Below are 56,972 nucleotides of genomic sequence, written 5' to 3' on the forward strand. Positions count from 1 at the left end.
GTTTGTATTCGTTAGGTTTACGTTAGTTTCGAATCCAACAGCAACAGCATTGTTGTTTACCACTACCACAGAAAAACTATGCAACAGAAACGTCAGACATTTTAACATTGGATAAAATAAGATTCTGTGGTTTAAAGGAGATTAAGTTGTAAAAGCATTGCTGTTATATATTTTTGTCCACTTGTAGTTGCATAAATTGTGTACATTGTTGTTTGGTGTTACCAAAGACCATTTTAACACTGGTGTTTTGGTTGGAGATTGCATTAGTTGTCTTCCTGTGATGTACAATGATCATTTTGCAAACAACAACAACAAAATGTCAAAAGTTAGACAACATTGCAAGCACTTCCTTCACATAAAATAAGATTATATCTACAGATAAGCTTGTAAAGATGTGTAACTAACAATATAAGTTTTATGTCAGGTTTATGCTTTATAGTGTAGAATTAGGCTAAAGATTTATTGGAATACAAACCAACAAGTGTTTTATTGACTTTGAACTCATTACGAAGATAAATGTTTTTGAGTAAAGATGGCAGATAATAAACATCATATCACAGGATGCTTGTCATATATATACTTTCATTGTAAGAACATGAGAACATGGAACTGATTGGAATATATTAAATGCCAATCTGATCCCTTATTTAATCCATCTGGTTATTTGTCTAATCCAACAATGCATGACTGGCTAGAAGAGATATATTTTTCACTGCTATTGTGTGTCAGGTTTGAAACTAATCAATTTGTCCTGACTGTATGTAGGTCACGAAAAAGTGAACCAAAGGGGCAATTTCTTCAATTATCACAAACAGGAACTGACCTGCATTTAAATCCCAGTGTTATATTTCTCAGGTCTAGTTGAGTGTGATGCTGTTAGCGAATGCCGCGAATAGTTCAGCATGACATGAACGTTGTAAGTCACCCAGTGTGTTAGTGGCAGTCTGTATCATTATCATGTCATCCTTCGTTGGAATGCGTTCGGCCACTTCCGAATTGGATATATCGCGCAACTACAACAACAACGTGACAGGAGCCAGGCTTTTGCGGCAGAAATCAAACACGTCATTGCGGAATATTTCTATGTTCTCAAGAACCGACAAGCCCATTGATGATTGTACAAGGTGCGTTTGTTTTCGACTCTCTTTTTCCGTTTTCAACATTTAAAATTTATATCGTTTTGCTTGTTGTTTGCCAGCTGCCAATACAAAAACGTTACGCTGAATTCATTGGTGGTAAGTCTTGTCCTCTATGGGTAGCGCATGCAGGAACTTTTTGTTGTGGCATGAGTCAAAAAATATATATTGTGTTTCTCCTCCTGCCAAATGCGACTGACTCGCCGGTGAAACGTGTTTGTTTAAGCGTGTAATCAATGTAATTTACAGCCCATGTATGTTTGCCCGTGAGGTCGATTGAACACGAGATGTGACCTAGTTCAATTCAGCATTTGTAACCTTATTCAATATAAATATATATCATATGTCACGTGGTTTGTGTTGTTATTGGTTATAATGACGCCTGTTTATTCGGTGCTTGATCGTCAATATTGAGCAAACATTGTTGGCACGTCGTTGAAAGTACTGTATCTTCGTTGTCTGTGCGTTTGTTTAGCGTTGCCGTTAAATTAGCTCTGCATATTGTCCGGCGTATTTGCGTTTCGGACTGCTGCGGTATCTCTGTTTGTGTACATAAAAGTGTTGTTTATTTTTAAAGACAAGCTACCTCCACTGATGCCGAGTGGGAGTCCCGACATCGCCTTTTAACCAACGTGAATAGCAACAATAACCATTCTTTGCGTTCGATCGCAACTACAGTTCCACAATCTCCTGACTATCGAACTTTACTGATGATGAGAAGGCCCATGTCAAAAGTTCCTCGGTTAGTACTTCACATGGTATTGTTGATGGTGTCCTGTTGGCCAGGCCTTTCGTCGTAATTTGACACCGAAATGGACAAGCGATATGTGTGAAACAATATAATCTTTGTTGAGCTGTGGAGACTTAAAGACGAGTTATTTCCCACAGTATATCATATTACACAAATAAATATGTCTTATGTCACTAGCCATTGCCCCTTTAAAGCAAGTTTTTGTGAGATCTTTGTATATTACGATTGAAACAAAAGGCACAACGACACATATTTTAAAATTTGAGTAAAAGAAAAAAATCTAATTAGTGAAAGTTGTACTTTAAACCCGAAATGTTTAAGGAGGTACTCTGACTATGACTCGTGTGACTCGAACGAGTCTGATGACGAGTACCCCGACGAGTTACCTGACAACGGCGAAACTGCGAGTGTGTCACGTGCTTCCAACGCCTCAACAAACTCCAATACTTCACAAGGAAGTCTTATCATTGATTCGCCACTTCCACATTTGGTAAGCTAAATCGTCGCGAGAAATTGTCATGGCTTGTTGTGGTGGTGGGTAATGTAATAAGCGTTTCTTTGTCTCACAGCTTAATGACGAACACGAGGCGCCTGAGCCGGATAAATTTCTTACCGACGCCGGATCATCGGATAATCGCGTTCTCCTAAAAATTTCAGTGACGGAGCAGAAATTAACGGTTTGTGACGTCATTATAGTTGATTACTACACGTGCGAATGGATTAACCTTGACGCAATGACAAGACATCGTCGCTTCCTCAAACAAAGCGCATGTTATATTGAATTGCACTATTTAAAAGGGGTTTAAACAACATCTAAATATGTGTACAAAAATGGCGAAGTTTTACAAAATACAGGCAAAATTCCGACAGATATAATTTATTGACGTGTAACGAAGGAGTATTTTGTACCTCAATCGCAAAAAGGTGCAAGAAATTTCGTGTTTCGTGTTTCTCGATTTCAATCATATTTGCCGCTTATCCTATAGCGGTTTGATTTCTATCACTTGACAACTTACTACCCATAAGCTTATCTCGTGGCACACTGACCGCACCAAGGCCGAATAACAACGTTGGGCAATCGTGGCATGTGTCTTCGCAAGCATGTGGTAAACGATATCATGCACGCGGAAATAACTCTGTCTGCTGTGACGGCCACTTGGCGACAACTTACCAGTCAGCTGTCCTTTGTTCCAAACCCCCCAGTTAGTGTGGAAAAGGTCTAGCAGCAGGAACTGGGCGTGTTAGATGTCCTGTTGTCGCTTTCATAAAAGTGATTGCGTTTTGCTTTACACAGAAATGCTTGCGGGTTGATATATCAGAAACTGCCTGGACAGCAAAGCAAAGAATTATTCAAACACTTGCCAAGGTAAGCAAAGTGTTTATTGCGTTTTACAGGCAGTTGTTATTTGGTTTGATTGATGTCTTAATTGGCCTTGTTTACAATGTGGTTATGTTGAGTTACAGCGTGGTGGTAATGACTTTATTTACACCCACAGAAACTGCTCGACCCATTTAATTACGGATTGTACTGCAAGAAGTTGGGCCGATTTCTTCTCGACCACAAGCCTTTGTCGGAATATGTGGAGGCGGGTTCAGTGGCCGCATATGAGGTGATTAAATGTAGTGACATGTTTGCCCTATTGCCGCTACACGCTGTCCCACTGTTTACCCTATATCGCACAGACAAGACATTTTGTTGATTCACCGATTCCCTAACACGTGTGGGTCGTTAGTGCGCCGTTGTGTACGTTAGTAAAAGCGGTCACCATCCCCCAAGCACGCGTATCGAACTTCTGAATAATTAATGTTGCGTTACTGTGGCTACTAACAGGTGGTTAGGAACTGCTTTACGTAATCCTCATGGAACTCCCAAAAGCTGAAAATTAAACTTCCGTCCACGATTGATTTTTGCTGAAATCTCTGGCATTCTAGAGAAACGCAGTGGTTATGTTGGCATGCAGTCGGATCTGAGCATGCTTTTTATAAAAGCAAAGATCGATTTAAAATATATATAAAATCTTTAACTAAGAATTATAGTTCTGTGAAATCATCTTTTTTGGAAAATCTTGAACAACTAGTAAAGTTTTTTTGTATGGAAAGGGTGTAAAAACGCAACTTTTTCGCACATGCCATTTGGCAATGGTTTTAAAACATCGATTGCAATTTGATACTGTACACGAAACGGAGTCTTGTAGCACATGCGTAATTTGATCTGTAACACTCATAACGCCTTCAGGATAACTTCGTCAGGTAACGCTATGTTGCGAGTGCTTGTCAGTTTCGTAATTTGGTAGACAGAACATCCGCTTTATGTGCTGTGCCGCGTCTTTTGTGCTTCACAATAAATCAGACTAATTTGCACCTATTCGAGGCGCGCAGTGACCGCCGCTTATGAGAGTTCATTCCCTGCCTCGGGCTTTGCCAAATCGTGCAATTTGATCGGGCAATCGAGTTACTTAATAGCGGGTGATTTGAGCGGCGCTGGAATAATTTAACGTCCACAAACAACTTCAATTTCGACTCCTTGTATTGCTGTTGTTGCAAATATGATTCATTTATCAAATCCATTTATTTTCGCGTCAATCATGTTGTGAATCATATACGCTAGAAAGAACATAGGGGTTTGTGCAATTGCATATTTATAAAACTTTGTCCTTCTGTTAAAGTCATACCACTGAAGCGAAAACCATTGACCGCATCGCAACAAAATGAGCAAGAAGTATTGTATATTTTTGATATGAAGCGATATGTTTTGTAAACTATATTTTCCACAACTTTTCCCATTTAAAAGTGCAATAATATGTGCGGCAGATATGTAATTGAATAAGTACACTTGTACAAAGAGGTGATAAGACAAAAGATGTATTTACAGTTGCTGTACTGTGTTGAAAGTTAAGTTGATTTGTTCGAACCACTGAATCGAACGTTGGCCTTTGATACGCCGAACATTTTCTGTCTTCGCGCTTCATCTGGATTGTCGCAGATTCTCGTGTTACGTCATAATAGGCGGCTGCCTGTATCACGCAACGCAGGTTACTTGAGCTGCTGATAAATAAGAGAATTTTCGAAATTCCATTTGCTCTGCAAATTTCGGGAACACAGATACAGTCCAACAGAAAATTGAAAGTAAAGCACAACCGATACTTTTCTTTACTCAAAAAATGAATAAAACATTACATTTAATGTACCATATCGTCAACTGTAAGTTTCAAAACCAACATGTAAAGTGCAAATTGTCCAGCAGCTTTTCAGCCGAAACTTTGTCGCCTTTTTCCAGATTAAAACCGAGTAGTAACAGTCAGGCACAATGCCCTAAGATTGTCAAGCTATTTCTGTGTTTGCTTGGCCACAATGCTGTTAAGTCAACACAAGCGTGCTCTGTCTGCCGTTAGCCCCACTGCCACGTTCACTTATTATAATCGTTTACAAAGCGATTGAAATATGGAACGTATTTAGAAATGTGTCCTGGTTTTCAGCTCCCGGATGTCTTGACACTAAATAAACATCATCCATTTGCTAAATTTCAATTGCCGAAATATTGCGCTACAAAAACGCTACCACAATAGCAGTTAGCACAAGTTACATTTGCTTGGTTATGTGTGTTCTTTACTGAAAAAATAATAACAAATACAGCTCAGGCATATGGAGCTCAAGTTTAACAAAGTTTTTGTAGATGCTATATTCTTTCTACTTAGTCAAATTCTGAAAAGGCCGACGCATTTTTGTTTCTTTCATAATGAATCTATTGATTTATGGTACTGCAGAACAGCTCAAAATGGTCATGCATGTCAATTTTCGAAATTCTTTAATCTGTAACGAAAGTATCCATATGTATCAAAAATATCGGAAATAACAACAAAAATTCGTCATGGTTGTTTCCACTACTTATAAAACCCATTGTCCGACGAACTTGCCTTTAAGCATGTGTCAGCGCCAACGAGAACGTTATATTTTATGGTCAGCAGTTAACCTAATACCGACACAGACGTATATTACCGCTTAACTATAGCCAGTGGCAATACCTGACGCCCTTCTAGCTTTTAATACCTCCATAATTTGTAGCCACACGTTTGTTGTGAACTAACATGTTGCGCTTTATCATCATTGGGTTATCCGTGTTCATCGTGATTAGTTCAGTGTAAACTTAGACTGGTAAGCCATACAATCGACACAATTCCTGCCACACTATTGACGTAAATGCCGATCGCTGTATATGGAATTGTTTTGACTTTTGCGTTGTTCAATCCGGTTTTTCAGGTTTAGTTGAAACTGTTGTTCCACAGCAAAAGGTTTTGATATTATTAAGGTGTCTCTTAAGCAATTTTTGATCTGCTCCCCAACTTAAAAAATAGCTTGAATTGAGATTGATTGTACTTGCTCAATTAAATTATATGCCCTTCCTTCGTTTAAAATTGAGGTTGAAATACTTTCTATTTAACGAAATATGAAACACTTAGATACATGAAGTAAGAGAAATAAGGCACAACTTCCGCGACACAGTTATTGTGAAATCAAAATGACTCAAACATTTTCCTTGATGTTTTCCGCCGACGTACAGTGTTTGCATATCGTGTGATTTAACTTGAGTGGTACGTGATTCCTCTACATATTTCGTCCAGCGTATTCCCACATACGACCGACTGGCGGCATCTGACATAAGCGTTGTTGTAATCGGCCATTATTTATGGCAATAAAAAGCACCTTGTTTTAACTTGAAGTTTTCTCCTTACAAACATTTCTCTACTTGTGGCTTAGGACCATTGAAATCTATGAAATAATTCTTAAACTTAACATTTTTTGATGAGTTCACATTCAAAAATGTTTGCCACTTATTGATTGTAAGTGGTGACGTATCATATAAAAGGATTGATTTATTTGGGGGTATATACGTATTTTCTGTCGTAGCTACCGTTGCTATGTAAGCCTCAATGACATATTTTTACCGTCGGCCCTTGTTTTTTGTTTCAAAAAGCACCTGCCTTTTTTCTTCTACGTTTTATATATTTTATGTCACATTGTTGATAGGGTTCGGTACCCGAATTTATTCAGCTATCTGAAATTGTTAGGTACACAATTCACGGTTTTGAATAATTTCAGCAAAAAATCAAAGCCAGTATATTTGTGTAAAACATAACGACGTTTCGACAAGTGCTGTTGTCATCATCAGGTTGTAAGAAACATTTTTTTATTTCTTATAAGTTATGACCTGATGACGACAATAGCACTTGTCGAAACGTCGCTATGTTTTACAAAATTAAATTGTTAATTTTGTAAGTTTGCCTTTTCTTTCAGCTTCGTTACAAACGTCGGGTTTTCCACCAAATCATGAGGTCACCCAAAGAATCCCGTCAGCTGCTCAAAATGCAGAGCTCCAGCAAGCGCAAGGAGTTGATGACGCATGTGAGACAGCGGAACACTGACAAAATTCATACCATGATACGAAAGGGGGTCGACCCAAACTTTCACACCTCGTCATCTGAAGGTTTTTATTGTTTGTTGCCCAAACAAATATTGACACGTGTTGTTCTGGCACTAAGTTCATCTTGATCGTCTGCCACCTGGTTGACCACGACCTATTAAAAATATTGACAGTGTTGTTTTCTTTAACAGCAGCTGGTGCATATTTTTACATTTGTGCTGTGTTATATCTGTTTTAAAACCACACATGATCTTGTTCCAGAATAAACACTTCATTTTTTTGACATGATATCTTGCGAAATCTGGGAATCCAGTGATTTTTACATGTTTACAAATTGTATGGAATAAAACGAATGACTAATGATGTGTTTTTTCTGTGTTATCGGTAAATATTTTAGCGTCGATAATTTTTTTGCATAGAAACACCGCTGACCCTGGCATCAATAGCAACCGCGAATTCAGAGGGCGGATTCGATCGTTCCTGTTCACCAGTTATTATGGCTCTGGTGGGTGGAGGTGCTCATCTCGACTTCCGAAATCGCAAAGGAATGACACCAGTCCATGCGGCAGCCCGGTCTGGCAACCTCTCTGCTCTAAAGGTAAGGGCCAATTTAAGTGCCCGTTTTGGTGCATGTCTTTTTTAAACTAACATGTTCAAATAAAATGATATTTTTATTTGGTTTAAATGGATATATGGTTTGACACATATGTCCTATGTCAGTGTGGTCCAACTTTATTTTGTTGAGGGCCATTAAAAATCGTTAACTTACTCCGCGGGCCAAAGTCTAAAAATTTTCAAGGTAAAACTTTTTTCTGGCTCAAACATCAGGGTGACTATACACCGTTTTCAATCAATAGATTATTTTATTTTTATCTTTTATAGTTGTATACCAATAGCAGCCGTTAAAAGCATTCAGTTTCTACTCTGGCCCAACAATGCCCGAATGGTCATTGACGCAGAATCCTTTGTTACACATAACCTTGTCGTGCGTCACAATAGGAGATTTTGAAGCGTTTTGTGTTGTTTAAGTGAATTATTCTCACATTTTGAAACATTGAAAACAAAAATTTTAGTTGTTAAAACGTTGGACTTTCGCTGGCCACAATCGGCACGCGGGCCTGCAGTTGGACCACGCTGTCCTATATTATAGCTGCTGTACGCTCACATTCTGGGTTATTTTTTTCCTCAGACGCTTCTCGATTTGGGTGCTTCCCCGGATGTAATCGATAATCGTGACCTTTCGCCCGTTTATCACTGTGGTCTCATTGGATCTCGTGTGGAGTGCTTAATCGTTTTGCTGCAAAACGGTGCAGATCTGTCCTGCGTCGATTCACAAGGCTGGACCATTCTACATCAGGTAGGATTGGGATTTTTTGTCCGTTGAAAGTAGAAAAAAATGTCCAAATTTCGTTGTGTTCAAATTAGATACATATTCAAATTATGCTCATTACTAAATGTTTTAATCATAGTGGATGGTAAAGTTTTTTCTCTGCTAAAGTATTTCTTGTTTATGTAATTGCTATTCTGAAATATTTATGTGCTTTAATGTGTTTTGTGCATTTGCGCAATGAGCGCTCCGAATTGCTTGGTTGCATATGTTTCCTGAAATGACAATTAAAATCAAAGCAATACCAGAATATTGTATGCAGTCAACAAATAATTTACATACCGTCGGGTCGGCAGCACTTCGGACAATTCTTGCGCGAAAACATTCATTAAAAGCCGATTGTTAATTTGAGACACATCCATTGTAATTTGTCGCTACTTCGAAAGTGAGACATTGCGAGAAAGGAATATCTGGGAGTGGTACCGAATTCTTGTCTGCTCAGCTGTGGAGCTTGTGGGGTGGCTGAACATTGTTACACCACTGTGATGTCACAAACACCTTTTCGCTCCGTCTCCCACGATCAGCTGTTGAAGTTGTTAAATACCGCAGTCGTGCGTTTGGTGACACTACTTTTTGGGATTATTTTGACTGACAATTGGTTGATGGCGAATTTCAATTCACATCGGGTTGATAACACTTGTTATATTTATCATGGAGATAACATATTTTTCCATTTCTTGAAAATGTATTTAAAGTTATTGTGTTTTATCAATTTGCAGCGGCCTGATGCCCATGTGCAATTTAAATTCCAGTCTGGCGTATTATTTGTTGTTTGCCCAATTTTCAATTTATTTGCTTCATTTCCCAACAAATTTTCCACATCACTGAATCTGTTGTGGTTTCGACCTGTTACTCCACTTTTTTTTCTAAATTTTCGAACTCCTGGCTGTAGTTTGCCAACAGCGCCTAACAGCACAAACCCCACCCATTAAATCTATACCACAACAATTCATACTTTCCATCTTTCAGGTGTGTCGCTACGGTCGACTCGCCCATCTTAAAGCGATCCTGGAATCAGTTGATCAAAACTCGCTGGACGGGACAGCAGCTCTTGTTAATGCTCGCAATGCCACCGGTAACACGCCTTTGCACATTTGCGCGCTGTACAACGAGGAAATGTGCTTACGAACTCTATTCAAGCATGGTGCCGACTCGTCGCTGCCCAACTACGCCAACCAAGACGCGTGTCAGGTATGATCCACCGAGTTTCTTGCTCGTGTCTTTGTCTGAAAGTCAAGATTCTTGTATTCGCCCGCTAAGTACCGGCTGATACTTGTAGTGCACTTGTCATATGCGAGAAGTGGTTTTGCAGAGGGGTAAAAGCTTTTGTAGAAATCGAGGAATTTTTGCACATATATAAATGCCTTCATAAGTAAGTAACCCGCAATAGTACAAGGGGAGTGATTGTGTATTGGAAAAGTTCCACTTTTTAGTATATTTTGCAATATTTTTGTCAAAAGTTTCAATGATAACCTATCGTGTTGAAATTTTTGCAAGAAATAATCGCAAACATTGTAGTTTTTCTTTTAAGATACTTTAGCTTGTCCAAAATTCATCAAATGTATTCGAAAAAAATGTTTTTAACGTCCACTTCTTGTCCTACATGCTGGTCACTCATTCTGCAACCTTTCGTTACTAACCAATTGATTCGTGTGTGTTGCAGGTGGCGGTTGTAGCCGGTAACGTGGAATTAGCCAAACTCATTCAAAAGTTAGCGGAAGAGCCGCCAACGAACGGTAATAAAATACGTCTGTCGCACGACACACAAAGAACCTTGCGATTTACGGTTGTAAATTTTCCAGACCACAACTAGATAATTGTTGTTTAGACTGCCTCTAAAAGTGTTTTACCTCCTGTCCAATCTATAATGCATAAAATTAAGTTTTACGAAGGAGTCTCATCTTTCTAAAGCTATTAAATATGGAATACAATTTTTTTTTGTTAATTTTGCTTATTTCTTATCAATTTAAAAGACAACATTATATATTAGTAAACGCCTGCAATAATAAAGATTCGCTACTGTTATTTTTATTATTATTTGCCTTTATATATGTAATTTTTCTTGCGACAGACGACAACGAAGGCAAATCAGCGAGCAGAGTTGCTTCTGGAGAGTCTGTCCTTGCGAGATTGGATAGCAGCGCTTTGGCGCCCCCGGTGGATGACCCGACATCTGTTTTCCAACCACAAGTAATGACATGTGTCTAAGTTTGTTTATCATTTGTATTTTTCTTTTCTAAATTGCTTTTTGTATTCATCGAATTCTGACATAAATCAACTATAATGAACCATTTTTACGTTGTTTAAGGAGTATCACACAACAACAGATGGACAAGATTTGTCTGTACAAAGACCAACCACTCTGCAACTGTCACCAACAAAAGAGTAAGTAAATTTACGGGTAAATGTGCACCGGTCTCTCTTTTATTGGTTCATAGCCTACACCAGGGCACTAAAACACCGTGGTGTGCGGTTAGAACCAAGAATTCAAGGTTTTAAAACAAAAGGAGCAACTAACAAAAAACTTCATTGAAAACCAAGGCAACTGTCTTAGCTTTCTCTCTTCGTTTAAAATTTGACCACTTCAACTTGTATAAGGCAGAGTAGATTTAGTAACAGAAAATGAAAAAAATTATATAATTGGAGTTGTGAAATACAAGTTCAGACAATAGTGTTGGTATTTGAGCAATGTAGTTGCAGTGCGACGCATGACTGACTGACTGCCGACACTGTTGTTGTTTCCGGGTCGTATTTCTGTTGACGTCTGCATCAACTTTTGTTAATCGCTAACCATCAAGTTTGTGTGCTTTAATAAACAACAGATTCTATGTTTCCTGTTTATTACTATTTCTAAAGCGCGTTTGGATTTGTTGATGTTTACTTTGCTTACACATATTACCAAGCGATATCATTTGCCTATAAGTGATATTTTGGTAGGCAGGCTAGGCACAGTTTTGGTGTGACTTTGATAAAAAAGTTTGCTTTAAAGTTAAATTTTGTTCCGAAGAATCATGGAAGCTAAATATTTTGCTGTTTGGATGTCGCTATGCCACTTGAAAGCAATTCTCTTTATTGACCATAAATTGCGGAAGAAAACGATCATGAAGTTGTACATGTTGCCTTACATTTGTACTTCATTTTACCAGTAGGAGCAAGTACTTGTTTTGTAATTTTTTCTCTCACAATGCATACAAGCAGCTTTGATATAAGAAGGTCGACCTTCATTACAAATTGACCTCAATGTTTTGTCTGCCACTAATGGCGATGATGATGATAGGTTGGTCACGTGACTATTGATCGCGGTCAGTGTAAAAGCAGGATTCTTTCCCAAGCAGGCACTCATCTTTTTGTAGTCATGAATAATTGAGGAGACCCTGTACTGCACATTGATCAACGTGAACATTGCACAAACGTGTACGACTGACATAACAGTTTGTTTAGTGCCAAGAATCAACAGTGATGTGCCAACTACGAATTTCTGCTTATTTGTGGCACGTTATATAGATAGATGACGTCACCAAGAAAAAGTTTTGATTTCAAAGATTGGCGCGAGGGTATTAATATGCAAAGACCCAATCAGGATCAATCAAGAAACGATTTAATCACTGCGTCACAGCGACGTGGGATGAGGTCATTGATACGAAGCATGACGTCGGAATATTCAGTTGTGTGTTGTCGTTGTGAGGAAGGCTTGGTCTTACGAAGTTTTTGTCAAGGATTTTTCAAGCCGTCAAGTTCGCCGTTTATGATACCCAAGTCAGATATTCTGATTTGTTTTTGTCGTGTTGTTAACGGTTTGGGAAGTGTTGCTTCAGAATATTGGGGAAAGTGCAGAATAGTTTGTTGTTACTAAAACATGATTGAACTTTGTAATGTTGTGTGATTATTTATATTTTTGATGACAAATATGTTTCATGTGAAGATTTCTCAAAAAAAACATTTAATTTGACTAGATCAGACCTTTTGTAATCTATTGCGTTTGTGTTTCAGCAGGGAACTACCTCCATACCCAACAGTGTCGACTAATCACACGCTACGTTCCCCATCACGTGATACAAGTCGACCGGTGGCATTAACAGTTGTGCGACAACTATCAGATGCAACACCACGCATAGGTAAGTTCCATTTCACATTTGCCTCTGCGCCTATTACCCAACCTGCTTACTGTTTAAAGAAAATAAAGATTTTCGCGCATACTTAACACCGCTGGGCGAAACGGACAGTTTCTTCGCAGAAGCAGAGCTTTCAGTTTTTTATGCACTAAGCCACGTCAGTTCTGTTGCCGCCAAAAACGCGCCTAGACAAACCGGTTTCCACCACCAATGTAGCCCTAGCGCACTTTGACTTTGGTTAACCTTATTTGACGATTTACATAATATTTGCAAGTCACTGGTAATTTGATTTCTCACACCGTCGACATTCTATCCTACAGAAAAAATATTTTTAATGTCAAAGCAATAATTTTGACTGTAAGTGATATATAGGCTACAATTAAAAAAAACTTTAGTGCTTAATTGCTTATAACTCTTCTGTTTAGGCTCTGATTGTATGCATGCATTAAAAACCTAAAGTTTTCATACGCCATACAGTATTTATTTGTTAATGAATGCAAGCAATCTCTTGCAGACTTAGACTTTTTAATTTCGTAAAAAGTGCTACATCATGTTTCTTGAACGTCTTTTAAGCAGCTAAAAGGTTAAAGATGTTATTTTATCAGTCAATATACATAAAACACGTTATTGTTTAAATTGTGCATCGCAAATATTTTAAATTACATTGTAAAGTTTTATACCTGTTCAAATAATACCGAACAGTAAACACTTGCTATTTGTATGTAGATGGCGACTCGGGCCGGGTTGAAGTATTGAACAGCAATGATCAGTATGATCTTTTATTTATTGCCTGCCAGGATTATGTCGCTCAGAATCCACGAGAAATCAGCTTGACTATCGGCGACTTGGTCACTGGTAAGTTGTGTTCGAAAAACAACTTGTGTGTTGCTTGTGTTTATTTAAAGCTGTATGTTTGTGAAAGAATGTGCGCACTCAAATTAGGCTCAAGTTATTGTTTAGAATTTAGATCTTGAAGACAGAAGAAGTGTGAAATATAACATATAGATTTGAGGCTAACCTTGCGCCTTTTTATAGTTTTAAGTATGTTTGCTCTGTATTGTACAGCAGTGAAAATAAAGCAAGCTATCAAAATGTTGATTGCAATACAATATTATTAGTGATTTCGACACCGAGTTTGTGAACGGTTTTCGTGAGTCTTTTTACAGGATTAAAGTTTACCTCCATACAAATTGTTTAACAACTTTAATAAATCTGCGACTGGTTGCGCTGAGGCAAAAATAGTCTGCGTAAAGGTTACTTAATTGAGCTATCTTACAGCAATGTGTACATATTAGCCTACATTTTTTATGAAAAAATTAGCACCTAAGAATACGGCTGACATAGCATTTTAAACTTGTCGCGCCTACATGGAAAGTTTCTGAATTAATGCAAACCTACGCTACAGCTTAATTAAGTTGGTTTGATCCTAGCGCGATGCGGTTTGAGTGAGTTAGAAAACGGCTGATATCCAAAGGGCGTTTAGTGTGGTAAGCCTGTAAAGTGTAATGTTGTAACTTGTTGCCTATATTGGTAAGGTCAAGAATTCCACTTCATTTTTTTAAAAAAACTTCATTTTTTTCGGTTTTGCCTATTGTGTGCAATATAGGAACAAGTTGCAACATTACACATTACCGGCTTACCAGTAGTTTATAAATTTCCAATCTAAAATTCCTGCAGTTAGACATTTTGAAGGAATGATGATGCATGTATTTGTCATCAATTTTTTTAATGAACATTACCAAGTAATCTAGGCCCGGCTGTTTTATGATGTCGATTCACAGTAAAAATAGTTGCATGGCTTAACATGGAGCGTTGCTGGTACGTTTGGGTTGGTGGTAAAATTAGGCGCAAACTGTGTGAAGTTGGCCAGCGACGCAAACAGACCAGCAGATCTGTTTGTGATTGATTGGAAAGTTGTCACGTGTTTCGATAGCGACGCAACGTCACTGCGATCTGCACGATTTTGCAATGGATTTTTTTTTGCTGTCAACTTTTGCCCTGCTTTGCTGTGTGTTGCTGACCCCAATGCAGATTTTTGGAAGATAGATATAGTTGTCAGATAAGTGAACTACTTGTTGTTAATGATAGAAAATATAATAACGCCAGAGAAGTTTGCTATGCTTTCTGTTTAAAGAGTTGGTGCTATGTTTTTATGGGAAAAGGATAGTGTTATATGCATCTAGTTAAGTAGTATGCAACACAACCCAATAGTAGCTGAGAACTTCTTTACTTTGCACAATCGTCAGTTTAAGCTTCAATATCAAATTTAGCCAAGGGCGTTTTCTCGCATTTATCTCATAAACTGTGGTGAAAGAGATTTTGTCGCTGTTTCAAACGAGAAATTTAGCATTAAAACTTGGCACTAAACAATTCCCGGGATATTTCCCTTTTCAAAGCTTCGTCCTCTCGTTATATAGTAAAACCGTCTTTATTGTGCCAGTGAAAGTTTGGGCGTTGTGGAATTGTACGTCTGACGTCGATTTCGTTGGTTTTAACTAAAGCAAGTTACGAAAGAATTTCTATTTAAATATGAGGAGAGAAGGTTAAGAATTTCTGAAAAGCAATAATAACGTTCGCCACAAAGTACTTACTTGTTTCGATGGAGCCGGCTCAACCGAACTATAAGCGTTGCTGGTTGATTAAAGTGTTTTGCACACCTCTGATGCAACCACATACAAATGATTCAGGCAACGAGATTTTATCTGTTCGCTTTGACGTGGACTTGACATTAAACCAAAATCAGATGCAAATAAACTGAATCGGACATGAGCCACCTCTTCTCGCTGTGCGTGTGATTCATAGGTCAAAAAAGCGAGGCATGTGTGATTATTGCTGGAAAATGTCGTTGAAATGGTAACATTGTAGATTTGTGTAGCTTAAAGGTGTTTGATTTTGGCGTTGAGAAAAACAACTTATGCATGATAAAATCGTTAACATATGTAACCTCTCATTATGAAAATATGTAACCAGGAATTGCATTCCTTGGTTATTAAATTTCCCACCTTTATTATTTGATAAAGTGTCCAAATGTGTACAACACACCTTTGCATTAATTTCCTTCGATTACTCGAGGCTAGATTATAAGTAATCGTTGCCTATTAAATTTTTCAACTTTTAATGCAAAGGGCAGTCGCCATTTGTGCGCCTACACTCACGCTTAGTTTTGTGTGTAGCGTGGTAAGGTTGATCGCGTGTCACTGGCCAAAGACCATTTTCCGTGATCACGTTTGTTGCTTCAATCGTTAAACTGCACCACGCACTGGTCATTACCAACAACCTATTTCTCTTTCGACGAATCCGTGGCTAAAATCAAATGCGCACGAAATAAGGTTGCTCGCGTTGGCGTAATCGTGATGGCTATTGCGTCAACTAAGGCCTTTTGCCCATTCGAGCGGTCTGATATCGGATTTTAGCTCATAGGCCGCCACTTGCCCCAGGCAAACATATGTAAGTGACGTGGGCGCCACAAGGCGGCTTTTAGCAGACTTGCCCTGAGTTGTTCGCACGTGAAAATGCCTTTGTTTTGCAGTTTAGCGCTAAACATTGCTGGTGGTATCAAGTCTTTGTCTGACCAGTAAGATTTCAGAAGCACAATAGATGTGTCTGTGTTTTACCCCATTGGAAAGTGATCTGAGGCAATAGCCATGTGAATCCCTTTAATACGGTCGCACGGTTAAACAGGCGTGTTTTAGGGCCAGGCAACATGTTAACGCTTTTCAATGTTTGTACAGGACCGTATCACATAAAGATATGCAGTTGACGTCATGTACATCGAGAATAAACATTGCCAGGTTTCTGATTCAGTTTCTGTGGTGTGTTAGCCAAGCGCGCTAAATGATGTACAACAGCATGGTAGGGCAGGTTACGGCACAGATGGTCGCCTGTGTAACGTTTGTCGCTCCAAAGAACGTGTTTCTGTATGAACATGGTTTAGGTATACAGAATCGAACGCATGCTAGAGCATTACCATTTTGAATTAAACCAACTTAAGTACAAAAAATAAAGCTGCAAACAAAAGTTTGTCAAAAAGAAACGTGCAAGATCATTGGTGTACACATGTTATTAATATCACAGAAAAAAATTATGCAGTTATTTAGTTTAAGACGACTTCAAGCAATTTATGATTTTACGATATTGACATTTTTCGGACAACCTATTGTTAGCTGGTTTTCTTGCGGTACAATTACAAGATATGAAAATCAAGTTTACAAGCAAATGTAGTTGTGCATGTAATTTACGTTGTCATGTTTTGACTGGCGATTGTACACGGCTGTGCTTCAAGTGCTTATGGCGCATCAATTGGCCCAAGCAAGTACCTCTTGGGATGAGTTTCAGCAAAGCAGACCTGTAGCCTCCGTTCGCCAGTCGAAGGCTGCCGCTGGTTAACAACGATTTAACACTTATACGTACTATTGGCGTCTTTTTCCTGTGAATAACTATAGTTCGCCGTGCTTTATAGCTGCCGTGCCACGACCAACATTTTTTTCCTATTGTTGTCAGACAAAACACTGACAACGGTTTGTGTCAATATTGGAAAGGCGCGTTTACTCGCCCGTCTTGGGTGTAGGAATTAGCAATTTCGGTCGTTACAATCAGTCGCAGAGCCAAACAGTCAGTTTATGGTAGTTTGTCATGTTAACTGAAGGTATTTTAGGCAAGCTGATATATATGTATACGAAGTTAGGCCTTTTTTGCCTATAATTCTCACACAAATGATATATTTCGTCGATTGTAAAACGATCTTAGCTTCGGTCAGATTTATCGCTTTAACCCCTTAACTTTGAGCGCTAATTACAAATGATCTCTGTTCTAGGAGCTATAATATCCAGGCCGTAAGTTGTCATTTTGTTCAATTAGTTTCCTCTGATGGTGGAATCTACCAAGTCGAGGGTTATTGCTGTGGAAAAGTCGGATCAGATGTCGGTATATTCCCGTTGGATTGCGTACAAGCTGTGAAACTTCGTCGATCCAAACCAAGCTATGGTGAGTGCAATGTGTCTTCGCTCACAATCTTTGTTTGTGTTGATCAAAACCTTCGATCATTGCCTGGAGCGAGTTGCCGAATTCACTTGTGTATGGTGAACTGCACAATGCTGTATATTCAACGCACATAGGTATTTGGCTGCAACCGCCGTCCAAGGTTAGAATAACATAAAAGTTACCCGCCAGTTCAACATTCGTTTCTCTGTTTTGCGGTGCACAGCAAACAAACATTACCCAGTGTGCATCAAAAAGAGATGTAGTGAATCTTGATTGTTACGCACTGTGTTTTGCCAATTTGGAAAAACATCATGTGAATCATTTCTTTTAGAAAAGGTATGCTTCTTTTGACAAAAACAAATAGCAATAAAATTGCCCAAATTTCCTCCTTTTTTAATTCGGTTTGTGCTTAATATCTTTGCCTTTAAATACAGCCAAAAACACTTTAACAGCCTCTACTTTGTTGATGAAAGTATGATAGGTCTATAAATGATGCACACAATCCGCAATGCCAAAAAGTGTCTTAGGTTTTCGCTAAATAATTTCAAATGTCACATATTCATTGCCTTGACAGGTGGAACGTTGAGCGCAGCTGAAACGAACAAAAATTCTTCGAGCAAAATCAGGTTTGTGTGAAATGTTAAAAGTAGAAGATTTGCTTTCTAAGACTGTGGTTGCTGATTTCTCATTGAACCGCACGTGCCCTTATTAATATTTCATACCCCCATCAGCTATTAGTAGATAACGAAGGTCTCTATTAACAAGTCCTATGCACACAAATCGTGGCTGTGAGGCGCCGCACTTTCAACACACGCCCTGTTCAATTAATTATGGTAGGTTGTTAACACCCATATTTGGCTTGTTATGGTTCGTCTTCATTTGCGCTTATCTTTAGCCTGCTTTAGCTCGAGTTGCCCAAAGAATAAATACTACCTTCTGTATTTTTTTTAATGTTTGTGTACTTCCGTTACGAAATACTTGCGTTAGCTAACATATCACTTATAAAACACATATTTAGCGTGGTATTTTCATTCTACAATTTTTGTTTTCGTTGCTTGATTTTACTTTCTCGTTCTAAAAATATATAGGGAAAAAAGTTTAAATGTTACATTATTGGTGATAAAAAAAATTATTGAACAATTTTGTGTAAAAATTGTAACTTCGGTTATCTTATGTTCAGTGAATTGTCGGAGGAAAACGTTATGCGGCAACAAAACTCAACTTCAAGCCTTTCGGCGTCAAACATTAGCAACCCAATGATCTCAACCTCAAATCCCGATGTATTTCATCAAATTTTTGATGTCGTTTTAAAGAAAGGCGCTGATGGATACGGCTTCGTTTTAAGAGGCGCAAAATGTAAGTCACGAAAGTTAATCTTTTCTCAAAATCATAATTCTGTAATATATTGTCAGTTAAAGCGAACAAATGTTCAAGAGTATTATTATTTTTATTCTGTAAGTTGTTTTGGTGAAAGGAAATCAAAAGTGTAACAAAAACCTTATCTAATAGTGGTTCAAAATAACAAAACACACCCTTGTTATATCTCCTTGTGCATTTGCTCGCTACCACCCATAATATCCACAAAAACGACCTTGCTTCTACAATACATACCATGGATTGGTTTAATAAGTAACTTGGTGTCGGAATTCAACCCTTCAGACGCCTTTATTAAATCCAAGATGTTATCTAAACTCTCAACCCGACTACATTCTTACCGCTTTCAAGCGCTAGGTGTCTTAAGCAATCATACCAGTAGTGACACAACAATTAAAGCATATTTACCCAGATCGTAAAGCAAACTTGCGTTTATTGTGTGCATTACATGCTTCAGCTGGTTCTGTAGTAAAACGGCCAAGTGGATTTGCCCTAAAATACCTAAAATGTCCGCATTTGCCTTGTAAATCAGACTTTCAATAAATACAAAAAACAGCAGTGTATAGAGTTTTTTTTTAATTTTTCAGGACAAAATTTTATTTCTTATGTTTGTTTGCAGCCGAAGGACCAATAGAGAAATTTGCGGCCACACCCGAATATCCAGCACTTCAGTATCTTGAGTCGGTCGAAAATGGAAGTAATGCGCATAGAGTGGGTTTGCGCGCTGGACATTACATACTTAAGGTATGGCACACAATTACCGGGTCTCGTTGGTGATTTTTGATGCAGGGGAGAGCACGTTTTAATTGCATGGTTCGCGTGAAAACGTTTGTTCTGTTTACTGATTAGGGAAAGCCAAAATTAGCAAAAATAGTTTCTGACAAAGGTCAGTCGTGCAATTTATGCCTCGACTTTTAGTGTTACCTGTAATGCAAATGCATTGACATGCATTTTTCAGTAGCAAATTAACATAAATATTTCTCAATTAAGTGCCTAGAACAGTGGTTCTCAACCTTTTTGCCTTTGCGGACCCCTTTTGGATGACAAGCTAATCGCGGACCCCTTTGAACGTTTTGGTATTTTTTGTCTTTTTTTTTTATTAACAAGCAACCCAAAAAAGGTGCAGAATATACCAACCACGTTTGGTCCAGGACCAAAATTTCAATCACTTTGACTGGGCTGCGACGTCGGAACTCAATAATAAAGAGCCATTACATTGTGATGTGACGTTGTTTGCCACTGAAAATCTACCTCTGTTGCACCACAATGGGGTTAAAATGTCACAATGCATTTTAGTTCGTCGCCTATGAAGAACGATTTTAAACAAATTTCATGCTATTTTAAAACGCTGAGACATATTTTTTAAATAGCGCTTTATTAATATCGCTATCTGCAAAATTAGGAAGTTGTCGCGGACCCCCGGTTGAGAACCACTGGCCTAGAACGTAATAAAATTAGGCATAATATTAACATGCTACAAATTGCGTTTTTTTAATTCATTCACATGTGAATGTACTTTATGGCATTTTCATTACTTTTCCGCCCCATTTAATTTGACAAATATCTGCCATGAAACTGCAAACTTGGGTACTCGTATTTGAAAACGTCGCAGATCCAATTGTTTGTGTCTTGAAACATATTTATTGCCGTGAAGGTAATTCATTTTATCTCAAATCATAACATCGCTTTAATTCGTTGTTGGTTGGTTATACGGCACATGTGTTTTGTTCAGATTAACGACAAAGATGTATCATGTATCGGTCATCGTCAAATTGTTGACACGATTCGATGTGCTGGTGATCCACTGCGCATGCGCGTGGCCAACGTTGTTGTCCGAAATGAGCACCAAAATGGCAAAGGTTGGTTTTTGTGAACAAGTAAACAAAAAATGACTATGTGTACAAAATTTGGTCTTTTATACATACCACAATGCCATATGCGAAGATTTTGCAATTGACATGTGTAAAATACCACAGTAATCATTTTAGGCCAATGTTTTTCATTTGAAAAGCCAATTCATGGGACCTGGCAACCTTGTTGTTTTTACAACAATTGTCAAACAAAAAAAGAAAACATACTTATATCGGTTCCCATGGATGCATCTGTCATCAACTGTTGTGTTTGTTTTGCTATGTAAAGCTGCACTTTTTCGTTCGTGTGATCCAAAATCCTGGAAAAGTAATCCAGTTCAGTTTCAAGTACCCTCGATGTTCGGAGCGAATTTGGTAATGCTAGACGTGCGCAAAGTTAAGTGGTGCTACATCATCGAGTAGGGATGCTACAACCGGTTTGTTTGACCAGTTGCTGTTTTTTAAACGCGCTTTTAAAACTGTTGCCAGCGTCTTTGTGTAGTTTAGTGACTATTTTTGTGTCAGGTACAGTTTGTAGTTACCGCAAGGCAGAAATGCAGTTTAGTGTTAAAATTAGCAGTGTAGTTTTCAGTGTTGACGAAATGTTTGTTACTGTGAATAGAACTGCGCTACGTTTATCAGTTTTGTGCAGTGTTTTTTTTAAGGTGTTTTGGGGGACCGAAACGGGCGGTTTCCCAAAATTTGGAAATGGCTATTTTTTGGTATTTAAATGAAACACTTGCGGTCTCTTAAAACTACTTAGCGGTCACCCAAACCAAACCTTAAAAAAAACCTGGTTTTGTGTACCCTATGCCGTAGCTTTGTGCGAGTAACATTTATTGTCGCGGACCTGCGTAAAAGTTGTGGTATGTCCAACAGAGAGCAAACAAAGCAAGAATTGCTCAATGGCTTAGGCTTTTGTGTGAACTATTCAGTAAATACACAAAGGCCTTTAAACCTACCTTAGACTGTTTAGAATGTTCGACCTTGCAAAATCTTTAGAACGTAAACAATGTTGGTTAGGCAAAACTTTACCTTGCTTACTTTGGCCATTTGCTTGGGGCAATACTTTAGCAATTTGCGTGCTTGACTTTTTAAGGGCATGCGAAAGTGGAGGGCGAATCACTGTCATAAAATATAGGTAGTTGTCAATTTGCACAATGTGCCCCCAAAACACGCTCCCTAACGGTTTGTTGTTGATTTTTAATCTGTCGGTAAATCGATTTGCAAAACGTTATGTTATGACTTTTTTTAAGCTACAGAAAATGCCTTTTTTCTGGTCTGGTCACACTAACAACAAGATTTAGTATTATTGTGAAGAATATCTTTTTTCATGCTTGGCATTTCATTTGAAAAACGCAACGTCGAAGGCATATTAATGTTTTTGCCCAAATCATTTACTCAATCAATTATTTACGCCTGAAAAGTAAAAGTGAACCATTAAACGTGCTGAGGCGAAACCTTAACGGTTGATCGCCAGACGCCGGTTTATTTTTCTTACCTTTGGTTTCCATCAAAATTGTTTTCCTATGAAACGCATTGGGTGATTTTGCGTCACGGCGCTAATCTTATTGTGCCCGTACTTGCCTAGACTCTAATCTAGTCTTATTTGCTGTGAAGGATTTGCAAGATTTTAAAAGCAAGGTAGGTATAGTCTGAAGTGCTGTAAGCTTGTGGCAGGTACATGTTTTGCGTGTTTTCAGTTCAGTGAAAGTTTTAGTGGTAAAAAAGTTTTAGGTGCAACTGAGCGTAAATAATGAAGATGCAAGAAATACGTAGGCTAAACAGCCTAGCTACTGTGTGGCCCCAAACTATATCTTAAAAATGCTACTGTGTGGCCCCAAACTGTATCTTAAAAATGTCAAAAACGCTTATTCAATACATAAATGTCTAACAGTCGGTGTAGTATAAGCTTATTAGGCAACCTGTTTCAGAAAATTACTGTTTGTGGTAAGTCTGTGCGCGCAGTACAAAGTTAAGTTGATACTTCAGATGTCGTATCGCGTAACATAACGCTCTTGCGGTATAAAAAGTGCGTGAGAATTCGCCGAACTGTTGCTTTTCCCCCAGCAGCGTTCAGTGTGGACACACCACTTTCGCTATAATAACGTTGTATACACCTTAATCAGCAGTAATTCGCATTGTAAGGCCACTCTACGCTTGTGGTAGAAATAATTTGATCCCTGTCACGTTGTGTCAGCTAGCTCTCTGGTTTCTTTCCTTTGTTAGCGCATAATGCCTACTGTCTATTGTGGAACGCGTTTTCAATCGTCACTTTTTATCAGGCCTGGCATTCCAGCACGAAGTGGAAATGGCTGGTGACAGTATGTAGCAGAGCAGTCTACAATGACAGTGACTGTGTTCAGTACATAGCCTTGACATCAATGTAAGTGTTGTCTTTAGCAAACAGGTCAGAACAAATGTTTACTAGAACAGGAACAGAGAATTGACGTAGGTCGTTTCGTGTAAATGACGCCGCTGCATTAAATCTTTTAAGGAATTTATAGTTTACAAATGTTGGGTCAGTTGTTGGATTGCGAAGTATGCGCAAACAGAAGAGTTACACGATTTCGCAAGCTGGATTCCAGACCAAGAAGCGTTCTTATTTCAGAAAGTTCTTCTCTGCCCACACAAAACGTGATCATTTTTTTCGTTTAGCTAAATTGACTTTTGTCTGTTTTTTTATGAAATGGATTCAGTGTCAACAATTTTCTTAAAACCCTTTGACATAACATTTAACATTTTTAATTTTGATGCTTTTGGGAAATTTTTGGTATTTTTTGATGAAATGTATTTCGTTTGTAACCAGAAAAAGGTTCGGTGAGTGATGACGTTCGGAGTGAGGCATCATGCTCCACCGGTTCATCAATCGACTTACCATTTACTACGTCACCAAAACACAAACATAATCCGTCCACGTCATCAGTTGGCGGTGACCGTCTGTCCCGATCCGGTTCCATTGGATCAGCAATAGGTTTGTTGCAGATATTGTAGCTATTGTTTTGTAATTCCTCCCAGCCCACTTGGAAAAAATTTTTGAGCTGTTTTGTCATCTCTCTTTACTTGAGGTAACTTTCGTTAAAGGGTTGTGCCATATCAGGGCCATATTGATTGCCCTGATACTTGTCACAGTACAGTTGTCACAGTAGGTTAGTCAAAATTGTTAAACAATGGAAAAATTTGTTGAACATTGCATTGCATGTAGAGTTGTGCAGCAATTAAGTCTGAACAAGTACATGCTCTACAATAAATGAAATTAGGATGAAACCTTGTTTCGTCTTATGCGGTTTGTAGACAAAGCTTTTTTTCAGCTAGAATCACTTTCGTTTTAAGGTTGACAGATTTTACCAAACAAGAGCGCCAATACAGCAGATACTCAACAAGCATGTACACACAAATTGTAATTTCATTTTTTCCCTTTAGCTTACAATGCAACTCTTTACGACTTCTTTGGTGCTGTCTCGTTTTTTTTTCTTGCAAACTGTTTGCTCAATATTTACATATAAATAATGAAAGATTTAAAATCGTCGTGTATACGTTTCCTCGTAAAACTCACAAATAGTCTGCTAAAGAAACTGAGCCCCATGTATTTGTGGTGATGTCATATGTCTGCTGTACTCACAATAGCTCGGTAGATCGTACAACCCATTTTTTCGATGTTTTGGGGTCCTTCAAAGCAGGTCGAACCTGATTTGATGGCAAATTACCTTCCAATAAAAGTCAGATTGTCCTAAAATGTTTCCGGTATAAAATTCTTTTGACCAACAGCCACTGGGTCGGGTTGAACTAATAGAAGCGTTTTTGCATTACAATACGTATTGAAGAATTTTATCTTTAAATCTTTTTTGAACAAATTAAATTTTCTGCTTGCAAGTTTTGCTATAGTGTCCTGATATGTTTTTTTGTACAGATTTATTTTTGTTTTTTTATCATCGACGTAGTTGAAAAATCGTTATTTTATTTTCGTGCAGGAAAGCTCGACAGCGTTTTGGCGCTTGAAGAAATTTCGGACGTTTCCGATCCTGATGACAATAAACACACTGCCACGTTACGACGCAGACCAGTCAGTCGACGAGTCAGGACTCAGGAATTACAGGTAAATTTACTAAATTCAAATATCATATTGACTCTTTATCCCCTAGCGACGTTGTAAGTGTAACCATTCTTTTTGATAAATCATTTTCCTCTGTGTGGTCTTGTCTAAACTTCGGAGTTTGAATACAACCTTTCTGTAGCGCTTTTGCATTTTTGTCTTCGCAACTGTTTAATGTCCGAAGCCAATTTTTATGTATTACTTCTATTGTTTTGGTTAAAAAAGTTATTGTTTTTGTTAGGAAATTTTCCGGCGACAAGAAATCTTGATCCGTGCTGGCAACCCTCCGCAAGCAGTCCGTCCCCGCGAATCCCAGTCACTCTCTGCTGCCACCTCGCAAAAACTTATTCGGGTTTTGCCGCCAAAATTACCAGCAGGACAGAATGCCGAATCAGGTAGGACTGTTGCAACATATAGTCAAGAAAGGGATTTCTGCTTTCTAATAACATACGGTCAATTTTTAAAAATATGTTTGTAAGATATAGTATCCGATTGCGATAAAGTAGCACAGCTTTATGATTCTCTTGTTTTGTTCCTTTTCATTCGCATTGTTTATTGCAAGGTCCGTATTGTTTGTTTCGAAAACATTTCTTCTGTATGTCACATGATTTTGAAGTAAGCATGGTGCAATTTGTATGACGACCAGGAAGCAGGAAGTTTATGACTTTGGGGTAATAATGAAACAACAACAGCAAATGTTCTCTGATAGTACTACAAAATAATTCCAGGCTTATAGTACATCAATACATCATACCAAAAGCACTATGTCATTTTGTAACTGGTGTAAAACAGGCTGAGCGCCGTTTTGACGTCACCTTCTCGTTTGTCACGTGACGCGTTAGTCTGTCGTGCAGTTTGTGGCAGGAAATAATGTACGCTGCGATCAGTTGCATCACGAAGCGATCCGGGCTTTTTGAAGACAAGACGAGTCATTTCTTGTAATAGTCAGATAAGTAGAAGTCGCGTATGAGTTTGCTGCCTTGTCCTGTCCTCAAGCTGGAAACCTCAAGCTCAATGTTGTACGACCAATACGAAAATGTCACTTTTCCGGCGCAAGAAAAAAGAAAAACCTTTGTTCATGTTCGACGGACGTAAGTTGTGGGTTTCCTTGTGTGCTGACAGTTCCCTCAACTGGACGGTTTTTCATGCGCAGTTTGAGCTGATCGAGACAGACGTGTAAACTTTAATTGACGATTGCGATGATGAAATGTCAGATTGGCTGAATTACTTGGTACAGTTGATTGTGCAGAATGTTGTTATAAGTCAGTTGAACAGTGAATCAGCCTTGAGATCATGCAGTTTGGCAACGATTGCTGTGGTACAAAAGACAAAATATATATCTAAAGCCATTAGGTCGCCTGTTTGATTGTATTTCAAAGTTGGTTTTGTTTAAGATATTGTTTTAGGGGCGTCAAATATTAATTGTTTTATTGGCTTCGTTAATTTGCTTATCGATATGGCCTTGTAAGTATTTTGGCCGGAAAGTCGTAACGCCCCATCTTATACGTGATCTTAGACATAAGCGCCAGTCTATACAATTCGAATAACAATAACCGCGCATATGAACTGACGTTGCGCTAAACAAAATCTAAATCTTTCGTAGGAACAAAGATTTGTTTATTTTTGAAAAATCTGTTGTTTATTTTATGTCCAGCCTGATTTAAGTCTGTTGTTTGGAATTTTCAGTCAATGTCAGAGCTTGCTTGAACACTTGGTTGGTTTGGTTTTTGGTATTTAACTTGTACTGCTGGGAAAGTTTAAGACACAATGCTATCCCGGAAACACAATCGTTCTGTAATGTTTCCTGTACTGCCGAGAGGTAATTTGGGTCTGGCCAGAAGTAATGACTAATCGTCCTATACTGAAATCCAAATTTTCGTATGAAACAACTTTTCCATCTTGACATTATATGTCAAATGCCTGGGGGCTTTTGTTTTGTAACATAAGACAACGTATACCGTGTGAAGATGTGTTATTTAACTTTGGAAAGAGAGGATGTATATAAAAGTTTTCATAGTGCATTTATTAACAACCAATGTGTCAAAGTTATATTGTTGTACACGTGAGGTCACTGAGTGTAAAGATTAATTAAAACCTGAGGGGAGAAGTTTTTTTTTATTGTGTTTGTTCATTTAGTTTAATCCAACTGGTAGTTGTTAAATATTACCAAAGAATAAGCATCAGTTTGAATAAGGTGTTGATAGATGTTAGATACTTGTATTTTTCGTCGTTTTTAACAAAACAACGAACAGAAAGCTGGCCAATTTCAACGAAACAAATGCTTGCTGTGATAAATTGACAATTTATTGACTGAAATGTCTCATTTTAGACGTGGTTGTCGAGGATATGTCACGCAACGGCTCAACGAGTCCTGTTCATCCGGCGACCGTTGCCTTACACCAACACAACCCTAAACCACATGTTGCCAGCACATTTGGTCACAACAAGTACATGGATAACAATCATACAGAACACACCAATTCACAACCGCGAACAATTGGGCCGAGTCATTCGCTAAATCGGCAAACTTCAACTCCTGTGTTGTCAGGTAAGCACAAGCCGCAGTTTCCTATGAAAAGATACGTTAGTTTTTCGTTAAATGTCAGCATATTTCTGTGCAGTTACGTTACATGTTGACGCAACACTATGGGTTAACAGAGTTTGCATGTCCAGCATAATCTTGCAAGAATAAAACCTTTAAGTTTAAGCTAAATTTGTCAGAGTTTACTAAAAACAGACATCAAGTATGTTAACAGACATCAAGTATGTTTTTGCCAACTCTATGGAATAAATTAAACGCTGACTTCTGTTTCCTACATAAGTTGCACTTGTTTTATGTCAAAAAAACATTTATTAAAGTGACTTCACGGAAACCCCCTCCCGCACCCCCTCAGCGGAGGAATAGCAAGTTAACAGGAAGCATTAGGGAGGATCCCACCCAAAAAAGTGGAACAAGTGCGCCCCCTGTTTCAGGGACTTCCTTTGCGCGAACCCCATCTCCGTCACCCACAACAACTCACCCACAATCATTCGGAAGGTGAAAGATTTTTCTTTTTTAATTTACTGTGGACTTGAGACTTGCCCATTATTGTATTACGTATTTTTTTCTTGAAAAATATATACTTCTTAAAATACAACATCGCTTTTACACTAGCTGGTTTTACTAAAAACATGTTCAACTATTTTCCTAAAGTATCAAGAAATCGACTAAATACAATCACTTTTGACAAACAAGAGATTAACTTTTACGAAATTAACTAAATATTGTACAACTGCAGTAAAATATTGTCCTTTAAAGTTCGAGTTTGCTAAACCTTTTTGTCATTTTGTTTAGTGTTCGGACAACCCCTGTCATCAAACAACCTTTGCGCCCCGAGATGTCCGGTTTCGCAGCTGCAATCGCCGCCGCTGCCCAAAGAAGAACCAGCGATTCTTCGCAGGATGGGGGAATACCCACAGCGACCACACCCACGGGTCACAAAGGACCAAGTGTTGCTCCGAAACCTAAACCTGAGCGAAAACCGGAAGTTACTCAGCCCAAAGTTAACAAGGTTTGTGCTTATGCTCAGTTTGTCATACGTAGCTTATGTAGTTTTATTTGGAGAAGTTCAATTTAAGTCGATACATGTAGGTTGGTTCTTGGGAATAGTAACTTAAGTGTTTGACGGCGAATAAATGTATTGTACTTTTTTGTTACAAGTCTTCATGTAGTTTCGCCGATTATTGTTTTATCGTGTAATGAGTTGCCGTTCTAAACCCCCAACGTAGCGCGCTGCGTTACTTAATAATTGCGTAACATACATATTTTTACCTTTATTTAAATATTTGCAGACTGTTGAGCAACAACCACCTCCAGTATCAAGCAGTCCTTCACCTGCTCTTGCGCTCGCTCTAGCGGCCAAGAAGGCTACTGCGCAGCAAACATCTGCCGCCTCTAGTGGTGGAAAGGTTGAAAGCACTAATCTTGTGAAACCTTCGTCATTTAACAACGCACTTCGTAGAGCATCAGGAGAAGAGAAACGTTCTGAAGCTCTCCAGAGATCAGGGTAAAACAAAAAATATATGTCACTTGGCAATATTAGTCACACAATCAACCTGGGTTAGCGTTGCTAATTGCAGCCGCTGTTGTGTAAATTAATAATTATGCTTTTAGGAAAGTTTTACTAAAAAAGGCAGCCAATTGGGTATTTTTTTAATGTAGAATAAGTCTTAGTATCTTTGTTTTACCACCTTGACATTAAACATATATTCATTTCACCAGAACACCTGTTACACTTCCTCCGCCACCACCAACGCCACCTAGTGACACGGGTGGCAAATCTCCCAACTACATTCTTCCCCCACCTCCAACCTACGAACATCACGACACACCAAATAGTTCCAACTATGATCAAATGCTTTCACTCCCTCCTCCTCCAGATGCGATGCTGAACTCTCCCTCTCCTTCAGACATCCCACCACCATCTGCATTTACAGGTTGGCGTTATTTAGTTAGAAATTTGTACTTATGTCCAATTAAAGCTTTCTCGCGAATTGCTGTTGGTTGCAATGTATTTTACCTAGTGGTCAAATTTTAAACCATTTTCTTACATTTTAGGTTCCTTGCCACCGCCGTCAGCTCCTTCCAAGTTTAAAGGTAACATTTCCCTGTTTTTACTTTGTTTTAAAAAAGCTCTTTGGGCCTTTTTTCGGTAACAAACAATATGTCAATGTTATTTTTTGAACTAAAAGTTGCCTCTTTTAAAAGACAATAGTTGTTATTTTGTCCAACACAGTTTTAATCGTTTGGAACCATGATAACCGAACATTTATCCATCTTATTCAAAAACCTTTTTTCTGCAAACAGATCAATCAAATCATTCTGCAATTTCATCGGAAGGTTACACGAACACATCAGTTAACGGTGTCGACAGCGTCAGTAATGCTGATTCGGGTGTGGATGACATTGGACCGGCTCGTCACATGCACAACGATGGTAAAACCAATATTGAAACAATTTCGGTCGTTTCAAGTCACTCCACTATTTCGTCAGAAGACGGATCTGACGTGGGAGTTTCGCTTTGCTACGATTCAAAACCAAACACAGAATCGAACGGAACATCGGGAAACATGTACCTCGACGTGCTACGTAAAAACAAACATTCCAGTGAAGCGCCGTCGAAGACAGTTGCTGGTTTGACCAAGGTGCAATTCGGGGGATTACCCACACCTGCGACTCATCCGAAACCAGCGAAACCCGCTGTAGAAAAAACTCCGCCGCAAAACGAAGTCAGTCAAAGTGAACCGGCCAAAGTTACGCCCGCTGCGCCTCCAGTGGCGGTCTCTGAAGCCAAACCCGCAGCGAAACCCAGTTACGAAGGCAAGTCGGTGACATCATGGACGGTTGATGAGGTCAGCGCGTGGCTGCAGGACCTCGGTCTTGGTCAATACGTAGACGCGTTTGCCGAAAATGAAATCGACGGAAGTCATTTGCCGGAGCTGGGAAAAGACGAGTTGCAAGAACTTGGTATTAAGCGCATGGGACATCGGCTCAGTATCGAGCGATCGCTTAAGAAATTAGGCCAGTAACTTTTTGCGTTTTTTTATCACGCCCCTTCCGACCAAACACGGTTTGTATATTGTTGTAATAAATTGCGCTTAGAATACGTGAAATATTTCTACTTGTACTTGTCTGTTCTTGAAGGCTTCCACATTTTCTCCAGTGTCTTTTACGCGACCTATCGCCCCCTGCGGGCAGAACTGAACCACCACAAGAGTTATAGAATTGTTTTGTATTTTAACTTGCAGTCAAGTATTTTTTCCCGTGGCGGTTTATATAAGCGAGTCAATTATGCAAACACAACACTCGCCTTTTCAGTATTCGTATTGACTCAAAACCTTTTTGTCCTGATTTTGACCGAAACTTTTCCTACATTTCTGTGGTGATTTGAACTATTTGTCCATGTTCCTTGGTGTGTTGGACAAAAACTTGCTTATTTACACAAACGGTTTTGCTATTTAAACTAAATGTATATCACTGAACTGTACAATCGTAAAAATCACGTATTTATTCATGTGGAATGAATTATCTTCTGTAGATTAATTTATTGGACTAGAAATTTGGGTTAAAAAATTTTCATTTACTGATTTCAAAGTACAAATCTAAAATTGTTTTACAGTCCTTAAATGTGATCTTAATCGTGTCACTTATCATCAGACAATTAAAAAGTATTTCGTGTTATGACACAAGTTCGAAATGTTCGAGGCAAGAAGATCTTTGTCCTGGCAGTGCTGCTTCTCCACTTTGTTCCAATGCAGTGTCAATCAAAAATGTAACTCGGGTGGCTTGCTGAAGCGAGCTGCTGTAATAACCACTTGTGCATGGGCCGGTGTGCTTGGGTACAGCAATGTTTTTCACTTTTCTTTGTCACAACCCCTCAAATTGATTGGGATTGGCGCGTATATGTTTACATTTTCACCGCCTTTGCCTGTGAATTTTCTACTTCCGTTGAAACACTCGCATTGAGACTTTTTTTGGAAATAAAGCATCGCGCGTGCAAACTTGTATATTTGGTTTTTCCTTTTTGATTTCAGTTCAACGTGAGTTTTAAATTTGATTTACTCGCAAATAAGGGTGTAACTGCAGCCGTAATAATTTTCGGACAACTGTTGCGCCTTCATTCCAAAGGACATACAATAGGTTACTACTTTTTTCAAAAAAAAAATCAAAAGTTTCAAAATTCGGCATAAATAAAAAGAAATAACAATGATAAATAAAAAACAAATGCGTAAAATGCAAACTAAAAGTAAGTCAGTTGACAAGCGAAAACATGGCATCGGGGCAGCGGTTAGGATGAATAACGTTTCATACCATGTTGTATGGAGACCAGCTTAGCCTTACAATAATAAAAAAGTACGCAGAATATCAGGATATACTAGCTTCCCTTAGAGGAAATTCTTCAGAGATATCCGAAATTTTGTGAACAAATGTTTCAGGTTTTGCCGCAAATGCAACAGTCGTATCAGCCTCAACTTCATCTGGGGAACATACTTGAAATCGAATACGACGTTTTCTGACGTGAATATATACACAAGCCACGCCACTGTTCAGTGAAAAAAGGGCAACCACCACTCCTTGATACACAACATCACTAACAGCATTGGGCCACATCAGTTTTACAAAGTACATCACAATAATTGGAGTCCAAGTTAGAATTTCAGCTACCGAAAAGTGGGCGATGGAGGATAAAGTAGTTGACGCTTGTGAAAGGTTGAATTCGTTTTCGTCACTTCGTTTTGGAATAACCAACGCATAGACGATTCGTGCTGTGACGTAGAGCGATAGCACGCACGTGATCACCACGAAACAAAACGAGAACATGCTCCAAGTGCTTTGGTTGAATGTGGGTCGAGCGAAGAACATGGGCAGACAAAATTCACTTAGCGAATAATAACCAAACTCGCCGATAATTGAAAACCCTAATGACGGTGCCTTATCGGATATGACGTCAGCGAACTTGGACCACGTAAAAAGAGAAAGTTCAGTGGGGGTTATATTGCCGCTCATGGTGATTACCCGCTCAGAAAAGATGCGAGCGCTTGTTTGATCGATGATGTTTCCAAACAAATTATCAGCCAACGCATTAGTTTTCACCCACGCATGTGACTCACCACGCGAGGTCACTGTAACAGCGATGAAAGCCAGCGGTGCCCAGCATAAAATCCACATCAGTAAGGTAAGCAGGCAACTGGCAGTTTTGCTTACAAATCGAACTGACGGTGATTTACTCATTGACTTCCGAGTTGCAATTTCGCGTCGACATGATATCATAGATGCGAAGCAAGTCAAAATAATCCATGGTAAAGTGACTGAGATGAGCGTCATAATACCACTGATCTGACATGGACTGCTGATCCGCCATTCGAGGTTTTCTAGGCAGCTTTGTGTTTGAGTTTTTGAACTGCGCAAGAGTGTGTATGCGAAACACGCGCACAACATCATTTTTGCCGTTGCGATACTGGTGAACATGACGCTTTCGCGAAGGAACGTCACCAAACACGACCTCTCCCTTCTCAGTATGTAAAGTGAGTTTATGAGTGCCACCGTCAAGCCGTATAAGTTTCCAACCACTGCACACGCCGACAGGACGAGAATTCCGTACTGGAAACACAAACAAATAGGCTACCATGAGTCATGTGTAATTCAATTACAAGCATTTTTTTCAAGTTTTGTAATAATTGCAACACAGGACCACCCAAATGTGTGGCCTTGTACAAACATGCGTCACTGCAGTTGGTTTTCTTATACCAACATACTTTAAGTTTTGTTTAGTATATACACACCCATGTCATATGAGTTTTTGTTAAATGTCGCATGCACTTTGTAAGTGAATAGGATTTAGTTGTCCCACCTGCAGGATAACATTGTCGCTTGGTTCATTCTCCACGTTTAGATGCCACTTGAAAGACGGATCGTCCGAACCATAAAAGTCCTGGAAAGTTGGACAGTCGCTACTTTTCTCTTCGCACGGTTTGTCGCCTTTTACGTCACAGGGAGTGTCACGCTTGACGCCACACACACTCGGCAGCTCGTCGGCTTTATTTTGACAATCAGCGTGGCCGTCGCAAAGTTGAAGGATATCAAATGTATGCATGTGACTTGAAATGTCAGTTGATCCTTCACTGTCATCTAATAAAAGTTTTTTTAATTAAGGATCTGTTTTTTTAAATGGTTATAATATTTGGAAGTGAAGGATTCAAACCAAACTCAAGTCGAACATAACGTCGTCTAACGGTGCTTATTATTGTGACCAAAACCTGACTTTCTTGACCACAGGAGCCTTGTTTTGGTCTTTTTGTCAAAAAATGTCTGCGGCAAGGTCAGCTTTTGGCAAAACCGTGGGGTTGAAACTTGTTTGTTTTAAGGTAATTGGTTGTGAAAGTTGTTTGCTCGCTGAACGAGATATATTGGATTTTACTGTATTCGCACGCACAGGAACGTGAAAATCAACCTGTGGTGGCCGCTGTGCAAACACACTACATTCTTAGTTGGGTTTCGGTCGAATCCAGAAACGTATGTACTTACCTAACAAACAAGGAAGCCTCGTCGGACAATACATCTCGTCAGTAGAGTTTGCGCATTGTGGTTCACCGTCACACGGTCGAACAGTCGTTCGATCACCTAAAACTCCGTCTGCACTCTATCAAAAAGAGGAAGTTGCTTATAAGCACATAAAGCCCAAACAACCCCGCGAAGACTTTTCTGTGGATTAATTGTTTGTAGCGCGCCTGCCTGTTCAATGCCAAAATCAACACGTAAACAGGATATCATTTTAACCGCGTTTAAGGCAACCATGCCAGCCTCTAGTCTATGCAAAGTTACAATCAACGAACAAGTTGCCAGCACCGGTTGCCATCCTTATTTCTGAAAGACAAATTATGTAAAGAGATAAAAAGGTGTTAGTTTGCCGTTTTGCGCGACAGTGCTTTGTTTTAACGTGTGAAAAGATGCATGAACACTTGTAGTTTATAAATTACTCATTGTCAGGCACTGAAATCATAACTGCGTTTTATTCGATTTATAGAACTTGAGGTGACTTGAAAGAAATTGATCATACTTACTTGATTGCCACAGCGAAACCCATAATCTGGCACCAGAAGTTGACAAAATAAATTGTTTGTGGCGTTGCAAGCAGGTACACATTCGTCCTCCCCGAAAAAACATTCTGGTCTTGCGTCACACATTCGAGCATTGATTGTTCGGAACGAACCGTCAAGACTCAAACACTTGACGAATGCATCGGGTGGCTGCAAAACAATGCTTTCATTTCACCAGAAAGTCGATGAGCCGGGTCTGATGCCTTGTATCAAGTTTAGGAAACACGCTGGTGTTCGCACGGTAAACTCTATCCACAATCCGGAAAAGAACAAAATTCTTACAACTGCAGGTGAATCTGATTTGTGATTAATCATCAATAGTTAGTCATTACGCTATTTATAAGGTATTTCCCTTCCCTAAAGTAACTTAAGAAGGCAAGCGGTTATTGGATCTGTTACTAGTGCTATGACCTCATATTTTAAATTTGGAAACTATGACCACATGCTTACAAGTGTACAGAAAAACAAAAGCAACGTCATTCATCAAAGACCTGCGGTAACTTTGGTCAGAGACGTCACCTCACAATCATAAATAATTTATGGCGACATAGGGGATTGCGTGGTTTCCTCTTGGGTAACACTTTCCCTTCATTTACTTTCCTTTACGTTTGCCAGGTGTAATCTGGCTGTTTGGACGGCGTCAGTTTGATTTATAGTGCGGAAAATACACCTGGTTACGATTTTTCGCCTATACCCTTTCATTCGTGAGTTAAAGCAGGCTTTTGTTTTCCAACGCTTCTGTAGTCTATGATAACACTTCCCTAATCAAATAGGTCGTCACCCATAATGCGAAACACATTTGTAATGCAGACCTACCTCGGATTTCGGCTCACAAACGTCGCGGTGGTCTTTCACTCCGGTTAAGCACACATCGACCGGCTTGACACATGTCAAATTCTGTTCCGTGTCGCTGCCAGCAAATGTATCCTGGTCAATTCCCAGGAGAGAAAGTGTTTCTCCAATGTCGCATTGCTTACAAGATCGACCGCTTGCGCCCGAGTCTTTCCATATTTGGTTCCAGCAGAAACTTTCGCACAGTTTGTTTACAGCCGGGGATCCTGGATGACGACATAAGCACTCGTCCGACATATCTGGACAGTCGATGATGTCATCGCACACCTGCAACAAATAATCGGGGCGTTTAAAAACGTGTGTGGACAAAAGTTATTGAATGCAAATTGGAGGAAACAGCTTTGGCGCAGAGATACTATACAATTACTATTTGGATAAAGCGCACTGGGTTTTGCATTCCATACGTGGCTTCCATCCCTAAATTACAATACCAAGGACTCAGACTGAAATTTATGTTTAATTATAGGCCGATTTGGAAGTTAGACGGTGAAATCTGTTAAATTTAATTGAGCTGCTGTGGTATAACTATACAATCGAAGCAATTATGTGGTTTTATGTTGAATTTATCTAAATATTATGTCTGGGCAATCTTCACAATCGATCCATTGCAAAACATAAATTGTCATAAATTGACTTTGATGTCTATAATATACATGACACAGTTGCCTCACGAGGATCAGTTAACCTAACTATACAAAACAATTGTATCACGAGGTTGTTATTGTGTATTAGCTCGACTGACGATTTAAAAAAAACATTTGTTTGTTTGTTTGTTTGTTTGTTTGTTTGTTTGATATGCATATAATCTACATAGGAAGTGAAGAAAAACCTGGTGTTGAAAGACGGTAGTTGTGCCACCCAAACACCGAAAGAATTTCCTCTGCGTGTTGCCTGCGGCTTTGAAATCAGTGACCGGTGTTGTTGGATTAGGCAGTTCGCTGCATGAATCAGATCGGTCCTCGCAGTCCTGGTAATCGTCACAAACCATGTCTTCCGGTAACAGACAAGTTCGAAATTGATCCTTGACTGCACACTTGAACCCCGGCCCTGTCTGGATTTCATCAGCCCCGTTAAGACAATCTGGTTGGCCATCACAGAACTGGAAGCGAGGAATACACATTGGGTTGAAATCACTGTAGAAGAACGGCACAGTGGAAGGTGGATTACCTGCAGAAAACAAAAATAATGAAGTTGTGTATGTTTTTCTACACATTTAAACCAATACAAGAATTTAACTATATTTGAATGGGTATCGTTTCATTAGCATAAAGGGGAAGTTTCAATTATGCTGAAGTTGGTGAACTATTTCAACAGTGGGTCACTATGAGGCTATTTATTATATCGTTTTACTGCTTATGAAATTCAATAGTGAGTAATTCCACGTGAGTGCGTGTGATGTACGTTCACGGGATTTCCGCCCATTCAAACCTTTGCCGTAGCAGTAAAAGAAATTCCTTGAAGTGCTCGTGCAGTTTTGCTCGTCTGAACAGTCATGACAATCACGAATTCCATTGCAAACTTTGTCTTTGCTGATTGTTTTACGGTTGGTATCGCACGAAAACCATCCCGACTTGAAGATGCTGTTTTTAAACTTCTTGTTCAGCTTGTCTTCATATATGGCTGCAGCACATATAGATTGTAAGCTATAAGACTGCAATTTTACTTAATTCTTTTGTGCAAAACATTTGTACAATTAGTTTGCACTCATGGCCACAATAGTGTTGATCGAAACTCTTGGGCCCTAAAAATAAGTCAGGTGTACCAGAGACCTTTCAAGGAAGTGAATGTTGCATAATGTTATGACGACACTAAAATGTATGCAACAAAGTTTTCACGTTTTGCCACCCGTAAAAATAACGTGCCGCAGATTGAATAGTATCGTATAAATTATGACTATTTTATTGAAGGTAGATCTAAATGAAAACCATTCTTAGGCTTGTTGGCTGTTATTCAACACTTTCTACAGGTCATATTAATAGGCGACGGTCCTAAGTTCCCTGGTGAAAACAAGAGTACATGCGTGTTATGTATAAACCGTAATACACAGGCCAGCCATAAGGCATTTCACTTTAGCTTATCCGCTTCTGACTTCTATTGTATGAGGCTTAAGAACACTTTAACCGGTGGCCATACTATACCCACTTGGATCGTAGTCGACAGGTGTGTACTCAAAGACGTATTCGTCATCTTCGTCGTCCGTGTTTTCGCCACTAAAATCTCCACTACCAGTTTCTGTAGTAGTTGTATTTACGTTGTAATCGTAACTGTCATAACCGTATGCAGATGTAGTTGTGTTTTCACTGAAGCCTGAAATCGAAAAAAATAAAGCATCGTCACATAAAGGCGATTCTTATTATACACACCAATCTTATTTTGCACAAAAGTCAGACATTAGGTCCGAAAATAACAAGCAGAAGGTATTTAAACAAACAGCAATTGCAAGAATAGGCACGCAACTGAAATACTTTCACATGCTTACCTGCTGCTAAAAGTGCATTTGTTGCAATGACCAGTATTGTTACAACTGCTACAATGCCAAATCGCTTTGACACGTTCATGTCTTGTTCCTTCCGAATCCAATTAAACTAACTGTCCTGCAGCCAAACAATATATATATAATATGAAGCCTGAAAAGGCCGAGCTAATCAATCCAATAGTACCTTTCGCTGGATGGTAAACGATGTTCTGATAGATGCGATGAAGCGAGGCGCGTGTTTACACGAGTCCTTGCGGCGCAGCCCGCTAAGGTTGGCCCCGTGCTTTTTTCGCTCCTGTTTCCGCTGTAACTTCTTCATTGTGCGTGACGTACATCGGCGACTTCGGCGTGTATGCTAACGTAATTTCCTTTTGTCTATCAATCAAGAATATCGGCATTTTCAATCAGCAACAACAGTGTACTAAACTTTCACAAATAATGTATATTACTGTCAGTAAAGTATGTTTTTCGTATTTTATTTAAGCTTCTGAATAACAGAGTCAGTCCAACTACCAACGGTTTCGCACGCTTCACAGGATGCGACGTGACGTAACGACCTGCGTCATTTAAAGGTCGCTTCCCGTAGCGTCTGAGTTCTCTGGTGGCAAGAAGTTCATCGATGGCAATTATAATGTATTTAACCAACTTTACTGGCCCATATAGCTTGAAGTCAAGACATAATCGAAACCATGATCAAAAAATCAAGACGGCCCAGAGTCAACTCCCATCGTTATAGTTTGCACAACATTTTCAATACCATGGTCCATGGTACAACCTATTTTCGTCAAATCTCGTATAACGGTAAAGTTGTGCCAGATGTTTTCACTTTACACCAAAAATTTGTATAGTCATAGAAACATTAGGTCAGTTATGTATCGTGGCCAGTTTTATGTCTTATCATGTTATTACTCTCGTTAATCAAGGAAACCAAACACCAACTGCAAGAAAGCAGAAAGCGTTGTCAACGTTTTTATCTTTGATGGCTAAACGCAAGAATAGCCACCCTTTAACGTAATACACGGAACAGCTGTCATGGAAGGATTTTATTAAATAGACACTCGTTACGAAAACGACTGGTGGTGGTACCAATATCCTGTTATACTTCCCATTAGGTGAAAATGTTTGGTAGGACAGTTCTTTTAAAGTTGTGTCAAGTTTAGCTTAAAGGCTAGTATTACTGGATGGCATATTTCAAAAACGTACTAAGGTACACAATTCACGGTTTTAAAGATTCTAACCAGAAACAAACAAGTCAGTATATTTGCATAAAGCATGACGTTTCGACATCAACTTGAATTTGAGAAATTGAGAAATGAATTTGAGAATGACACAAGTTGATGTCGAAACGTCATGCTTTATGCAAATATACTGGCTTGTTTGTTTCTGGTTAAAAACGTACTATATTTCGCAAACGGGAAAGAAAATATTCTAACGGAGGATTAACCTAATGAGAATTTTTTTCAGGAGTGTCCAAAGTGCGGTCCGCGGTCCAAAGGCGGCCGCGACGGCATTTGAAGTGGCCCGCAGTTGTTGTTTCAAATTTTATTGCATATGGCCCGCAATAATTTGAATAAAGGTTTTGGGTTGTGGCGACTTGCGACTTCACACAAAAGCTTTTCCACGAAACTTTATTTTGGCTATGGCTTAAAAAGAAAGTATATATACTTTAGGCCAGTGGTTCCCAACCTTTTTTTGTCGCGACCCAAATACTTCCCAAAATTTGGTTTTGTAGATTCTTGCGACCCATAAACATACCTTCTTACTATTTTTGGTTGATTTTTGTTTGTAAATCAGGGAAGGTTTTCGAAAATTTCTGCGCCAATTTGAAAAATCAAACAAATAATATTCGTTTATTTTTAACCAACTTAGAGCTGGCTCAAAGCATTATCAGCCAGACAACGCTTAACAGTGATCTCACACAAACATTATGACGTCACAAGCAGAATTAACGACTACCACGCCAAATTGTCATGAAATTATTATTGGGCAACAATTTATGGCTTTGGGAAATAATAAAATAACGCTACGAAACGAAGTCAAGGAGTAGATGCTTTTATTGCCACAAAAACAGACGACCCAACAGAATTGTCAGGCGACCCAACTTTGGGTCGCGACCCATAGGTTGTGAAACACTGCTTTAGGCTATACATGGTGCTGACGCAACAAAATCTCAGAATTTCCTGTAATGTTGTATATTTGTGTTATAATTGTCCAGGTAAAAACTTTGCAAAAAAACGTTGGCCCACAGGCGTCTGCACCTGATAAAAATTTTCCCAAATTAAAAAAAAGTTTGGACACCTCTGGTTTATTTTCTAGGTAGAAATACCTCTACCTTATTTCTACAAAATCAGTCTTAATGTAGGGAAATACCCAAAAGCTATCTTTGGTGGTGCATGTTGCTGCTGTTGTATTTAGTGTTTACTGTTTACTACCGCTTTGTAAAACTAATTTATGTATACTTGTTCATTTCAAAACGTATTGAAGCTTTTTTATGGTAACTATGCATTCACTAGCGTCTGGTGACATATGAAGTAACTCCATTGTACATCTGTGAGATCTTGATACGCATTACAGATTACAGTTACACCACATAAGTGTAAACAAACTGCACGTTATAAGACAATGAATAACAATCACCTCAAACAGTGTGATAAATTGGTACCAGCATCATATATTAAACAAGCTGAACAGTCATGTACATCAATAAACAATCTAATTAGCCACCTACTGGAGCATGTAAGCAAGTACATCTTTGTTTTTCTAACACAAAAGTTAGCAACTAAACCTTAAATATTGCAAAAGGATGTTTTTATTTTTGTGTGTTTTGTCTAAATACTATGCTGATTTAATTACAGCTTGTATATGTGTACAGAAAAAAATACCTGAAGACCCATGGCGATCGGACATCATAGAAGCTTTACTGTCAAGTTTATCACAAATGGACAGTAACAACTTCTTGTCATCATGTGGTGCTGGTGAACGGGAAGGAAGAATATTTTCAGAACTTGTGGCCAGCAGGAATTATAGGTAGATAATAAACGTTCCCTGCAGTTGTGCAGCTAATTTAACACTATTGAAAAGATATATTTCAATAATTTCAGTACATCATGTAAAATCACAAAATTATGTTTATTTTTTGTGTGTTGAAGCAAATAGATTTGAAATCACCTGTGTGTGACTAAAATGTAATTATAATATTTGATAGCTTTTTTTCTCTATAAATTGCACGATTATCAGTCAGCACATCTAATATTAAAAAAAAGAGTTATACCCAAACTTTTTTTTACTAGTAATCATGTACCACATTTACTCAGAAAATATGTTTGTGACAGCTGTCAGCTAAATATGATTTTGTTTCATTACTATAAGCATGTAAATGCATAAAAGTAAGGATGAAAGAAGAATGTACCGTGTCTAATCTAATTTTATATTATTTCAAATTATCTCTGTCAACAATACTAAGCTTACATACCACCAATGATATGCTCCCACAGTTTGAAAACACTGGTTTAAAACAATGCTAGGAAGACTTTAATCAGTTAACATCACTTGCCACAATTTTAGATTGCATTGTAAATCTGCACTTTTGACATTTACAGGTAAAAACAAGAGATTAAGGTGTCCCAGTAGTAATGATTATTTGTGGCTATTCATGAAAAGGACCCATATTGTTTTTACTCTATAAATTTTTTGATTTTTTATTTTCTTTATGCTGTCAAATGTAAGTCCCATTTTGTCAATAAGTGGTCCAAACTTTTTCAAGTCTAAACATGTGACCTAAAGTTGTGCAAATTTGATAATGTGCTCCACAATTCATGATAATTTTAAAACATCTATATATTCTTTTCTAAAATACAAGACTCAATAGTTTCATACTTTGTTGTTAAATCAATACCAGGTGTTAAATAATTTTGTATAGAGTTGGATCCACTAATTTCCACCTTGTTATCTTAACTACATAAATTTGCACAATGTGTTTGGATAACCCCCCCCCCCCCCCCAACTATTTGCTTTTTATTCTGGAGACCTAAAACAGTTGTTACTAGGCTGTTGCTGTTTAAATGTTAACCCAAATTTTTTCAGTGATAACAGTTAGTGTACATTTAATCCGTAGCCGATATTTTACAGCAAAAATACTACAATCTGTTACCCTTTAGTTACTTACATGTAAAAATGCATTTTTTACTTTAAAAATGATCAGGGCTTGTTTATTGTGTATTAGCACAACAACAAAAGTTGTAATAAAAATTATCAATATCTTTAAGTTATGGGTATTTATTCCAATTATACCACACATAATATCGGGTACTGGCTCTGTAACAGTATTATTGGGCCAACACTTATTAGAGTCCTAATTGTGCATTTTAACTACTGATGTACCGAAGGTGTGGTTTATGAAATTTATTCAGCTAAATTACCATTTAAACAAAAATTACTTGCCACTTTGTTGCCTAGTTTAACTGTAGTAAAAACATATTTTATCAGGTTGGCTCATGGTGTTGGTCGATCTGGAGATGTTACAGCAGTTCAGCCAAAAGCAGTTGGATCAAGTATTTTAAATCAACTTTGCACCCGTATAGTTCTGGATATAATCAGGCAAGTTGGTAAGTAGACATTGCTGAGTGTAAATCTCTTTTTTTTAAGTGGGGCAAATGTTTTTTGCTTGTTCTTACCCTTCTCCCCTGTTTTTTGTCCGTTTTTAATGTAAAATGAATCAATGAAAGTTCTACAGGTTATAAGTATGGTCAAACTTACCTGCAGCACCTTCCAGTTGCTAGTCTTGTACCCTGTGGATCCTCGTTTTTGATAAAGTTGTTTCTACATTTATTCTGCATGATTGGTGATACATTTAGTTGATTTCAAATTAAAAAAAAAATGGTACAATTTGTGGTACAGTATCAAGTGTTTAAATTATTTTAGGTGCTGAAACAGCAACATCATGCATTATTGTTCCCATGGCAACTGGAATGACACTGCTTCTATGTTTTTTAACCTTGCGTACATCCAGACCGAAAGCTAAATACATTATTTGGCCAAGAATTGACCAAAAGTCTTGTTTTAAGGTAATTTGGATTGTAGTTTGGTTTATGTTCGAAAGTACGGATATATTGTACTTGTTTTTGTAAATTGTTTTTTGTTGTTGTCTATGACACATTTTACAGTCAATGATTTCTGCTGGATTTGAGCCTGTCGTAATTGAAAATAAACTCAAAGGTGATGAGCTTCGAACAGATCTTGAAATGATAAAAGAAAAAGTTAAACATTTGGGTTCAGAAAATGTTTTATGTATTCATTCCACCACATCTTGTTTTGCTCCAAGAGTCCCTGACAGGTATTACAATTGGTATAATTGTAGGGGGATCATGTACAATAAATATGCTAAAACATGTGTTTATTTGTCTTTAATATTTAAAGGTTGGAAGAAATTGCAAAAATCTGCAAGGAAAATGACATTCCACATATTGTTAATAATGCTTACGGGTTGCAATCATCAAAGTGCATGCATCTTCTACAACAGGTATGCATCATGCACATAAAGTTTTTGATCTGTCACCAGTAGTAAAGCATGTATTGCATTTCTGCATTGTGTTACATCACGATGCACAAGGTCATGTTGGTGTTTCATCAGTTACTGTTAAATTATCATCCTTAGAGATGTATGGGAAAAATTCAAAAAAAGTATCCCCTGATTTTATAGCTCCAATGTTTTTTCTTAGTCTCTGGTACTTCAACATGGATTCTGTGTAGCAAGTCTTATGTTTGGTTAGTGTAGCCTGACATTAGATTTTGTTAATTGTTCTTACTTCACCATCAACAATCTTTCTCAGTTTGCATAATAAGGCACTGTGATGTCCCCTATTTGTATGGTACATTCACATTTTGTATATTTTAAAACCTTGTTGACTAAAACTACCTTTTGCATGATTATTTTGTTTAACTAGTGAAAAGCTATAAAAATACTCCTATTTAGTTAAAAAAAAATAGTTACAAACACTCAAAATGTTTTGTACATCTGATGATGCCCATTGTGCTGTTGGGATATCATCAGAGCAATAGTTCATTACAAAAAACGAATTTCTTTTTGTAACTTTACACCAGTGGGATGAGAGACAAATGTGCAACCTGTTGAATGAAATATTTGTTCAGTATTTTCTAAAACGTTTCAGGCTGCCAGATTGGGACGAGTTGATGCATTTGTCCAAAGTTGTGACAAAAATCTGCTTGTGCCAGTTGGTGGGGCCATAGTGGCAAGTTTTAACAAAGACGGTTTTATTGAAAATGTTGCATCTACATATGCTGGTCGAGCCTCAGCTTCCCCAGCTATTGATCTTCTCATTACATCTCTGCAAATGGGATTAAGTGGTTTAAAACAACTTCTTAAACAGAGAAAGGTAACTCACTAGTCACTAGTGACCTTAATGTTTCATTTTTTAAACCACAAGTAAATGTCTAAAATGAATAAAGTAAATATCTGTTTTTACATTTTGTACACCAATAAAGAAACATGTTGTTTTTCTTTGTTTAATTTACTTTTTTATATTACGCTTGCAGGAAAACTATAACTATCTGAGAGATGAAATGTGCAAACTTGCTGAGAAACACGGGGAACAATTGCTAGCCACTCCTCACAACCCTATATCTATGGGTAAACTTTTCATTGTTACATACTCATTTCCAACTTTGAGTAGCTATATTTAGCTAATTTCGTGGAAATGCATTTCAGCTATGTCACTGAGTACATTGGCAGGAATGGAGAAACATGTGACAGAATTTGGTTCAATGCTGTTTACAAGGAATGTATCAGGGGCAAGGTATTGGTTACATTCCTAGGATGTTATATTAAATGTATTTCAGTTTTTGCTGTAAAGTGACTGCAGTATTCCAGACTGTATCAGAATTTAGGTGTCCAGGTTAAATGTTTGGCTGTTAATAGTTTTTAAAGTCAGGGCATTACTTTGGAGTATTATAGCCAACACTGCCCTAATAATTGAGGAAAAATGCAGTAATAATAATTGAGATAAGGGTTTTGTAATGATTTTTTTTGTAGAGTTGTTCCACTGGATTCAAAGAAAACTATTGGAAGTTATTCTTTCACTGGGTATGGATCTCACTGTGACCAATACAAATGCCCATATCTTACAGTTGCTGCAGCAATTGGAATGAATAAAGATGAATGTCAACTGCTTATAAAAAGAATTGATAAAACTTTTACTGAAATAAAATTTAAGAATAATTCTGCAAAGAACAAAATTCCCAGCACAATTACTCAATCCAGCCAACTAAATAATTGATCTATTCTAGATGATTAATTGTTTTTCTGTCTTTACCAAACAACTTCTTGGTTAAAGCACAATAATTACTATGCAGCTTGTGTTTGTGACAGACATTGACGAATGCAAAGATGGCAAAGTGGTTAGTTAGGGCACCAGCCTTTTATTCCCGTATTGCTGTGGCTTGGGGACTGACTTTAATTTATGTTTGGTTAAACAAGCAACATGTTTAGCTCTGAAGTAGCCAACAGTAACCTACTTTTATAACCCTAATTGCGATTTACATCTAAGTTGATCAATAAAATGTCATTACCTGCCATCTAAACGACTGCACATGAAGTTGTATTTTCTATTTGTGGTGTGGTACTTTGATTTTTATGACCTCTTCAGTTTTATCAAAGTTAAAAGCGTATTGCATTTCTTTGTTGCAATGGCGCCAACATTTTTGTCGCGTTTTTGGTGCACTACAATATATTTAATATTATTGACATGCAATGTTGTGCAGATGCGTTTTTTGTTTAGGTCATTGAGCCTACTAGTTTCGTTTTTATTGTGTCCTCATATAATTTGGAATCAATGAGAATAAACACTATTATTCACAACAAACAATGACGCAACCTCAGGCACGAGGTTTCGATAGTGATCCACATCCAGAATGTTTATTGTCTTTGCATGAAAGTGGCGAAGCGAGAACAAAGGGGTTTAAAACGGGCAAAAAAAATTTGAGATTGAAAAAGTTGAACTATGCAAGTTAGTTTAAAACATCGAGTTATGGGACCTACAATGCGCATTTTTTAAACTTTAGCTCCTATCCCTCTCTGGCTACGCCAATGGAAGGAGATATTTCGCACCTGAAGCAGGCAAAATAGCTTTTACTGGAGATTGTTTTGTCCGCCTTCCAGGCATGACTAAATTATTGCAGGGTTTTGAGTTTAAAACTGTTTCATTTGTCTCGAGGGATGACCGCAATCGTCTTTAAAAAAAACGGAGAAGTGCTGATTATGTGGGGTGCGTATCAAAAGAGTGCCAATTGAAAGATATTTTTTGTACATCACCCGTCCACGTGAAAAATTAAAACATAATCTAAATTTCTGACGACCCCCCATTCTTGTTTTAATTGATTTTCTGGCGAAATCAGGAACCATTCACAAAATATGGCCTGTTTTGTTAATATCGTGCCATTGCGTCAGCTCTTTTTCCGGTGTTGGTAGTGTTATGACTAGTTTGCAGAGTAACAGATAACTTGATGACAAGGCTACATTTAGTTACAGTGTCTTGGAATGTGACGAAAGTGATTGTTGTTAATCCTAGAATTTTTTTTAAAGTCTGGTTTATCAGTGTTTTTGTTATCCTTCATCGCTTCTGTTTGATGTGATGGCTAATCGTTCTTCATTTTCTTGTACGAGGCCTCTCAAGTTGGCAATCTTTGGTACTAAAGGTGTCGGAAAAACAAGTTTAGCGTTACAATATTTAACTGAGCACCACATCGACCCGTAAGTGTTGTTTGATACATTCAGCAATTTGTTGTAGTTGGATTAACAAAGTGGGGTAAGAAAATTTATCGATACAATTAATAGCGTGCAAAATAAAACTTCTCTCAATTGGTATTGTAGACCTTTTTAAGCTTAGCGCTTGTCAAACGACTGGTTTGTCCTTTACATGTTTACGTTTCAGTACACCAACAACATTAGAGGATATTTACAGAAAAGACGTAAACATTTCAATCGCAAATCAGGAAACAGCAAAGATATTTTTCAGCAAATGGGGAAAAGATTCAAACAAACCTGTCGAAAAGGTAATTGTTATTGCAGTTGTAGATTGGTGCCGAAAAACATCAAGCTAGTCAACCTTTTTTCTTTACTTAAATAGCAAGACTGTAACAAATGCTGCTGTTTGGGTAGTATGTTATTGGATTGTGTCTAATGACGCTTTCATTTAATGGTTTTGTACAACGCGGTACATGCTTAAGCAGTGGTTTCCAAACATGCTTGCAGCACATCAGATATCTTTACTTTTAACGACACACTTTGCAAGCTAAAACACACAATTTTTGAAAAATTGGTGAGATTGGTTTTGGTCGTCCAGAAATTCCAATAGGTACTGCAGCAAAGTAATCGTATAGTAAGGGTACGCAAAACAGAAATATAAGCAACACCTGCAGGCTATATGTAACGATAAAAACAACAAAGAAACAAAAAACGAGATTTTCAAGAGAATTGGAACGTTGTCATGGGATTTTATAACGAACTGTACTCTGTGCATGACGACGATATAACTGCACATGACGACACTACAACCATTTTTTGATCCTATTTGTTACTAAGCCATTGGTTGTTAACTTAAATCGAACCCCAGCGTTTGTCCAATGCCGTTTCAGGGGTTCAACCAATGTCTTTTGATGTTCAAATGTGCAGCAAACCTTCGCTATACTTTTTGGGATAAATCGCAAAAGCGAAATACCATCTTAAGTTACTGAATAGCGGAATTACAAAAGGTTTTAACCAATTGTTTCCCTCTGTGACATGAGAAAGAAAATAGTGCCCAATTTGAGAAAGAAAATAGTGCGCATATGTACTATTCGTAGGCAGCAAAACTTGTCCGAAACCTGACCTTCCATAATTCTGTACTGCTGTTATCGAACATTAAGTGGTTAGTTCGATTTAGTACTTATTTAGATTGATTTTAAATATTGCGGTATAAATACTGTTTAATAGAACAGTATCACACGGATCAAATCCGAAACGCGGTCCCCTTTCCCTGGTTTCGTGCCCTAAAGTTTTATTGTCCTTGCTTGAAGATGAAAAATTCCTGGATTCAAAGCAATCTTAAAAGTTCAACGTTTCGCTTATTTTGATGTCATTAATCAACAGACTGCTTTGTTTGGTTTAAAATCGTGACTCTGCTTGCATAATAAGTTAACTGCTTTTATATTAGACACAACAAACTTACAAGTGTATGAAATAGGGTTAAGAACCACTGCCAAAAGAAGCCTAACATATGGAATTAAAATTGCAAAATATACGTTTTCTGTGTTTTCCTGCTGACAAAGTATGCCACAAAAAATAGTTTGGTTCTTGGTTGTGTACCAAGCCTTAAGTTTGAGACCACTGCTCTGAGCGGTATACGCCATAACGTACCGGGAACAATTATGTTATTTATGTCTACACATACAAATAGGCTACCTTGCTATAAATATTTTCATTTGAAATATTTTGCCAACTTGGTTTATGGGGTTCTTTTTAACTTATAACCCTACAATTATTAACAGAAAAGGAAAAAGAGTGAAACTGGATTATATGATACAGGAAGAATTCCAGAAAGCGCCAGTTTGAAGTTTTCATTAGAAATAACCGACACATCAGGGTAAGTGCGATATAGTAAACTTGTGAAATGTAGAGAATTATTCGCGCATCCCGGTTTGGGAACCTTACATTTGTTCCAAGCTTTAATAAGGAAGTAGCCTACTCTACTCCATTTCCTTAAAGTGCGTGTTGTTTTTAGGTTTGGCTGACAATCTACACTTACGCAATGCTTAATTCATCTGTTGCGAAATTTCGCATATGTTGTATAATGTACACTAAAATGCACTTGTAGGTTCTGCTCACCACCGAAAGAAAAAACTTCAAGGTCTAGTTTTTTTGAGAGATTTGTGCTACCACCTCGCACACGATATCGAATGGCCACCCAGGATAGGAGGTAATTAACATATAACTTTTTATTATATAGCCATGATCACCAACGTTTACTGGGGAAAAAATTAGTAACTTACAACAATTTAGTCCAACAAAGCATGAATCATTGTGAACATATACGCATGCCAGGTACTGCAACATAGAAACCAACACACATAAGATGTTTGGTACCGACTAGTCACAATTGAACAAACAAAAAATTGCTTAAGCTATTCCATTATTGTGTAAATGCCAGTTATATTTAAAACAAACAACAGACAGGTGTGTTTTTAGAGCTAATCAAAGATCGCGATGCAGCAGCTCATGCTCCGTCGGTAGCCTTAGTTTGATGGCTCGCCATGATGCGTGTCTAAGAGACTGCGACGGACTTGTACTTGTATTCAACGTTCTGGACTCAGAATCACTAAGCACAATTCGAGAAATACGCGACCGTTTTGTAAATCTTCACGTAGAAGAAGACAACTCCATGCAACGTCGGAGTTCAATCCAAAGATGTTGTTGTTGTTGTTGTCCGTCGCGAAGTAAAATTCCGACAAACGGAAAATCTGTTCCGCCTATTTTCGTGGTCGGTACGCATTCGGTAAGTTGCCTGCGGAAAAAAATAGTGAGTTCGTGTTTTGTATTTAAAACAAACTCCTTAAGTAAAGAGAATTTACTTTAAAACTAGTAGTTAGTACCTCATATCTCATAGGACAGGGGAATAAGTGCGCCCTTCGGTGTTAATATACTTTGATACCTTGACACAGCTCGGTGCACCAGTAGAACCAGAGTTGTAAGCGGGCCTGAAATTGGAGCCCCGAACCCGAAAGTACAATCCCCATAACCGACCCGAACCCGAATCGCTTTGAAAAGTCCGTTTAGGCCCGAAAGTTTGATTGACAGGCACGTTTAAACCTCAGGAACTACAACAACATAGACAAAAATAGACAATTAGTGTTGAACATGGAGTTTTAGGGCTGTGTGACATTGGGTCAAGCCCAGCAACCATAGCTACTTAGCCAGTTAATTATATTCAAAAATGCTGACACAGAGTGTAAAGTCAGACCCGAATCAAACCCCCCTTACAAATACAACTCGGCCTCTTGGCTCCGCAATATTACTTAATATCAAATCAATGATCCTTTATTCCTCCACAAGCAACTAAGACGGTAATTGTTTGCGCATACTTTAATGCAGTGCGAAATATTTCCTATTTTAAAGTGGAAACATTCCCTGGTGTTTTTGAACTTCATGAAGAAATACTGGTGTGCATGACAAAGTTTCATAGCTCAAAATTTTGTTATTTGTAATGAAAAGCATCCTTTACACACCACAATAAAGTTGAAAGTGCTTAAAAAGTTTGAGAACCACTGCTTTAATGTCTTAGTATTGTCTATGATGTCACAAACTATTCTCAGATCATTGATATGTGCAACCATAATCAAAAAAAGTCCTCCTGTGACTAGGGATTTTTTTACGTTATTCGAAACTACGTTATTTTGCGCGGCCTTTGTGACTAAATTCTGCATAGGACAACTGCAATCACAAAAGTCGAAACACAATGTCGTCATTTAGGGCAGGGGTCTCCAAACTACAGCCCGCGGGCCGGATCCGGCCTGCGACCACATTTTTTGGTTTGCTAAATCGTATAAATAACTTTGTAACATTCAAAAAGTAATCTACTCCCTACGAGAGTTTTCCTGTCGCGATATGTAGAACTGATATTACCTAGTTTCAGGATGGCAACGCCCAGGATTGTTCCAAATCTAATTTGTTACGTCACAAACAAGTTTTAATTGTGAGGAAACCTTCTTTGGGTACTTGTGACGTAATATACAATCACTCCACTCAATTTGAGACTAACTATACAGTTTAACAGTCGCATCGACATATTTTAAATGGGATTGTAGAAAGGTCATATATCTTGGCGCCCCTATAAAAATCGCCTCGCGGGCTAAGTTTGCAAGGCCGGCGCTGGGACATGTAAACTATGCGTGCGAATAAACTTATCCGGCCCGCAGTGAACAAAGTTTGGTGACGCCTGATTAAGGGGATTGCATACCATTGTTTTTTTTCAAAAGTATTTTGGAAAATATGGTAATAATTTATGCATTCCATAAACACATAATGTTCTTTCTTGGAAATGCACCACTGCTGCAAAATGAAATGCTATAGCCATGGGATAGGAACTGTGTCTTATACTGTGGATTTAGGCAATGTGATACCAAAAATCAAAAAATTACCGATTTCTTTTTTGGCTTCACAGGACCAGAGAAACCTCCAGATGGCGCACGAGAAACCGTCTCGATTGTACAATGTAAACTTTTCCCGAGATCGCACGATGCTGAATGCCAGGCGAAAGGAAAAGCAACAAAACGCAGGAAGCAACGAACCCCATATTGTGTTTCCACACGATGTTTATGAAATTATTAACGGTTGGGCGGAATGTGCAGGCTTCGCCGAAATCACTTCCCGTGATCACGCAATGGTTCGTCAGATTTTTGAGCAACTTTCGCTTGCGATCGTAACCTCGTTACCTTTATCTGTATGGGAAGAATCCCAAAATGTTACATAACAATGTGTTCGGTTATGCGGAACATACTTTTATTTCCTATGCGCCCACCGTCTGTTTAAGTTCACCAATTGTTGCTGTAAAAATTCATTTTGAAGTGTGTTTTATTGTCAGTAATCTTTTGTTCCACTTAACTGTGATGTATGTGTCAGTTAAAATGTAACTGCTTCTGGTTCTGTCTAAATCTCAACAAGATTTACAAAAAACATGAGAGTTTTACAAGGTTGCCAGCTTAGGCTAAACTGCTTAAAAATAATAAAAACAAAACTCGCGAAAAAAATTTAAAATCGGTGAGCATTTTATTATAATCAGTTACATTTGGTAAATACATGTCGTTAATAAACAGTTCAAACATATTTCAGTTGCTGTAAATCTATTGCAGCAAACTTTTCTTTCTCATGACAGCCTGTTGCACAACTATTTGGAAACTTTGCCCATTAGCCTAGCCTACGCATTCCAACGGTTTGCATACATATAATGTCAAAGAATGACGAACGCAATTGATAAGAACACAAATTGGGGATGTTGGAATTTACCAGGGAGAGATATATGTGTGTTTTCGTTATCAAGACGATAATAGCAGACAAAAACGGGATGATAATCATGAAATGTTCACAATAAAGTGCGCTGAAGATCGCATTTTTTTGCCAGACAGCAGACGCAGACGTTTCTGCTGTGAAGGTGGTGAATGGCTGGAATGCTGGATACTTTGTAACTTGGCTTTTAAACATTTAGATGTATCCCGGTGTGCGCTTCTCAAGTATCCCACAGATGTTGCATAGAAGCATCCTTGAGTGTCCAACGAAAATCTTGACAAAAGAAATGCGCCATTCGGACCAAAGAAGTTTTGAAAAATCAATCATTTTTAAATTTTGTAGAAAATTACCCTTCTTATTTGAAAGCTAGAAAAGTTTTAGATAAATTTTAGATATTTTATCGCGTTTGTCACATGATGGGTGTCGAGAGTAGTTTTGAAGTAAGTTTAGGTTACGGCTGCTTTGAGTCTAATATTTCCGTCAGGTGATGACAATAACGAGGAGTTTTCGACCGAAAGAGTGTGTTAAATGTGAGGAACCGTATAAAAACTGGAAATTGAGTGTTTCATATGACCGGAAACGAAATATTTTTTTCTCATTGGTTCGCAGAAGTATTGTTTTGAGCCTTTTATTTAGTTATCGATGCTAAAGAGACATATTAGTAAGACCCAAACAGGAAATCGGAACAAATAATTTGTGCTTGTTGTTTCAAAATAAGTAAAGCTGAAAGTTACTAATCTCAAAACTAACTTTTTTGCCGATTTTTAACATCGGGATTACCTGTCGTTTGTTGTCTTGTGTTATCATCAGTTTTTCATATCCATGGAAATTGTCTAATGTTTGTAAAGTTTAAATATTGTATCCTACAAGTTTACAGGTACAAGTGATACAAACAAAAAAAACATCAGTTTTTATTCTGTGTAAAAGAAAAGGCCTTTTCTGTTGAAAGATTTGTTTTCTGTGTGTTCTGTTTATTTTCGGACAATATCAATTGGATTCACAAGGATTATCTAAAATTTATGATGCGGAGAAGTTTCTTGCTTCTTGGATTTCTTCTACTAATTGGCTCATCCCAGGTAAAGTAAAGAACTTGTACAGCACTGCAGATATCTAAAATTGATGACAAAACTTTGGCGGCTTATAAACGTAATTGTCATGGCTAGATGTTTTTCTTTGTAAACATATACCAAAACCAGATAAAAACTGCAAGTTGAGTATCAAGCTCAAGTATGCATCACATTAAAGTTCTCATGTTATTTGGTAAAACTGGTTTCCCCGCTATTTTTGTTTGTAACTAATACATAATTATGTGACATAACCAATATATAATATTCCATGTGCAGGTCAAAAGTACAGAAAATTGGGAATATGAGGTGGAAGGTTCTGCCTCTCTTCCAGGCGATGATGAAGACATGATGATGGCTGGATCGGGTTCAGGTACTTTTCAAACATATATCAAGTACCTGCTTTGAATGTAGCCTGATGCATAATCAGTAATTAGTATGGGTGGATGTTACTTTGTGTCAAAAAGGTTCTTCAATTACTTTTGATGGAAAATATGATGATGAAATGATTCTGTTCACTAACCCCAGTAATTCTTCTTCCACAACTTACACTTCTGTTCCAACAACAGAAATAACTATACTAAAAGGTTTTTGCCTGAATATACAAGTTTTTGTGTTTGTACAAAATCAGTTCGGGATTTAACAGCATGTTTCTTTTGTTGTCTTATGTCAGAATATATTTTATTTTCAACGCTGTTGTTGGTTGTAAACTATCATCAATGTGTCACAAATTGGTGCATCAGCAATCAACTGCTTTTTTGCTGATTGCTGAACATGTGTTTGTAATGTATCAGAAGTTTCTTTTTCGAAGTTGAACTTAATTTTTCTTTGTTTACACCAAAACCATTATTGTGTTTGTAATAATGTAATGCTTCTGGATTACTGCTTCTTCGTGACTGTTGAAGGCATTTTTTGTCTTTTTGGTTTTTATGCACGATTTTTGTTTGCATGACAATGCATGCACGTATATCTCTGGAAGAAAGCTTCACTTGTTTATGTATTTTGCTTATTTTTTAATGACTTATTAGTCATGGTTTATCGATGTGAAACTTGGTTGTTGTTTTAGGAGATTCAGAAACGGAAGACAATTCGAGGAATAAAGCTGTCCCCATCCCAGAGGTGAATTACACTACCATGTTAAATTTAATATGTTTGGTATGTAAGCAACACTTTTCTTTATGTGCAGAATGAACCAGAAATAAATGAAGGAACAACAACTGTTGCCACTACAACTGAAGCAGAGGTTTGTTTTTGTTTTGCTAAACCAAATTTTTTCCCTGAGTTCAAGCATGTCAAAGTGACAGATGTGTATGTACCTTAATGCTAATGATTTTGTGTCATTCTAACAGATAGACGATGAGGAAGAGGAGATTATAGTGGAAGATGATTTGGATGTAAAAGAGCCAACAGCTATAAATGTTGGAAGCATATTCCAAAGTACTCATTTTATGACAGGTAGGTTTTGTCAGCTGAGACAATTATTTTTTTAAATGCTAACCCAACATCCTTCTGTTCAGCCCTAATTGTTGGTGGATGTGTTGGATTACTGTTTGCAATCTGCGTCATAATGTTACTGGCATACAGGATGAGAAAGAAAGATGAGGGAAGTTATGCTCTTGATGAGCAAAAGAAACCTGCATCACCCTCTGCATATCAGTATACTCAAGGCCAGGAGTATTATGCTTAAACTGATCAGAACAATTTGCGTGCCAAGTGCTGTTGTGTAAATATTGAAAGATCTTCATACCCTGATCACCTACCTATAGAGCGATTGAAAATGCTATATCGAAGTTAGTTTGTTTCTCAGTTGTTGTGGCACACTCAGCTTAAACTGCACTGTATTTATGGCATGTCTAGGTATTGGACCATCATATTCAACAGCATTAAATTCATGTTGATGGTAATTTGGGGTTTTAGCTTTTTTGAACATTGTATCACATAATACCAGTCTGTCTTTGTTTTGTTTTCTTTTTGTACCTGTATGAAAAGGTTTCAGAGTATGATTCTGAAAATTCTGTAAGTTGTTTTTTCGTCTTGTTGACTGTTAATTCTCAATGAAGCAACAAGCTTTATTTATAGCTTTTTTCTGGGATGTAATAGTGTGCTTACGTTACTTGTGTTAACTATACATTGAACTTGATTAACATAATACTTTCTTTCATGGTGCTATGACATGATATTAAATACAGTTGGTACGATTTTTTTTCCATTGATGAAATTATTTTTACTAGTCCTCTTGCAAGTGAATTGAAACATGGAATTTTCTCTTTTGTCACAAAAAGTTGCACAGAATTTACCACATTAACATATCATAACCACATACAACTAAATATTCTAATATTTACCACTGCCTTAGGTACAGTAAATCAACATTAGGAAGTTATACTGGAAAAATGATGGCAAACTTTTTGTGTCTCACCATTAAAGTTGATGTGGTAACTTTTTGTCTATTTTTTATTATTTTGGTTTGTGTGTAAGTATTTTTGCATGTAAAAGTCCTGTTTTCAAGTCCCCTAGTGGATTCAGTCATCAAGTTTAGCATGTAATCTAAAATTTACTGTAGGATTTCAACTAATGTCAAGACCTCTGTGCTCAAAAATATGAATTGTCATTTCTTTTTTGGTATGTGCAGGCAGCTAATGCTTATCGGTCTCAACATGTTGCAAATGCCTTTTAATATTCTATTGCTAAACCTAAACCTCAACATAATGTACAAACATCATTGGGATCATGATAAACAACTTGTGTCGTTTTCAAGGTGTTTAAGGTATGACTTGCCAACTGTATGGTGCAAGTAATGTCGCTTTCAGTCGTGTGCTATCTGGAATATTCCTCTTTAAAAGTGTCCTATAGCGTTATTGTACAAATACATTTTCTACACCACTGTAATGCTTCAGTTTATGGTAGGCTAACTTTGAGTTGTTGTGGAAACACAGTTTATTTGAACATGTAGAATTTCTGAACTTTTTTATGTCCAGTATAAAATGAACCTGAATGTGGTAAGACAACTGGTCGTTCAGCTTGCATCGTCCTGAAGGCTGTAATTGCGGAAACGTTGGTTTTCGGGCGATGTAATCAAGATTGTTTGAGTGGGAGTGCGTGACGCGCTGTCGTGTATTTCTTGAGATTATACCTTTCAAGCTTACCCACAGCATGCCTGGCTTCGTGGCGTTTTGCGCTACGTTTCGGTGACGGGAATTTAATACCTTCTCTTCAAACTCCCAGCCATGATTTGAAGGAATGTGTACGCTTCAGCGATTTTGCCTTACCTTCGCCCGTTTTGTTCCGCCCCAAGGAGTTGCGCCCTATCGCCAGACCCTCTCTCTTTACTTAGAGCTCCAAACTTGCGCGAACTTGTTGAAAACAAACTCTTTCGCAGGCGGGTACCAAATGTCGTGGCTCGATGCGCCAGTAAACACAGCACAAGAACAAAGTTCAACAGTGGTCGTATTTTCGTATGTGGGTAACCAACACCAATAAGCTGTGTGAGATGTTTATGCGATTGTAAAATGGTCCATCTCTTCTTTGTTTTTGAGACGCTCGACTTTGTAACGCCTCAACAACGCCAGAGTGTCTGGTTGTTGGAAAAGCTATTCAACACAAGAACTTAATACGCCTGGAGCGGTGTCGAGCAAGTTCGAACAGCAAAAGCCAACCTTGCTAGTTACCAGCATCAGCCGTCGAGCTGAACCTGTTACGTTTATATTTTTGGCTGAAATTTGTTTGTTACCAAGGCCACGAAATTAAAACTGGGCGAAAAAGGCTAAACTTTCCTGAGAGAATGTAATTAAT

At 38.0% G+C, this 56,972-nt stretch overlaps 5 protein-coding genes across 8 annotated transcripts; 4 read left to right on the forward strand and 1 right to left on the reverse strand.

Annotated features, from left to right (window-relative positions):
- The first annotated feature begins 823 nt into the window (after positions 1–823).
- LOC145237112 (uncharacterized) lies at positions 824–31,648 on the forward strand. Of its 3 annotated transcripts, XM_080099865.1 has the most exons (31): positions 824–1,124; positions 1,714–1,878; positions 2,209–2,377; positions 2,457–2,564; positions 3,182–3,253; positions 3,384–3,497; positions 7,180–7,369; positions 7,726–7,904; positions 8,496–8,663; positions 9,663–9,884; positions 10,357–10,429; positions 10,765–10,883; positions 11,002–11,078; positions 12,684–12,808; positions 13,532–13,660; positions 17,663–17,788; positions 18,360–18,411; positions 18,966–19,141; positions 19,779–19,903; positions 20,892–21,018; positions 23,819–23,983; positions 24,981–25,105; positions 25,344–25,497; positions 27,432–27,650; positions 27,962–28,139; positions 28,437–28,653; positions 28,934–29,148; positions 29,364–29,578; positions 29,700–29,738; positions 29,949–30,077; positions 30,135–31,648. In XM_080099865.1, the coding sequence occupies exons 1-31, from the start codon at positions 958–960 to the stop codon at positions 30,668–30,670; spliced, it is 4,875 nt and encodes a 1,624-aa protein (XP_079955991.1). In that variant the 5' UTR covers positions 824–957; the 3' UTR covers positions 30,671–31,648. The 3 variants fall into 3 exon arrangements, with proteins under 3 accessions (XP_079955991.1, XP_079955989.1, XP_079955990.1); XM_080099863.1 differs by having other exon boundaries at positions 29,949–31,648; XM_080099864.1 differs by having other exon boundaries at positions 12,687–12,808; positions 29,949–31,648.
- Positions 31,649–31,682: 34 nt separating this feature from the next.
- Positions 31,683–38,317, reverse strand: LOC145237114 (uncharacterized). Its single transcript, XM_080099866.1, has 10 exons — positions 38,251–38,317; positions 38,070–38,184; positions 37,733–37,897; positions 37,019–37,210; positions 36,420–36,757; positions 35,555–35,857; positions 34,703–34,888; positions 34,167–34,281; positions 33,493–33,770; positions 31,683–33,242 (listed from the first exon to the last, which is right to left on the reverse strand). Exons 2-10 carry the CDS (start codon positions 38,146–38,148, stop codon positions 32,007–32,009), a joined length of 2,892 nt encoding a protein of 963 aa, XP_079955992.1. The 5' UTR covers positions 38,149–38,184; positions 38,251–38,317; the 3' UTR covers positions 31,683–32,006.
- Positions 38,318–40,512: 2,195 nt separating this feature from the next.
- Positions 40,513–45,946, forward strand: LOC145239270 (O-phosphoseryl-tRNA(Sec) selenium transferase-like). Its single transcript, XM_080102575.1, has 10 exons — positions 40,513–40,802; positions 40,939–41,093; positions 42,552–42,670; positions 42,987–43,129; positions 43,229–43,398; positions 43,482–43,584; positions 44,234–44,458; positions 44,619–44,712; positions 44,791–44,878; positions 45,115–45,946. The coding sequence occupies exons 1-10, from the start codon at positions 40,689–40,691 to the stop codon at positions 45,356–45,358; spliced, it is 1,455 nt and encodes a 484-aa protein (XP_079958701.1). The 5' UTR covers positions 40,513–40,688; the 3' UTR covers positions 45,359–45,946.
- Positions 45,947–46,665: 719 nt separating this feature from the next.
- On the forward strand, positions 46,666–51,768 carry LOC145238647 (uncharacterized). Its single transcript, XM_080101880.1, has 6 exons — positions 46,666–46,830; positions 47,012–47,132; positions 48,606–48,700; positions 48,932–49,033; positions 49,303–49,609; positions 51,275–51,768. The coding sequence occupies exons 1-6, from the start codon at positions 46,712–46,714 to the stop codon at positions 51,581–51,583; spliced, it is 1,053 nt and encodes a 350-aa protein (XP_079958006.1). The 5' UTR covers positions 46,666–46,711; the 3' UTR covers positions 51,584–51,768.
- A 1,194-nt stretch (positions 51,769–52,962) lies between these two features.
- Positions 52,963–56,069, forward strand: LOC145238473 (syndecan-2-A-like). 2 transcript variants are annotated; one of them, XM_080101667.1, is made up of 7 exons: positions 52,965–53,192; positions 53,460–53,553; positions 53,648–53,767; positions 54,247–54,299; positions 54,367–54,423; positions 54,530–54,635; positions 54,698–56,069. In XM_080101667.1, the coding sequence occupies exons 1-7, from the start codon at positions 53,136–53,138 to the stop codon at positions 54,865–54,867; spliced, it is 657 nt and encodes a 218-aa protein (XP_079957793.1). In that variant the 5' UTR covers positions 52,965–53,135; the 3' UTR covers positions 54,868–56,069. The 2 variants fall into 2 exon arrangements, with proteins under 2 accessions (XP_079957794.1, XP_079957793.1); XM_080101668.1 differs by lacking the exon at positions 53,648–53,767 and having other exon boundaries at positions 52,963–53,192.
- Positions 56,070–56,972: the final 903 nt, after the last annotated feature.

Source organism: Phallusia mammillata, chromosome 7, assembly GCF_965637545.1.
Source record: "Phallusia mammillata chromosome 7, kaPhaMamm4.hap1.1, whole genome shotgun sequence".
NCBI lineage: Eukaryota > Metazoa > Chordata > Ascidiacea > Phlebobranchia > Ascidiidae > Phallusia > Phallusia mammillata.

Excerpts from the sequence above, each read along its gene's own strand:
- LOC145237112 (XM_080099863.1), top strand. The coding sequence starts at position 958 with ATGTCATCCTTCGTTGGAATGCGTTCGGCCACTTCCGAATTGGATATA. Across the intron at positions 2,565-3,181 it reads TGACGGAGCAGAAATTAACG|AAATGCTTGCGGGTTGATAT; the intron begins GTTTGTGACGTC and ends TGCTTTACACAG. Across the intron at positions 12,809-13,531 it reads AGATGCAACACCACGCATAG|ATGGCGACTCGGGCCGGGTT; the intron begins GTAAGTTCCATT and ends ATTTGTATGTAG.
- LOC145237114 (XM_080099866.1), bottom strand. The coding sequence starts at position 38,148 with ATGAACGTGTCAAAGCGATTTGGCATTGTAGCAGTTGTAACAATACTG. Across the intron at positions 37,898-38,069 it reads AAATGCACTTTTAGCAGCAG|GCTTCAGTGAAAACACAACT; the intron begins GTAAGCATGTGA and ends TTTCGATTTCAG. Across the intron at positions 34,282-34,702 it reads GGTTTCGCTGTGGCAATCAA|AGTGCAGACGGAGTTTTAGG; the intron begins GTAAGTATGATC and ends TCTTTTTGATAG.
- LOC145239270 (XM_080102575.1), top strand. The coding sequence starts at position 40,689 with ATGAATAACAATCACCTCAAACAGTGTGATAAATTGGTACCAGCATCA. Across the intron at positions 40,803-40,938 it reads TTAGCCACCTACTGGAGCAT|AAAAAAATACCTGAAGACCC; the intron begins GTAAGCAAGTAC and ends ATATGTGTACAG. Across the intron at positions 41,094-42,551 it reads GTGGCCAGCAGGAATTATAG|GTTGGCTCATGGTGTTGGTC; the intron begins GTAGATAATAAA and ends ATATTTTATCAG.
- LOC145238647 (XM_080101880.1), top strand. The coding sequence starts at position 46,712 with ATGGCTAATCGTTCTTCATTTTCTTGTACGAGGCCTCTCAAGTTGGCA. Across the intron at positions 49,034-49,302 it reads ATGGCCACCCAGGATAGGAG|AGCTAATCAAAGATCGCGAT; the intron begins GTAATTAACATA and ends GTGTGTTTTTAG. Across the intron at positions 49,610-51,274 it reads TCGTGGTCGGTACGCATTCG|GACCAGAGAAACCTCCAGAT; the intron begins GTAAGTTGCCTG and ends TTGGCTTCACAG.
- LOC145238473 (XM_080101667.1), top strand. The coding sequence starts at position 53,136 with ATGATGCGGAGAAGTTTCTTGCTTCTTGGATTTCTTCTACTAATTGGC. Across the intron at positions 53,193-53,459 it reads TACTAATTGGCTCATCCCAG|GTCAAAAGTACAGAAAATTG; the intron begins GTAAAGTAAAGA and ends TTCCATGTGCAG. Across the intron at positions 54,636-54,697 it reads AAGTACTCATTTTATGACAG|CCCTAATTGTTGGTGGATGT; the intron begins GTAGGTTTTGTC and ends CCTTCTGTTCAG.